Source organism: Chlorocebus sabaeus, chromosome 27, assembly GCF_047675955.1.
Source record: "Chlorocebus sabaeus isolate Y175 chromosome 27, mChlSab1.0.hap1, whole genome shotgun sequence".
Classification (NCBI taxonomy): domain Eukaryota; kingdom Metazoa; phylum Chordata; class Mammalia; order Primates; family Cercopithecidae; genus Chlorocebus; species Chlorocebus sabaeus.
Window position 1 is genome coordinate 35,205,909 of NC_132930.1, and position 52,136 is coordinate 35,258,044.

At 42.6% G+C, this 52,136-nt stretch overlaps 1 protein-coding gene and 1 pseudogene across 1 annotated transcript; one reads left to right on the forward strand and one right to left on the reverse strand.

Moving 5' to 3' along the window:
• Nucleotides 1-2,272: 2,272 nt before the first annotated feature.
• On the reverse strand, nt 2,273-34,535 carry BST1 (bone marrow stromal cell antigen 1). The gene is made up of 9 exons (XM_008017848.3): nt 34,248-34,535; nt 30,246-30,372; nt 28,250-28,385; nt 24,072-24,154; nt 20,579-20,655; nt 20,140-20,232; nt 15,618-15,704; nt 12,039-12,098; nt 2,273-3,311 (listed from the first exon to the last, which is right to left on the reverse strand). The coding sequence occupies exons 1-9, from the start codon at nt 34,424-34,426 to the stop codon at nt 3,206-3,208; spliced, it is 948 nt and encodes a 315-aa protein (XP_008016039.1). The 5' UTR covers nt 34,427-34,535; the 3' UTR covers nt 2,273-3,205.
• On the forward strand, nt 3,404-4,164 carry LOC119627742 (large ribosomal subunit protein uL1-like; annotated as a pseudogene).
• Nucleotides 34,536-52,136: the final 17,601 nt, after the last annotated feature.

Genomic DNA, 52,136 nt, shown 5'->3' on the forward strand with positions numbered 1-52,136 from the left:
TGCCCCTACTTTTAATGGCAAAAACCACAATTATTTTTGCACCAACCTAATATATATCTATATACATGCAATAACCATAAAGCTGTGTGTTTTTCTAGTTTTATAGTGAATATTTGGTCAAGTGTCCACAAAAATTGAGTAACGACACTGCCAGGAGGATCTCACCAGAGACGGGGGTGGCAGGGTAAGGAAGAGAGAGCTTGGCATTCCGAGCTGTGGGCCTGGAGAGATGTCCTGCTGCTGCCTGGGGTCACCAGGGGCTGCATGGTCGTTTTTTCTACAGAGATCTATAGCACCCTACAGGAAGGTAAGGAGCTCCTCTGCCACTTGCTGGCCCTGGGGCATCAGAATTAGAATCATCAGCTTTCAAGCCTAACGACCCACACTTGCTTTAGGTCAAACAAGCAGTAAAGAGGTCACAGAAGTGTCTGTGATGAGCTTTTGGTTTTGTTTTTCCCTTCTGGAAATGTTTTATGTTGGGTCAAATTACTACACATATGATGTGTGTGTCTGTGTGTGTGTGTGTGTGTTTCTCTTTTTCTGATAATAAAAGCAACACATACTCATTGGAGAAAATTTGGAAAACACAAAAATATCAAAAGTCAGAAATAAAATAAGACCACCGTTTGGAGAAAACTGCTTGGCCTTTTGGTTTATTTTCTTTTGTGTTGTTCATTTATAATATATGTATATCATCTGCACACACATTCATAATATATTAAATTTGTATCATACTTTAGACATTTGCATCATACAATAAAGTTTTATATTTTATCTCTTACACATTTTCCTATGTGATTAAATGTTCTTTGAAAACATTTCTTTTTAGCTTACATAAAATAAAATTTACTCTTTTTCATATACAGGTCCATGAGTGTTGACAAACACATGGATTCATGCAGTCACCACCACAATCAAGACACAGAGCAGTTCCATCGCTCCCCAAATTTTTCTCTCAGTGTCAGTTTGCAGTCAGCACCTCCCTCTAGTCCTAATCATCCTCAACCCCCACAATCACTGGTCTGCCCTCCGCTCCTACAGTTCCACCTTTTCGAGGATCTCATATAAATAGAATCATATAGTTGGTAGCCTTTTGGTGTGGCAGCTCTCACATTTTAGTTTCATCCATATTGCTGCATATATCAAGGTATACCTTTATTGCTGAGTAGTATTCCATGGTATAGATTTACCAGTTAGTTTATTCATTCACCATTTGAAGGACATTTGAATTGGTAAACATGGCTTTTACTTGTTGAATGATACTCCATTCTACAAATATATTAAAACCCATGTAAATGGTTCTGATATGGTTTGGCTCTGTATCCCCACCTAAATTTCATATTGAATTGTTGAAGGTGAGGCCTGGTGGGAGGTGATTGGATCATGTAGGTGGTTTCTGATGGTTTAGCACCATCCCCCTAGTGCTGTCTCATGACAGAGTTCTTACAAGATCTGGTTGTTTGAAAGCATGTAGCACCTCCCCCTTCACTCCCTTCCTCCTTCTCTGGCCATGTAAGACATGCCTGCTTCCCTTTTGCCTTCCACAGTGATCAAAAGTTTCCTGAGGCCTCCCCAGCCATGCTTCCTGTAAGCCTGTGGAAGTGAGAGGTGAAGACAGCTGGACTTCCTGGGTCGAGTGCGGACTTGGAGAACTTTTCTGTCTAGCTAAAGGATTGTAAATGCACTAATCAGCACTCTGTAAAAACACACCAATCAGTGCTCTGTGTCTAGCTAAAGGATTGTAAAGGTACCAATCAGCACTCTGTAAAAACGCACCAATCAGCACTCTGTGTCTAGCTAAAGGATTGTAAATACACCAATCATCACTCTGTAAAACGGACCAATCAGCACTCTGTAAAATGGACCAATCAGTGCTCTGTAAAATGGGCCAATCAGCAGTATGTGGATGGGGCCAAATAAAGGCATAAAAGCTGGCCACAGAGCCAGCAGTGGCAACCCACTTGGGTCCCCTGCCACAGTGTGGAAGTTGTATTCTTTTGCTCTTTACAATAAATCTTGCTGCTGCTCACTCTTTGGGTCCGCACCACCTTTAAGAGCTGTAACACTCACTGCAAAGGTCCACAGCTTCATTCTTAAAGTCAGCCAGACCACGAACCCATCAGAAGGAAGAAACTCCGGGCACATCTGAAGGAACAAACTCCAGACACACCATCTTTAAGAGCTGTAACACTACCACGAAGGTCCACGGCTTCATTCTTGAAGTCAGCGAGACCAAGAACCCACCAGAAGGAACCAATTCCGGACACAGAACTGTGAGTCAATTAAACCTCTTTTTAATTTTTTTTGTAAATTACCCAGTCTCAGGTAGTTCTTTATAGCAATGCAAGAACAAACTAATACAAGTTCCAAACAGTTTCAGTAAATATGTAAATATTACTGGACATTTTGGGTTTTTCCCTCATTATAAGTAACTATTATGGCTGGGTGTGATGGCTCACGCCTGTAATCCTAGCACTTTGGGAGGCTGAGACAGGTAGATCACCTGAGATCAGGAGTTTGAGACTGGCCTGGCCAACATGGTGAAACCCCGTCTCTACTAAAAATACAAAAATTAGCTGGGCAAGGTGGCAGTCACCTGCAATCCCAGCTACTCAGGAGGCTGAGGCAGGAGAATCGCTTGAATCCTGGAAGCGGAGGTTGCAGTGAGCTGAGATCTCACCACTTCACTCCAGCCTGGGCAAAGGAGTGAAACTCTGTCTCTCAAAACAAAAAGGAACCAGTAACTGAACATCTTTATACCAAATAAATGAAATCTTTACAGACAAAATATATATGCATACATTTATATAGTACACATGTCTTAAGTGATCAACAAGCATGTAGTGTGCGTGCTGCTGGAGATACAGGAAAATATAGATGATGTAAAATATAGCTTTATTAGAATTCTCTAAAAATGTTTGATAATATACAAGCAGTCTGACTCCCAGTGCTTTGTGTCATTATAAAAGTAAGAAAATAACTTGCTTTAATTCTAATGCAGCATTTTTTAACCTGCTAAATAGAACTAATTTCTTATTTCTGAAATCCTGCACATATGCCTCATTGAAATACCATTTCAGGACATCGTTGTCCCAGCAAAGAGCTTCTTTAGACAACAGAATCATTTGGTATACACAGAACAGGAATGATGATTGCAAGGGGAGGCTGCAGGACTGGAGGAGGGTTAGAGCAACACAGTTCCCAGTTACAGTTGAGTCCCGGAAGCCAGCACCAGAAGGAGGGGAATGATAAGAACCGCACTTTGTTCTGCATAAAGACTTGGGGCTTTTCTTTGAGTAGTGGCTGCTGCCCTGCAAATTAACAAGGAAACAGAGAAAGTGTCAGTATTGGTGTATGGAATCTACACTCAAAAATATATGTGCAGTATTAGTCTCTTTTCTGGTTAGCGTGGAGGGAGAAGCCAGGAGCAGCAGTCTCCCGTGACACCCTGTAGGAGGCGGTGCGGGAAGTCCTGCACCGGAACCAGCGCAAGGACCCCAAGTTTCTGGAGACGGTGGAGTTGCAGATCAGCTTGAAGAACTATGACTCCCCAGAAGGACAAGTGATTCGCGGGCACTGTCAGGCTTAAGTCCACTCCCCGCCCCAAGTTCTCCGTGTGTGTCCTGAGTAACCAGCAGCACTGTGACAAGGCGAAGGCTGTGGATATCCCCCACATGGAAAACAAGGTACTGAGAAAACTCAACAAGAATAGAAAACTGGTCAAGAAGCTGGCCAAGAGTATGATGCATTTTTGGCCTCAGAGTCTCTGATCAAGCACATCCCACGAATTCTCGGCCCAGGCCTAAATAAGGCAGGAAATGTCCCCTCCCTGCTCACACACAATAAAAACATGGTGGCCAAAGTGGATGAGATGAAGTCCACAATCAAGTTCCAAATGAAGAAGGTGTTATGTCTGGCTGTGGCTGCTGGCCACGTGAAAAAGATAGACAATGAGCTTGTGTGTAACATTCACCTGCCTGTCAACTTCTTGGTGACATTGCTCAAGAAAAACTGGCAGAAAAACTGGCAGAATGTCCTGGCCTTATACATCAAGAGCACCATAGGCAAGCCCTAGCACCTATATTAAGGCACATTTGAATAAATTATACTGCTACCAGCAAAAAAAAAAAAGAAAAAAAAAGAAAAAAAAAGCAACTTGTGCACACCGTGGAGAAATTTACATAGTATATAGGAAGTTATAAAGTGGAAAGTAAAAGTCTCTTAGTCTCTCCATTTGCATTTTCCATAGAAAACCAACTTTGACAGTTTGAGTTCTCTTTCCAGGAATGCAATGCACACATGCATGCTAAACCTGCTTAATAGAACTAATTCCTATTTCTGAAATCCTAAGCACACATGTCATTGAAATACCACCTCAAGACATTGTTTCCTGAGCAAAAACCTTCTCTAGACAACAGGACCTGCTGCTGCCCTGCAAGTTATCCTTAAACGTCTTTAGATATCCTTTTATCTAAGCACAAATGGAATCTACAACGTGTGTTGCATCATATCTTGAACATACTTCCATATTGGTACACAGGGAGTTAATTCATTCTTCCTTGTGGATGAATTTTTATTGTATGGATAGAACACAGTGTTAGCCAGGTTCCCTACCGATGGCTACATTATCAGAGTTTAAGTGTCCTGACACAAAGACATCAACAGAGGGCCCGCCCAAAATATGGACCCTATTCATAGTAAACAGCATCTGACCACTGGGTTTGTAAAAACAGAAATTACTGAATTCTTTTAAACTAACTAAAAGATGAATTTTTAAAATTATGAAACCATCTAACGTTGGCTTGGAAATATATCCCATGGCTCTGGACTAGCGGCCCTGTCCTTAAAAATTCCTGACTCCATTTGAATGCTGGTCCTCCTTTCTTTTTTGCTAAAATCTCACCCACAGGTTTGTATTAGGGCTCCACCTACCGGACATTTTGTACAATTGCACCTGTGATGCAATTAAAGTCCCAGACTTGATTCACTCAAAATTTAAAATGACTTTTGCTTTCAAATAATTAACTAATTAACATAAGGGTACATTTTTCTTTACTTTTTAAAAAAATAAAATGACACATAATTAAATACACTAATGACAGTCTCCCTTCATCTTTTGCCAGTTCCTATTCCTTTGTCTAGAAGGAACCCACAGTTAGCAGCTTGGAGTTTACTTTCTCAGACCTATTTCTATCACTTACATCCATTATCATGCACAAATAGAAATATGCTGTTTTGCTTTCTTCTGCTTTACATGTCTGGGTTCATATTCTGTGCATTGATTTGTCACTTTGTAACTTAAAAAGCTTTTCTTGTCAATGTGAGACTATACTTGAGGGGTAACTGCACTGTTTGCAGTTACTTTGATTTTTAAAATTAATTCTTGTTATTACATTTATACACTCAAAAGCTTAATTTTCCCATGCTCTTTTATTTAATTTACAAATCACACTGTACTATTTAAAAACCTAGTGAACCCTGACAATCACTCTTAAGGATGTGTCACAGTTACTTAATTCACGTGATGTTTTAAACTCAAGTTATTTCAGGTTAAATTATTATTATTATTATTATTCTTTGAGAAAGGGTCTCATTCTGTCACCCAGGCTGGAATGCAGTGGCGTGACTACAGCTCACTGAAGCATTGACCCTCCTGGGTTTAGAGAATCCTCCTGCCTCAGACTCCTGAGTAGCTGGGACCATAGGTGCACACCAACATACCCAGCTAATTTTTTGTTTGTTTGCTTGTAGAGGCGGGGTCTCGCCATGTTGCCTAGGCTGGTCTTGAATGCCTGGGCTCAAGTGATCCTCCCACATTGACCTCCGAAAGTGCTAGGGTTACAGGCATGAGCCACTGGGCAAGGCTTCAGGTTATTTTCGACTTAAGTATTAAAACATTACATCTTTTTAAAAAATTTTTAAATGACTTTAAATTAGCCAAACTTTCTCAAACTTTCTCTTATTTGATTGTAGTAAACCTAATAAATGTATAAAATTTAATCTTAATTATTTTACAAATTCCACTACTGGTTCAAAACTTAGTAAAATTCTCTTATAACTTCCTACTAAAAGTCCCAAGCCTAAAATCAGTTACTTGGCTGGGCATGGTGGTTCACACCTATAATCCCAGCACTTTGGGAGTCCAAGACAGGAGGATCACCTAAAGTCAGGAGTTTGAGACCAGCCTGGCCAACATGGTAAAACCTCATCTCCACTAAAAATACAAAAGTCAGCCAGGCGTGGTGGCTCATACTTGTAGTCCCAGCTACTCAGCAGGCTGTGGCAGGAGAATCACTTGAGCCCGGGAGGTGGAGGCTGCAGTGATGAGCCAAGATCAAGTCACTGAACTCTAGCCTGGGTGACAGAGCGAGACTCCATCAAAAAAGGAAGAAAGGAAGGAAGGAAAGAAGGAAGGAAGGAAGAAAGGAAGGAAGGAAGGAAAGAAGGAAAGAAAAAAGAAAAGAAAAATTTCCATTAGTGGTGGCATGGGCCTCTAGTCTCAGCCACTTGAGAGGCAGGGGGATCACTTGAACCCACAAGATTGAGACTACAATAAGCCATGATCACACCACTGCACTCCATGCCTGGATGACAGAGTGAGAACCTGTCTCCCAAAAAAAAAAAAAAAAGGAAAAAGAAAAAGAATTAGTTACTTAATAGTAACCCATATACTGGCATCACAGGTTTCATCCAACAGCTGTTCTTATATGCTACATTATCTAAAATATTGCCAATAATTAAATACCAAAACATACAGATTGTCCCTAAATTTACCACAAAACTATTAATAAAATGGGTGGATTTACATTAACAGTTGTTTATTTCATTTGAAACCTTTTCAGATTAAAAGCCCTTTACCCCACTATTCCTAAACAAGTAGAGATGAGTAGTCCTGTCTCTGCGGCCTGGGGCATTTAGGACAGAGACTTCTGGCCAAGTTAAGAGATCTGATGTTTGCCCTTGGCCCTCAGTGCCACACTGAGTCCTCACTCCAATACTATATGTCTGTTTTCTCATATCATCACCAATCCTGCAGATTAAAAGTCTACTGAATTTTTGGCCAATATTATAATCTATAAGCGCTAAGGTTGGCGCTTATTGACCTTATAATCTAAGGTTTCCTCTTAGATTATTCATGTGGTCTTCTGCTTGCCGTATGATTATCCTACCATTGTCTTTAAGAGCTACATTCTACTCCCTCCAGTAAGTGTACCCTTTGATGTAACCATTTACTTGTCAGTGGATATTTGGGCCTAGTTCCCAATATTTCAGTATTATAAAGAATGCTCTGGCGAACATATTTGAGCTTATAAGCTGTATGCGCATTTTGAATCACTTCTTTAGAATAGGGCACCAAAAGTACCCGAAAGTCTGACCTAGGTCGAAGACTGTGATACTTTTCTAATTCTTGACGCATATTGTCAAATTGTTTTCCGAAAGCACTTTATCAATTTACAGTGACATCAAGCTTGAATAACATCTCTAAAACACTTTTCTGCTATGTTTTAATGTATGTCAAAAAAGTTTAGGTGAAAATGACACCTTGCTGAATTTGTATTCCATTATTATTAGAGCAATTAAATAATTTTGTACATTTGCTATTTGTGGTTTCTCTTTTGTAAATTATCTATGAATATTCACCACTAGAATGTTTAAAAAAGAGATTGGTAAAATTCCTGCCAGGGTGATGAAAGTTGGAGAAAAACTTGGCAGAGTGAAAGAGAGTTTTATCCTTGACATTCAAAGGAATCAGGCAGAATTGTCAAAAAATGTCTACCAACAGTCACTGGAAGAATGCCCACACATAGGAAAGAACAGGTCAGGAACTGCAAACCCCTTACCTACCTGCTGTGGTGTGAGCCCCAGAGACATTTTAAGGCAGTGTGGTGTGGTAGGAAGAATGAGAACTTTACACACAGACAAACGTCGGTTTTGCTTCTGCCTCTGAGTTACACTGAGTGACCGCTTAATCTCTCTGAACCAGCATCATTGCTGACAATCAAACTGTCCTCCTTCCAGGAACGTGGTTGGAGTAAAATGAGATGATCACTCCAGAGTGCCAGCTGGAAGCCTGACACTGCAAAGTGCTCAGAAATACTGAGGAAAACTTGGGAGGCTGAGGCAGGGGAATTGCTTGAACCCAGGAGGTGGAGGTTGCAGTGAGCCGAGATTACGCCACTGCACTCCAGCCTGGGCGACAGAGTGAGACTCCGTCTCAGAAAAAAAAAGAAAAAAGAAATACCAAGGAAAAGTGAGAAGAGCTGCCCTTGTTCTCCTTATACTTCCTGCAGCAGGGGAGCTAACCCAAGGCACTGGTGCTAGGATGGCACCATTTGCCCATTTCAGGAATGGTGGTGTAAGGTGCAATGGGTTTTACAACAAGGAATTTTACATGGTCTGTTTCTGTATAGGTTGATAGTCTTATTAATGAGACAAAGAGTAAACCCATACAATCCTAAGAAATTCTAACACCACGGACACTTCCCTATCCAAGCCTTACGAGGTTGCAGGTTCCTTAGAAAGTCTATACCACTAAATCTTTGCAACAACTTTATTCCCCCCTTTTCCACATAAGTGACCCACAGAAGGATTGTTTTTCTTGCAATCAAAATGTAGAACTTCTGCATATGCAGCCACTGGGCACTTCTCTGAAGCTGTTGTAGAGCATTCGTCATGCCTTTTGGTTGCCTAGCACCTTTGAACGTCGTTCTTCTTAAATCTATGCCTTTCCAGGGTAGAATCCAATCATTCACTCATTCATTCATCTATGCGTGCATTCATTCATTCCTAAGTGTCTACTAGGTTGCAAGCTCTGTTTTAGGTCCTTAGAATACCATCAACAGTGAACAAAACAGGTCAAAGTCCCTGACTTCCTGGAGCTCATGTTCTAACAGGTGGGAGGCGCTAAAGAATGAACTTCCCAGCATGGGTAATATAGTGAGACCTCATCTCTACAAAAAAAAAACCAAAAAACAAAAAAACAAAAAAACACAAACTTAAGTTAGCTGGGCATAGTGGTGAGTGCCTGTTTCCCCAGCTATTTGGGAGGCTGAGATGGGAGGATCACGTGAGCCCAGGAGGTCAAGGCTGCAGTGAGCCGTAATTGTGCACTGCACTACAGCCTGGGTGACAGAGAGAGACCTTGTCTCAAAAAATAAAAAATAAAAATAAAAATAACAAAAAAAAAAGAATGAATTTCACCAGTAGGTCAGTCAGAAGATAAACACTATAAAAAAGAAAAACATATAGTCATATGAGGGTTTTGAAGAGCCACAGTTGTGAGATGGAGGTTATAATTTTAAATATTGAGATCAGGGATCAGAGTAACCTTACGGAGGCTTTGTAGATAAGAAAACTGACAATTTCAGATCATCTGACTAACTCAGTAAGAGCAGAGTGCTTACTGCTGCCAAAACGGTGTTTCCACAGGCTGATGAGCAAGAAAGCGTGTAATATCTTACGGGAAGTGGATCAAAACTAGCCTTGAAATAAAAGTTCCAGGTGAGAAGCAGTGGGTGACGTGTCTGGAAAGAGTATGATGAACCTGTAAGATGGGACCAGAAGTCTGAACTTGGTAGTAGGGAACTTTGAAGGTTTTTGAGCAGCAGCGATGTGAGGGTGGACTTCATTTTCAGGTGAGGAAAGGAAGGACCCAGGTTCACAGGCTGTTCTTTATCTCCTGTGAGAGACCCAGGTTCACAGGCTGTTCTTCATCTCCTGTGAGAGACCCAGGTTCACAGGCTATTCTTTATCTCCTGTGAGAGACCCAGGTTCACAGGCTGTTCTTTATCTACTGTGAGAGGACTCGGAAACGAGAGATTCGCAGGGAACGAATAGCATTAGAGCATGAGGAGAGGACTTAAATCCATCACCGAACCCTGGGATGTTGGCTCCTAGAATACATGCTGGAGATGATGGGTCTGTTGTCCTAATTTCTGGCCCAAAGAGCAAGAAATCTGCCAGAGTGAATTTTGACAGTTCTCAGACTCCTTCAGATCCTGGTTCTGCCTGCACTAGCTGGGTGGTCTTGGGTGAGTCCTTCATTAACTTCTCTGAGCCAGAGTTTCTTTGCTTCTGAAGGGAGAATATGAACCTACCCACACCGGATCAAATGAAAGTCTGGCTTCTGTCTAAATGACAGTGGCTTAGAGAAGATAGACGTTTATTTCTCTCTCAGTAACTCTCCAGGGCTGGTAGAGTGACGCCATGGTACAGAGGCACCCGGCTTCCTTTTGCTGTGTTGCTCTGCCACGCCCAGTTGAAGACAGCTCACCTCCATGTCTTGTGGGCCCATATACCAGCCAGCATAAAAGGAGAAAGGGAATGTATGCCCCTTCCTTTCAAGTGCTAAACCCAGAAATTGCACATGTCACTTGGCCACAGTGGGTAGGGAGGCTAGGATAGTTATTCTTGATAGCCATGAACCCATCTAAAATTCAAGGGGTCTATTACTAAATGAAGAAGAGAAAAAGAACTATATGGTGATGACAAGCCAGCTCACCAGGGCATGTGCTTTATCTCTTTCTCTCTCTCTCTTTCTCTATCTTATTTATTTTATTTTATTTTATTTCATTTCATTTCATTTTATTTTTTGAGATGGAGTTTCACACTTGTTGACCAGGCTGGAGTGCACTCGTGCAATCTCGGCTCACTGCAACCTCCGCCTACTGGGTTCAAGTGATTCCCGTGCCTCAGCCTCCCAAGTAGCTGGGATTACAGGCATGCACCACCACTCCCGGCTAATGTTGTGTATTTAGTAGAGATGGGGTTTCACCATGTTGGTCAGGCCGGTCTCGAACTCCTGACCTCAGGTGATCCACCTGCCTCAGCCTCCCAAAGTGCTGGGATTACAGGCATGAGCCACCATGCCCAGCCTGACTCTCTTAAACTTACTAGTTATTCAGATAGACATAGTATTTTATGTAGTGCACACAGCAAATGCCTAGCATATAGTTGCTGTGCACTCTGATTAGTTCTTTCCTCTTGTAGATGGACGAATGGATCTTGCAGGCATTGATGGTGCACCCACTATGTGCAACTCTAATGAAAAATACTAAGAGAAACACAAAGAGGAAGGCAGAGTGAGGCAGGCAGATGGTACAGAATGAACGACAGCAGGGCTAGGAAAAGTAAAGCGCTGTCATCAGATTGTGCACAAAGTCCTTGGGAGCAAAGAGAAGAGAGTTCCTCAATCCACGTGGAGAATGAGGAAAGTCTCATAGAGGAAAGCACACCTGAGGTGGATTGGCAGGATAAACATGATGTTAGTAAATAGATTTCATAAGAGAATTCAAGTGGAGGGATCAGAAATCTCCCGGCCAACACAAACTGAAATGACAATAATGCGCTATGTTTTACCCCTAAGATTGGCTAAAGTGATATGGTTATAGGTACAGGCACAGACACAGATATGGATGTAGAAAATGCATAGTGTGGAGGAGTGGAGAAGGGGCACTCCCAGCATAGACTGGTGGTGGGAGTGTATCCTGGCACAGCCTTTCTGAAACACATCAGAATTTTGCAGAACACACCAAAATTTAAAATACACACATTCTTTGACCCAGCAGTTCCATTTCTGGGAATCTATCCTACACAAATACTTGCACAACAGCTTAAAGCATATAATCAAGGATTATATTTCAGTATTGTTTATAATAGCTTAAAAAAACTACTACAACAACATACAAACAAGCCAGCCCATGACTCAGAAGGGATTACATAAAAGGTGGTGTGACCATCCTACAGATTGCTCTACAGCCACTAGCAGACTGGGACAGAAAGTATGAACAAACTTCAAAGGATGGCCGCATTACACCGGCAAGTGAAGAAAGCTCACAGCAGGACGTTATGTGTAGCGTGATTGCTTTTTGTACAAAAACTAAGACAGATACATATAAATAAAAATAACGCCAAACCAGAACCAAATGAGCACACTTAACATCTGCGTTTGATAATATGTTCATGTTTGTGAACTGAAAACTTCTGAAAGGAGATGGTTATCTTGGGAAAGAACGACCTGAGTTAAGACATTTACTTACGAATGTAAGGCACAGTCAGGATGGGTGCTGTGGTCCACACACTGTAAGAGCTTCACTGGTCTACAGAAAGAAAATAATATTTAAGGGATTATTTAAATAACTTTCGTCCATCAAACATTTATGGCTTGCCTGAAAAGTCCTGGAGATATAGTATTCTCTGACCTCAAAGAATACACAAACTATTTCCTCTAAAAATATTAGTGGCCCAGCACGGTGGCTTATGCCTGTAATCCCAGCGCTTTGGGAGGTTGAGGCAGGAGGACTGCTTGAGACCAGGAGTTTGAGACCAGCCTGGGCAGCATGGCGAGACGCTGGCTCTACAAAAAAAAAAAAAAAAAAAATGTCTAAAAATTTTCTGGGTGCAGAGGCTCATGCCTATAGTCTCGGCTACTCAGGAGGCTGAGGCGGGAGGCCCAGGAGTTCAAGGCTGCAGTGAACTATGATTGCACCACTGCACTCCAGCCTGGAAAACAGAGTGAGGCCCTGTGTCTAGAAAAAATAAAATAAATAAAAATATTAGCCAGCATTTATCAAGCATTTACTATGTACCAAGACATTTGATTATATCTTTTGTGAGGATCATGTCATTTAATCCTCATAACAACCAAATGGAATAGGTGCTTTATCTTCTCCAATTTACAATTGAGAAAGCTGACCACAGGAACCTGCCCAAGTTCTCACAGCAGCAAGTTGAAGGGCTGAACTTGAATTATGCAGGCTGACTCCAGGGTCCGAGCTTCTAACCACTTCTATATGCACATATGACATTACAGTACGACCTGATAAGTACTTTGGGCAGAAGGGTGGACTTGAACCACATGGGTGATGGTCAGTGCTCAGGCATCAGAGAGGAACGCTAACTTTCTGTACACAGTAGAGGGAGAAGATGTGAAGTTCCAAGGCACCAAGGGTGGGGAAGGGAAGCAGCAATGAAGACAGGAGCCAGGTCTTGGTGGCACATGGGGAGTTAGGTAGGAGACAAGCCTAGACAGGATCTCTGTGGCAGGACCACTGCAAGGGACTATGGAAGAACAGGAACGTGATACTGTTCTCTCTATGGCAAGCCATGTCTTCTGTCCTTGACTCAGCTACCTTTCATTAATGTCTACCTGATGCACATATTTTTAATAAGAGTAATTATCTGTCATTGTGTATGTCCAAAAACAGGCAAGGAATTTAACTGAATCTAATTCAACACAGTGCTGGCAGAAACCAACCAGGAAGTAAGGGAGGCTATGAAAAGATAAGCCCCCTCCAAAATGGGCAAGCACCTCAGGGAGAACCTTCAACTGATGTGGGGCAGAAGGCAGTGCCACCTGAATTGTGAGGGGCAGGAGGTTCTCACATCTGGGTCGGAGTTGGATTTGTTATGTTAACCCTTGTCACTTTCCCATGTTATACATTTTATTATATCCTCTCTGCTCCTGACACTAACACAGAAACAACTTATGGGCAGTAAAGAAATGGGAGCTTCCTCATTTCTTTACTGAGTCAGGCTTCGAAGAGAAGAGCCCTGAGGCTGACTGAGGTGGGACACCAATGGAGAGGAAGGACATAAGTCCAGACCCAGGGTAGCTGTAAGGGGGAAGGAGACTTGGGCTCTGGCCCGGCTATTACAGCTCAGCCCAATGACATAAAAACAAAGCAAAGTGGTTGTGAATGCAAAAATTTTAGCTACATTTTTCTCCATCATTGAGCTTGTTTTTTTGCTTTGTTTGGTTTGGTATTGAGGGGTTGATGGCAGAGGGTTTGCTTTGTTTTATTTTGAGACCAGGTCTTGCTCTGTCACCTAGGCTAGAGTGTAGTGGCCCCATCATAGCTCACTGTTCCCTTGAACTCCTGGGCTCAAGCAATCCTCCCACCTCAGACTCCCAAGTAGCTGGAACTACGGGTGCATGCCACTGTGCTTGGCTATTGAGCTGTTTTGGAGTAAGAATTGAATTCTTTTGATTTTTTGAGATGGAGTCTTGTTCTTGTCACCCAGGCTGGAGTGCAATGGTATGATCTCGGCTCACTGCAACCTCCACCTTCTGGGTTCAAGTGATTGTCCTGCCTCAGCCTCCTGAGTATCTGGGATTACAGGCACCCACCACCACGCCCAGCTAATTTTTGTATTTTTAGTAGAGACGGGGTTTCATCATATTGGCCAGGCTGGCCTCAAATTCCTGACCTCATTATCTGCCCACCTTGGTCTTCCAAAGTGCTGGGATTACAGGTATGAGCCACTGCGCTCAGCCAAGAATTGAATATTTTTTAAAATTTACTACTGGAGCTTTGATTAAGGAAGGAAGAGCTTGGTAGCATTAGGGAAAGAGCATGCTTTAAGGCCATGCAAAGCTGGGTTCAAAACTCAACTCTGTCACTGAGTTTAAAGCTTAAAGACAGATAAAACTAACAAACGACATTATGAATCTGGAGAGTGGTTACCATGGGGTTGGTGACTAAGAAAGGCCAATGGGAGCTTCTAGGGATGCTGGTTATGTTCTGTTTATTGGTCTGAGGGCTGGCTGCAGGTATGCGCTAAATGGGGGAAGCTTCATCCACCTGTGTACTCATGTTTTGTATATTTTTCTGTACATAGATTATATTTCCAGAAAAGGACATTTCCCTTGTTTTGTTTTTAAGAGGGGGTGATAAACAACATCTAACTTTTGAGGGCATTGGCAATAATATATGAGTAAAAGGTACAGGTAACAGAACAGCCTTGAGGGGCTCCTTGTCTTGAGGAGGCATGGAATGGGAGGGAGTGGTTTACATGTTTAGGATGCTTTGCTCAGCTGGGAGAATGATCCAGTCCATGGGGCTGCTGGGAAGGCAGAGAGTGGCAGAGAAGCAGGATAATCAAGGGTGTTGGGCAACAAGAGAAGACCACTGACATCATTTCTACCCTGCAACACTCAGAAATGTTCAAGAAAGCCACTCAGCTTTTGCAGTGTTGGATTCCAGCCCCTTGCAGAATCAGCAGGTCCACAGTCTTGGGGGCTGAGGCAGAGAGGGTGAGAGGCAGGGATTTGAGTCCAGAGATGGCTTGCAACTACCTTAGGGCTTGAGCCAAGTTTTTTTTTTTTTAATTACAAGCAAGAAGGCCCATAAATGATATCTGATTATAAGTGTATAAAGGGTCTGGCCCATAGGTGCTCACCAAGTGGTAGTTACTATTATTTTCCTATTGGTCTGTGGTAAAGATGTGTCTGTAAATATCTCAAACTCCCACCTTAGCACCTGTCATGCACAAGGATCCCAAGAGATCCAAACACATAGGAACCTCATCAGTCCCTGTCCTCCCGTGTCTCACTGCACAGTAAGCACAGTGAGGAGAGAACTGGGCATGAGCAAATAAGAAAGTGCTGCTCTGTGTGTCCTTTAAATGCCATGAAGATGGACTCTGGACAGCAGTAGGTGGGGCCCTGGCCAAACCCAGGCCAGAAGGTGCTCCTTGCCTCCACACTAAGAGGCCACCCAGAAGGCACCACCCCATGGCCTTCAGAGCTGAGAACCAGCAATACCTTTTTGGCAGCCCACCTCCTCCAAAATCACACACCGCCTCTACAAGTACACATTGATATATAGGCCACCTACCGGTAATCAGTAATACAGCTGTACTGGAACCCCATGTCCTTCAGCCTCTTTTCCAGAACTTTCATGGTGCCTTCCCCGCAGGATTCCCTAAAACATAAAAATATATAATTAAAAAGTAAGTAAATAAGAGGTGGAAGCGGAAGTTGTTTCTGGGTTAATCATAATTTCTTTTGACCATGTGCTCCTGGATATTCTCCTCTCAGAAAGAAAAGAGGAATGTCTCTGGTTTAAAAAGGGCTGCTTCTGGTAAACTGGCAGGACCCAGGAGATGATGCTCTGAAGACCCCAGCACCAGACCTGAAGCTGGGCAGCCGGGAGCACTGGGAAAGCCAGGGCCAGTGCATGCACGTGGTGTCAGCCACCTGTGTAGTCTGTCCCCAGACAGTGACACATATCTGCAATGCGCTCCAGGGGCTCAGCACATTGCTACCTGCCAATGTGTTCACCCTACACTACAGTATATTCATTTGAAATTTTAAGTAACCACCAAAACATACAAATTTAAAAATATTAGAAAATGCAAATAAACAAAAATTTTTAAAAATTACCCCAAATCTCACACCCCTAGAGATAGCTGCTGTTAACATTTTGGTGTATATAGGTCTAGACTTTTAAAATATATTTATTTCTGCAAGATTTTTAAAATACGGCAATGGGTCTCTGCTATCCAATGTGTTTAGTAGTCTATTTTAGGTCCTGTCTGCACACGCACACACACAAACACACACACTTCTCTGCCATTATTTTTAGCTCCGGCATGGTCTCCCTTACATAAACAGACCAACACTCATAGAACCCATCCTCTCTTGTTGAAGATCTAGGTCTATTCTTTTATTTCAATGCCATTTACACTACAACAAACTTTGTTGGTGTGGAGTCCTAATTAGGAAAACGGAGTCAGGCTGGCAGGAGCAGGGGAAAGCAAAAAAACAAAGCAGATAAGCTATAAGTCTACCTTCTTCATGGTCCAGGGCACAGAGGCTTCCTGCACAAATAACTCACAACCTTCCCAAGGCCACCTATCACCAGACGCTCAGCTGATAGAAAAAGGCAAGTTAGCTCACTGCAACCTTGGTGTTGTCAGAACTGCACAAGTGCTCTTCAGCACACAGCACAAGCACCATTCTATAAAATTCCCAGTAAGCTTTTGTCTCCCTGCAGTCAGCTTGTCTCTTGCTGACCTGCCAGTTGCACCCTTGTGACATATTTTCATACTTTCTCTAATAAATCTGTCTTTCTTTACCTACAGCTGTCTTGGTAAATTCTTACCTCCCATGCCACCAGCCCAGACAGTCACTGACTGGAACTTCATTTTCATACACATTATTAATTATTTGTTCCGTTGGCATAAATTCCTGAAAGTAGGTTTTCTGGCATCAAAGATTTGAATCCAGTTTAAGGCTTTTATATGAATGGCCAAATTACACCCTGATAAAGTATGAGAGTGGCAATTTCCCACACTCGTACCAACAGTGATTGTGTGTGTGTGTGTGTTTATTATTATTATTATTATTATACTTTAAGTTCTAGGGTACATGTGCACAACGTGCAGGTTTGTTACATATGTACACATGTGCCATGTTGCTGTGCTGCACCCATTATCTCGTCATTTACATTAGGTATATCTCCTAATGCTATCCCTCCCCACTCCCCCTTCCCCACAATAGGCCCCAGTGTGTGATGTTCCCCTTCCTGTGTCCAAGTGATCTCATTGTTCAATTCCCACCTATGAGTGAGAACATGCGGTGTTTGGATTTTTCTGTTCTTGCAATAGTTTGCTGAGAATGATGGTTTCCAGCTGCATCCATGTCCCTACAAAGGACACAAACTCATTCTTTTTTTTTTTTTTTTTTTTGGCTGCATAGTATTCCATGGTGTATATGTGCCACATTTTCTTAATCCAATCTGTCACTGATGGACATTTGGATTGATTCCAAGTCTTTGCTATTGTGAATAGTGCTGCAATAGACATACGTGTGCATGTGTCTTTATAGCAGCATGATTTATAATCCTTTGGGTATATACCCAGTAATGGGATGACTGGGTCAAATGGTATTTCTAGTTCTAGATCCTTGAGGAATCTCCACATTGTTTTCCACGACGGCTGAACTAGTTTACAGTCCCACCAACAGTGTAAAAGTGTTCCTATTTCTCCACATCCTCTCCAGCACCTGTTGTTTCCTGATTTTTTTAATGATTGCCATTCTAACTGGTGTGAGATGGTATCTCATTGTGGTTTTGATTTGCATTTCTCTGATGGCGAGTGATGATGAGCATTTTTTCATGTGTTTCCAACAGTGATTCTTACCCACTTTCAGTAATGGTCATAATCAAGCAGGGAGAATTTACAGATGCAAACAGAGGCAGACACACACCACCACCAACTGTGGTTATTAGGCACGATATATTACAAACAGGACCCTGACTTTACATGAAATGGGATGGTAAACAGCCTCACTACCATAAAATTAATAGAGTGGGAGTATACAGGGAGGAAATGAGCAACTGGAAATTTTTACAGAAGTGGAATTCCAGGCATTACAGGAATGAAGAAAGCACAGTGTTGAATAACATCATTTTTTAGAACTTTGCCAATACCTGAGACAATGCCTTACTCTGGGCCAGGCTCACTACGTAGAAATTTTTTTTTCGGTAAGCAATGACATTTAGGCTGCAGGACAACTGGACACAGAGATAAGTGAATGTGTTATTAAAATAACTATAAAGGCCGGGCATGGTGGTTCACCCTCCATAATCCTAGCACTTTGGGAGGCTGAGGTAGGTGGATCACCTGAGGTCAGGAATTCGAGACAAGCCTGGCCAACATGGTGAAACCTTGCCTCTACTAAAAATACAAAAAATCAGCTGGACGTGCTAGTGGACACCTGTAATCCCAGCACTCAGGAGGTTGAGTCAGGAGAATCACTTGCACTTGGGAGGCAGAGGTAGCAGTGAGCTGAGATCTCGCCACTGCACTCCAGCCTGGGAAACAAGAGCGAAACTCTGTCTCAAAAAATAAATAAATAAATAACTATAAACTGTTTATTTGAATAAAGGCAGCCCAAACCATGCTAAACACAATCAGGTGTTAGCCATGCTGTTTTTAGCTCTTTGCTTATGAGTTTTATTTTTTAAATAAGTTTTATTTTGTATATTTGAGGTGTACAGCATGATGTCATTAGATACATATAGATAGTAAATTAGTTATTGTAGTAAAGCAGATTAACCATCTATCATCTCACATAGTTACTTTTTTTGTGTGACAAGAGCAGCTAAAATCTACTTATTTAACAATAATAATACCTAATACATTATAATTTTATTAACTATGGTGCTAATATGTTTTCCCTAAAATCTGAGCCAAGAGTCCTACTTCCTTAGATCATGACCTGCACCTCCACCCTGTGGCTCAAATGTACTACCAGGTGCTCTGACTCCTTTTGTAACCTCTCATACAGCAGAAATGATGGGCTGAGATGACATTGAATTGCAATCTCTTATCTCATTAGAGGTAGGTTTTGTGCTTTCTCTGACAGATACATTAAAACAACAAGCAAGTATAACTTCTAGACAGAGCAACTTCTCACAAAAATAAGACCAACGATATGCATTTTTCATGCAAAAATAAGTATAATTTGTCTTCTGAGAAGGGGAATGCAGATCTTGGTATAATTAAGTAGTTTGCAAATTTATCACAATCTATTGCCCAAGGGATAGGGGAAAAATTACCCCTTATATGGTGAGTCTTAGAGAGTCCTGGGGGCTGACACGGACACAGGGAATTCACTGAGGTTCTCCTAAACACTTTCAATGGGACCTCCACTCCTTGGGGTAATACCTTCCTCCATGTCGCATGGAGGGACTGTTCTGAAGGACAAGGCCCCAGCTTGCTTCTGAAGCTCCATCATGGCTGTCCATTTAGGCTGTGGCCTCGTTGGCTTGTCTTTAAACCAAATCAATTTAACTTTTTTATCTTGAGTTTGTGCCAGCAGTGCCCTTCACTGCTGAGAAGGATGAGTTTAAGTTTGCATTTACATATAAACTCATGTGGCTTCCCAGAAAATGTGGATCATAAAAGTTTTCTTAACCAGTTATTCAAGACCCAGTTGAAGAGCTGGTTGTTCTCTGAGAATGACATCTTAATTATAGAGTCCTTAGGTTAATTCTGAGAACCAGTGGTGAGGGCTTTTGAATTTCAAATGACCAGAAGGAGAAAATGGCTTAGACCCTCACAAATGCATAAGGAACTCGCCCATCCAAAGCTACCCAAGTCACTCAGAAAGGAACACTGTCTTTGCTGGCTGAGAAGAATATCCCGGATAAAGGAGGTTTTCTCTCTGGGCTTGGGACTGGCTAGTGGCATTCCCAGGAAGTCAAGCTTCTGTCTTTCTCTACCAACCCCGTTAGAAACAAAGAAGGCTGTCATTTTCCCCAAACTGAAAATGTTAAATGAACTTGATCATATCATATACAAGGAAAACAAACTTGTGCAATTATCATCATCAATATCACCATAACTTACACATTGGGTCCCCCAATTTCATGCATAACCCAGATCTCAATTCGTGTAATCTTTTCCTTCTGGAGGTTTGGAATTTCATAATCTGCAAAAAAACTGAGAAACATTTCTTAAAGCCCTAAAGCAATATGATATTTTTTCCATTTCAGTTTTTAGTTAATTTACCATTACTCTTCTTTAAAAAATAAAAGGCTTTTAGAAGTTTTTCTTCTTTAGCTTTTATTTTTAGTTTACTTTTTATTCCAGTATTCATCAGCGGTTAATGGTTTAACTCTATAGACATGGCTCTGATCACCAGGTCATTCATCTGTTTTGCTTTACCTGTATTTACAGAAGCAAGTATGAGATGGGGACTAGGATAATTTTCTTTAGCCTCTGTTTAAAACAATTAAATAAATATTTTGGCATTCTCTGTTGTGTTTGAATGTGCTGGTGGTCTTACCCTTTGATGGGATAGGCTCCTGTTGGCTCTGAACCATTCAGCATGACGTGGATCACCCCAGAACTATCCTTTGAATACTATGAGAAGAACCAAGTATTTTTAGCAAATAAAGACGTGACATTTTTCTGCTATGAAATGAGCATTTTTACAACTTGTCAGTTCTAAATAATGGCAAGGATATGATAAATGTGGCATTTCATATGGCTTAGTAGAAATGCAAATTGGTTTATTTTGGAAAGCAAATTGCCTTGAAATGTCAAAAAATTTATAGACTCAGTAATCCATGTCTGGGAATCTACCCCGAGAAGATAATAGAAAATATGCAGTATCTTATCAGCTATAATAAAGTAGGTTATGCTCCCTTAGCAAAGAACCTCGAAACTGCAGTGACTTTAAAACAACAATGATATATATCATGCTCACACTACATGTTTATCACAGGCCCACTGGGGTTTTGTTGCACGTGTCCTCATTCTGGGACACATCTGCAAAATCTCTGATTGCCAGGAAAAGGAGGAAACAGTGACAAATCATGGACCACTTCTTAAAGGCTTCCACCCAAAAGTCACACACATCACTCCCGCTCACAACTGATTGGCCAGTGTAAGTCACATGTAAATAATTTCATGAGGCAGGGAAGTGCAAACGGTGGGCTCAGAAGACAAGCCAAAATTATCTGGCAAACAGCACTAAGGACTACCAGGAGCACTGTGCACAAAGAAGTGTGGTGCAGCATTCTTTGTAATACTGAAATATTATAACCAATACCAAATACTTAACAAGGGGATAGTAAGTAAACTGTGATACTTAAGTGTCTGAAATATTAACCAGCCATTAGTAAAAGTCTACAGTATTTGCAATAGCATAGGAAGTGCTTACTTTCAAAGCAAAATGCAACAGTCGTTGGAGGAGCATGAGCTTTACTGTGTTAAAAATACATGGGCCGAAGTCTAGGATTCCCAACGGAGCGACAGGTCTACAGAAATTCCAAAATCTCCACTTCAAAATACTACTGGAGCATGTAATTTCCCTCATAAAATGTTTATAGTAGAATGAAGGAGGTGTAGAGGTGAAATATGTGGCACTGATGTATAGGTGGCTGGGTTCATTCCCTAGCAAAATGATACTCAATATCAAACAATATACTCCATGTTATCCATGTCTCAGATTGCTTCCAAATAGTGCTAACAGTCATAGTTAAATTCTTAAACTCCAATACCTGGTCACCACTATGCTAAATGGGTTGCCTTTAGGTGGTAGGAATGTGGGTGATTAATTTATATTTTCTGTATGTGTCAATCACTATTATGAGCAGCTATTACAATGACAAAAAGAAAAAAAATATTTTTTTAAAAAATGTGTGCAGAGCCAGGCACGGTGGCTCATGCCTGTAATCTCAGCATTTTGGGAGACTGAGGTGGGCAGATCACCTGAGGTCAGGAGTTTGAGACCAGCCTGGCTAACATGGCAAAAACCTGTCTCAACTAAAACTGCAAAAATTAGCTGGGCGTGGTGACACGCACCTGCAGTCCCAGCTACTCGGGAGGCTGATGTGGGAGAATTGCTTGAACCTGGGAGGTGGAGGTTGCGGTGAGCTGAGAATGTGCCACTGCACTCCAGCCTGGGTGACACAGAGAGACACTGTCTCAAAATAAATAAATAAATAAATAAAAATAAAAATAAAAAGTATGCAGATGCAATGAGGCTGTATAACGTTGTGGTTGAAAGTCTGATCTCGAGTCAGCCTGCCTGGTTTCAAATCCTAGCTCCCCTACTTGTCAGTTCCATAACCCTGGTCAAGCTTCTTGACCTCTCTGTACCTTACTTTATTATCTGTAAAATAAGGTATTTTATTACGTTATTACCTGATAAAAGTCTCTGCCTCATATAATTGTCATAAAGATGAAAATATTTGGCCGGGCACAGTGGCTCACGCCTTTAATCCCAGCACTTTGGGAGGCTGAGGCGGGCAGATCACGAGGTCAGGAGTTCGAGACAAGCCTGGCCAATATGGTGAAACCCTATCTCTACTAAAAATACAAAAATTAGCTGGGCATGGTGGCACACGCCTGTAGTTCTAGCTACTCGGGAGACTGAGGCAGAAGAATCACTTGAACCCAGGAGGCGGAGGTTGCAGTGAGCTGAGATCGACAGAGTGAGACTCTGTCTCAAAAAAAAAGATGAAAATATTTAAAATAATAACTGCTAACATTTATTGAATACTTATCTGCTAAGGTTCAAATCCGCTTCTCATCACTATACCACACTAATTCTCCTCATGCTTCGATTACACAGCAAATGCCAAGGGCTCAAAAAATTGTGGCCACTAGTATTAGATTTCCATTATAGAATTGGAGGAAGTATAAGGTGGTGGTTTGCAGCACACACTTGAAAGTCTGGCAGACCCACTGGGTAAAATAAATGGTTCCTTTACATGTAATGTTGACATCTCCCCTGAGTTACTGTTTGATCCCACTTTCAGATGATGACATCTCTGTAGCCTCCCAGTTCTCAATGAAGGGCTCTGGCAGCTGCTGCCAACTGACTGAAGTCTGTGCTCAAGATGAAACCTACGGGTAGTGGGAGCAAATGGTGCTCTCTTGGGGTAGGCAGCAGAGCACAGTAATAAACACAATATGTTTTATCTGGGAGGGATTCTCTGCTTAGCTCCAAATTGCAGCCACCATGGAGGATTTGGCCAAGGTCCTTCTCACCCTGACTAACAATCTACCTAGTGGACACCTGAGGATCTAGGATAGAAGATGAGACCAAAAAAGACATGGATAGCCCTGAAATGGGGTTGACGGTGGTGGGTGGAAGTGCCCTGACATCCACCTGGTCAACCTAGCTAATGTTTAATAGTCAACAGCTCTTTGCCAGGCACTGAAATAAGAACTTAACCCTCTTTATTTGTAATCTTTATTCTGATTCTCATGACAGAGAATTCTGTAGTCACTGGCATGCTATAGCTACTGATAGCTGTCATCAATTCTGGTGACATCATTCTCTGGGAAACAGACCTACCTTCAGGGGACCATTTCTGTGTCTCCAGCTTATCCTCCATCTCCTATCAGTTCCTCTCCCGTTAATATTAGTCTTGTGGACATTTCTGATCCCCACAACTTGATCTCAGGTGTACTAGGGTCTTTCATAAAGCAGGAGTTGCCCCATTTTATGTAGCAATCGAAATCATTGCTTTGAAATACTAACGATAACCATGACATAATGGAAATAATAATGACTAATTAAAAGCCTCATGCATAGTCAACATTTACGGAATGTTTTCTCTGTGCCAGGCACTGCATTAAGCATTTTATTTCCTTAAATTCTCACAACTTTATATAGCAAAGAGTATGAATCATGATGTGGTAAAAGTGGAAAGTGAGGCTCAGAGAAGTTGATTGATGACCTGGGGCCCAGACTCTGAATCACTGTGTTCCATCTCTATGGGTCCCACACACGCTCAACCACTCAGATATCATCCCAGCATTACCTGGATGGATGCCCTTTTCCAAAAGGAATCCACAGGATTATTTTCACAGTCTTCTGATGTAGGGCAGGATTGGTAATCGAGTCCTAAGGGGTAAGTAGACAAACACATTTTATTCCAAAGATTATCTATCTCAGAGAAGAATTAACTTACAATATATCCCAGTTCCATGATGTGTACTTAGCCTCCATTCTGTACAATGTGTACAAGTTTAACATCCACAGTTCTTCCCACTTGATCCACAGGGAGCCTGGTGAGGGACCACCTTGTCCATGATACTAAAGACATTGGTCATTTTGCTCACCACAAATGTGAGGAAGGCAGAGAACTAAATAGCTGGCTAGTGAGTGAGCCTAGCTGACCACTGAGCATCAGCATATTAGCTGGGTTATTTCTCTACTGGAGCACTAGTAAAGCAATGTTTAAAAACCCACAAACAGCAACAAAAACCCTTTGCTTTATTGGGAGAAGTGCCGTCTCTAAAAATTAAATCGTTAGCCATTATCTTAGTAGTAAATGCAAGGGAAAAAAAGGATTAAGAGCGATAATGCTTAGTCAGAGAACAGAAATTTTATACAATTGAAAAATATACAAAATGTGAAAATATATTACATTTAAAAATGTTTAAGGACAGATTAAAGACTCCAGCAGATCAATGGGATGTGGAACATGCTTACCATATACTCTATAAAGAAAAAAAATTTCTAATTTACAAGTTGACCTCATTTCCTAGCAAGAACTGCTATTAATGGCATTATTCATAATAGCCAAGATACGGAATCAATCTGTGTCCATCAACTGATTAATAGATAAGAAAATAGACCGAGCACAGTGGCTCATGCCTGTAATCTCAGCATTTTAGGAAGCCGAGGTGGGTGGATTACCTGAGGTCAGGAGTTCAAGACCAGACTGGCCAACGTGTGAAACCCCATCTCTACTAAAAATACAAAAAGTAGCTGGGTGTGGTGGCATGCACTTGTAGTCCCAGCTACTCAGGAGGCTGAGGCAAGAGAATCGCTTGAACCTGGGGGGCGGAGGCTGCAGTGAGCTGAGATCGTGCCACTGCACTCTGGCCTGGGCGACCGACAGAGACTCCATTAAAAAAAAAGAAAATACGGCATATATACATAACGGAATACTATTGAGTCATTTGTAACAACATGGATGAACCTGGAGGACATTATGTCAAGTGAAATAAACCAGGTACAGGAAAACAAATATTGCATGATCTCCCTTGAAAGTGGAATCTTGAAAAGCAGATCTCATAGAAGTTGGGGGTAGAATAGCGGCTACCAGAGGTTGGGGAGGGGAATGGATAAGGGAGATGGGAAGAGGCTGGTCAACAATGTTACAGTTACATAGAAGGAATAAGCACTGGGGCTGTAATGCACAATAGAGTGGCTATAGCTAACAATAGTGTATGCATATTTCAAAATAACTAGTAGAGAGGATTTTGAAGGTCTCACTACAAAGAAATGGTAAATGTTTAAGATGATGGATATGCTAATTACCCTGATTTGATTATTACACAATGTATATATGTATCAAAACATCACATTGTATGCCATAAATATATACAATTTTCATGTGTCAATCAAAAATAAAATAAAAATAAAAATTTGAAAAAAGAACCAAGGCCAGGTACAGTGGCTCATGCCTGTAATCCCAGCGCTTTGGGAGGCTGAGGCACGAGGATTATTTGAAGTCAGGAGTTCAAGACCAGCCTGGGCAACATGGCAAGACCATATGTCTACAAAAATAATTTTCAAAACAACCTAGTGTGGTGGTGTGTGCCTGTAGTCCAGCTACTTAAGAGGCTGAGGCAAGAGGATCCCTTGAGCACAGGAGTTCAAGGCTGCAATAAGCTAGGATCACACCACTGCATTCCAGCCTGGGTGGCAGAGTGGGACCCTGTCTCAAAAAATAACAATGATTTTAAAATAAAAATAAATAAAATAAAAAAGAGCTGCTGTCAATGGTTTGGGTTTGCTATTTTCTTGGCTTTTTTCTGTGTGTATATTTTCATAGATGTATTGTGTATATGTGTTTCTATTTGAATAACCTCATACCTATCATAGGGTTATGTAAGTTTATTTTTCGCTTAAAAATATGCCTCTTTCTGGGTCAATAAATAAAAAACCTCATCACCATTGCTACTGGCCCCACAGGATTCCATGACATACACATACAGTTATTTAGCTGACCTGAACCGCTGGACTTCGGTTCTTTCTGACACAAAGAGCCCTGATAGGAGGGCATAGATAGAAAAGGGCAGCGAAGTGAGGAAGAAATAACTGGTGGTTTTCTGGAATGCTCTTCCTTTCTTTATGTGTTTTTCATCACATTCCTCCCCTCCTTCTCCCCACCCTCTGCAGCATCATCAAACAAAAACTTCCTGGAAGTTCTCCATTGAAAGATTGGCTGTGTCCATTTGACCTGGAACCTGCAATGCTGCCCATCTCACTCACAGTGAAAAGCAGAGGCCTCACAACATCCTGTGCCACCGGGCCCTCCTTTATTCCTCCAGCCTCATAGCTTGCACTTTCCTCTTTGCCTACTGTCCTCTTTGCTGTTAAATATGTCACACACGCTCCCACCTCAGGGTCTCTGCAATTGCTGTTCTCCCGTCAGAAAATGTTCTTTCTCATCTCCTTGTTCAAATATCAGCCTCTCAGTGAGGTTTTCCTTAGGCATCTAGGTAAAAATGCAACACTTTCCTCTCCCCAGCCCTCCACTCTCAACCTTTTTTGTCCTTATTACCTGTTTTGTTTTTCTCCATAGTCCTTATAATCTTAAGACAGACTATATATTTCACTTGCCTGTTTATTGTCTTTTCTGCCTTCCTATAATGTAAGCATGGGGTATTAATTTCCTCTTTCATTCTCTGCTGTATTCCTACTGTCTAGAAGATGAGGGTCAAGCACATAGTAGACACTATAAATTTTAGTTTGATGGACAAATGAATGGAGGAGAAATAAACAGAACTGATATTAGGTTAACTCTTTTTTTTGTTTTTGTGCCGAGTCTCACTCTGCCGTCCAGGTTAGAGTGCAGTGGTGTGATCTCACCTCAGTGCAACCTCCATCTCCAGGGTTCGAGGGTTTCTCCTGCCTCAGCCTCCCGAGTAGCTGTGATTACAGGCATGCACCACCACACTTGGCTAATTTTTTTTGTATTTTTAGTAGAGATAGGGTTTCTTCATGTTGGCCAGGCTGATCTCGAACTTGTGACCTCAAATGATCCACTCACCTCGGCCTCCCAAAGTGCTGGGATTACAGGCGTGAGCCACCATGCCCGGCCTGATATTAGGTTAATTTTTGAAGTGACTCTGATACCCAGGAAGGTTCTCCAGTCTTCATGATGGGAACACTCCCTCACCTCCTTTCCTTGCTAGCCTCCCTCCTGAAGCTTCCCTGATGCCCTGGTGAGGCTGGTGTCTCACTCTGCTACTCTTCAGAACACCCTATTTCCTGCATTATATCACTTGAGCTAATGCCCCCCATGAGACTATAAGCTCCCCAAAGATAGGGACTGCAGTGTCTCCAGCTCCTAGCACCACAGTTGGATGAATGAGGAGAGTTTGCAGAGCATTCAAGCCAGCTCTTGTGACTCTAACTTTCCTTGTGACTTGGATCTCGAAATATCTGCCGGCGGCCTAGAGTGGTGTTAAAGAGCACAGGCTTCAGAATCCATCAGGAGAGGGCTGAGACCCAGCCTTACCACTTCCAGTCATTTAACCTCTCTAAGCCTCAGCTTCCCCCTCTGGACAAGTGAGGATAGTTAGGCAGAGTTGTGCAAGGTTGAGAAAATGGGCTGTGGAGTCAGACTGTCTGCTGCTTACTAGCTATGCCCCCCGAGCAGTTTTCTTAATCTTGCTGTGCCTCAGTTTCATCATTTATCAAAATGGGGATTATGATAGGATCCCATGAGGCTGTTGTGGGCATTAAATTATACACACACACACACACACACACACACACACACACACAAAGTGCTTAGACTGGCACCCGCAAAAGATAAGTATTCTCCAGTATTGTTATTATTAACTATTCTTGTCACTTATTTCAGAGGACTCGGAGAGGATCAAGTGAAATAAATGCATATGAAAGCATTTAGCACAAATGGTAATGCATAGTAAATAGGAGCTCTTAAGTCTCCTGTGATTTGTGCAGGAGTCTTACCAGAGGCATTTTTCTGTCGACACCAGCTCAAGAAATCTGCAACCCTGCCATACAGAACATCACTCAGGGGCATAAAACGACGGGTGTTTCCTGCAAAGCTGTTAACAAGGAGGTGGCTATTTTCCCAGAACAGGGACTAAGGAAAGACAAACAAAACATCAAAATACAACACAAAATCAGGCTCTTCAGGCACAGCATCATCAAGGCAGGTTGGGCAATCCAGTTCTTATTCAACTCTGACCTGCTGCACAACTGAACGTTCTTATTCGTTGTCTTTATTTATTCATTCGAAGACTGCTAGCATCTCTCCTCCCTTTATTCCCAGGGTATCGTCCAAATGTTAATGGAATATTTTCTCACTAGTACTAAATATACATGCATGTGGGAAGATTCCATACATTAAAAATGATCAAGGGACCTGGGCTGGAATCCTGGCTCTGTCATGTATTAGATATGTAATCTTGACCAAGGCATGCAATCTCCCTGTTTCTGTTTCTACTTCTGGAAAATGCAGAGCATGAGCCCTTTCTCTTCTTCCACAGCTGTGGCCAGGATAATATGCAGTCACAGAAAGCACTTCCTAAAGTGTCAAGTGCCTCAAAAACACATTGCTTTCATATTATACTTCATAGTTTCCACTATAGTGTTTTCATATAACAATAACCCAAATCCCCCAGTCACTATTTCATCTGACCCTCAGTAGTCCAATCAGTTTATATTTAGACTAGAAGGTCCCCAAGGGTGGGGGCTGTTTTTCACTGTTACAGCCTTAACCCTTAGCACCAATGACTGGGCAAACAAATAGCCCAGGAAGTATTTACTGAGTTCATCAACTAGCACCGAATCTCTGAAAGAGAAGGTAAAAAAGTTGGCTTCCGCGCTTTTAGTGACAGGAAGACAACAAGGTTCAAAAAACAGCATATACTCAAAATCATGTTTTCAGTCTATTCTATCTTTGAACCTCACAGTTCCATTTACTTGCCTTTACAAATAACACACAGTGGAAAAAATCAGATTAAGAATGTCTATGCCACAGAAACAAAAATGGTGTCTAGCATTCTTTAAACTTGAGGTATTTTTTTAAGCAAGGGTTTTATGGAAATTTTCTCATTTATTTTCACTTTATTAGACCTTAGAGTGTAGACAGAATAGATATGTGGTTTTCTTAAATCAACTGGTACTGAATAAACATAATCTTAAGACCCATTAAATGGAGAGACTGGTCTCCCAGAAGGATACTGAGATTGAGAGTTTTCTGAATTACTCAAGGTTCAGGCCATTGGGCCAGTTAGGATGAAGGTTATTTAGAATTGACCAGATGTGGAGGCCCAGTGTGACAGGTACGGCCATGTCCTTATGTCCCTGTGCTGATTCTCACACTGACTTACAAACTTAGGAAATTTCCTTCTGCCCACAACCAGCTGGAGATCTAGAATCACTGTTGGAAACTGATATGGTTTGGATTTATGTCTCTTGTCAAATTGTAATCCCCTATGTTAGAGGTGGGGCCTGGTGCAACATGATTGGATTATGGGGGCGGATTTCCCCCATTGGTGCTGTTCTCCTGGTGGAGTTCTCAGAAGATCCAGTTATTTACAAGCCTGTGGCACCTCCCTCTGCCCTTGGTCCTGCTCGTGCCATGTAAGACACCTGCTCCCACTTTGCCTTCCGCTGGAGTAAAAGCTCCCAGAGGCCTCCCAGAAGTAGATGCTGCCATTCTTCCTGTACAGCCTGTGGAACTGTGAAACCAATTAAACCTCTTTTCTTTATAAATTACCCAGTCTCAGGCATTTCTTTATAGCAATGTGACAACGGACTAATACAGAAACAAAGCTAGCTTCCCACAGAGAGCTCAGCACACACATTATGTGTGCTGCCTGATGTTTCTGTGACATTGCAGGATGCAGGGGACAGCTAATCTCACACCTGGCCCATGCACCATCCACTTCTGTAGAGACAGAGAACAAAGTTTTACCCAAGACGGTTGTAGCATTACCTTATCTCTGGGAATAGAGTGCCTGGACAAGTTAATAAAAAGGTCATAGTCCGAGGGAAGCACGGAGCAGGGATCCTTGTCCAGTGCCACTTTAAAGGCTTCCCAGATGGCTGTGCAGTTCTTGTTCCTGTGCAAAAGTACAAGTTGGGAAGAACACACACATGCACATCACGATGTAATGTGAAGTATTTCCATTTCTCTAAGAGCTCTACAAGAGATTTTGTCATATAGTGACTCTGCGGAAGTAGGCTTACAAAAAAGACAACAAATTATCACGACTCAGGTGACAGATTCAGAAATCTGACACTGGAATTGCCTCTCAGAAGGCACTGCACAGATTTCTCAGCGCTAAGGAATACAGCCTTGCCCCCAGGCTCACAAAGACAAGTAGAAATGGCACCTAGCAGGAGGTGACAATTTCAGTCAACTATACAGCAGGTGCCTCTTCATTTAGAACTAACAGTGGGGGCAGTCTCGTTGTTCAGGTCCACTGTGGACCTCGGAGACCAGGTGAGGCCAGGCCTGGCCAGCGAGCAGGATGTGTGATGTTAGGAGGGAGGTCCAACGCTGCAAGAGGCTTCCACCCCTGGCAAAGCAGGTGCACCCTCCAGTGCCAGCCCCTCTTGAGGTCCATCCTAGTTTTCAAAAAATATTTCCCACGGCATTTGTGACTTTCTGTTTCTCATACTGGGTGGTGTGTAACACAGGTGGTTCTTATATTATTCTCTGCTGGTTTTTATTTGCCTGAAATGTGCAACAGTAAAAACGATCAGCACAAGAAAGACATCGCAAACACAAGAAAAGGGGGACCCACAGAAGGAACAAAAATCAGTAAGAAATGCAGCGCTGGCAAGAAAGACCTAAACTTCAGAAATCCTCCAGATTTAGGGGTTCTGAAATTTGAATTCCGGAAGGACTGGACTCAAGGAATTCCAACCTGAGACCACATTCTGGGTTCTGAGGGCTCAGACTGAACATCTGCTGGGTGGCAATGGGCTGTTACCCAGTTCACCTCTACCCCACCCTCACTTCTAGAGGGATACCTCTCCACCCTCCTTCACACTCACACACACATACACCCCACACCTCTAGACCACACATACATCCCGCACCTCTAGACCACACACACACACACACACACCGGTTACCTCCAGACCACACACACACCCATCCCTCACCTCTAGACCACATACACACACACACGCATACACACATCGCTCACCTCTAGACTACACATACCCCCCTCACCTCTAGCACAAACACACACATATCTCACCTCTAGAACACACACACCCTCACCTCTAGAACACACACACACACCCCTCACCTCTAGAACAAATACACATCTCACCTCTAATACACCTCTCACCTCTAGAACACACACACACACCCCCTCACCTCTAGAACACGCACACACACCTCTCTCACCTCTAGAACACACACAGTCTCCTTACCTCTAGAATACACACATACCCCTCACCTCTAGAACACACACACACACACACACACACACACACACAGATATGGTTAGACTTTGTGTCCCCAACCAAATCTCATCTTGAATTGTAATCTCGATAATCCCTAGGTGTCCAGGGAGAGACCAGATGGGAGGTAATTGAATCATGATTGTGGTTTCCCCCATGCTGTTCTCTTGATAGTGAGTGAGTCTCACAAGATATGATGGTTTTATAAGTGTCTGGCATTTGCCCCTACTTGCACGCGCTCCGTCCTCTCTGTGAAGAAGGCGCCTGCTTCTCCTTTGCCTTCACTTTCGCCATGGTTGTAAGTTTCCTGAGGCCTCCCCAGCAATAAGGAACTGTGAGTCAATTAAACCTCTTTCCTGTATAAATTACCCAGTCTGTGGTATTTCTTCATAGCAGTGTGAAAACAGACTAATACACATACATACCCCTCACTGCTAGAACACACGCACACACCCCTCACCTCTAGAATACACACACACATCCCTCACCTCTAGAACACACGCACACATACCCCTCACCTCTAGAACACACACACACACCTCACCTCTAGAACACACACCCCTCACCTCTAGAACACACACACACACCCTTCATCTCTAGAACACACACACACCTCCCCCTCACCTCTAGAACACACACACCCCTCACCTCTAGAACACACACACACACCCCTCACCTCTAGAACACACGCACACACCCCTCACCTCTAGAACACACACATACCCCTCACCTCTAGAACACACACATACACCCCTCACCCCTAGAACATACACACACCCCTCACATGTAGAGTGCACACACACACCCCTCACCTCTAGAACGCATGCACACACCCCTCACCTCTAAAACACACACCCCTCACCTCTAGAGCACACGTGCACACACACACCCCTCACCTCTAGAATACACACACACACTCCTCACTCCAAGAACACACACATACCCCTCACCTCTAGAGTGCACACACACGCACACCTCACCTCTAGAACACACACATACCCCTCACCTCCAGAACACACACATGCACACACCCCACACCCCTCACCTCTAGAACACACACACACCCCCCTCATCTCTAGAGTGCAAGTGCACACACACACCCCTCACCTCCAGAACACACACACACACCTCTCACCTCTAGAACACATGCACGCACTCCTCACCTCTAGCACACACACACACACACCCCTCATCTCTAGAGTGCAAGTGCACACACACACCCCTCACCTCTAGAACACACACACACACTTCGCCTCTAGAACACACACACACACACCTCTCACCTCTAGAACACATGCAAGCACCCCTCACCTCTAGAACACACACACACCCCTCACCTCTAGAACACACACACAACCCTTACCCCTAGAACACACTCACACCCCTCACCTCTAGCGTGCACACACACACCCCTCACCTCTAGAACACACGTGCACACACACTCCCCTCACCTCTAGAACACACACATGCACACTTCATCTCTAGAACACATACACACACCCCTCACCTCCAGAACACACACACCTCACCTCTAGAACACATGCACACACCCTTCACCTCTAGAACACACACACACACCTCTCACCTCTAGAACACACACACACCTCACCTCTAAAGCACACACACACACTCCTTACTTCTAGAACACAGACACACCCTTCACCTCTAGAGCACACACATACCCCTCACTTCTAGAACACACACACACACTTCACCTCTAGAACACATGCACGCACCCCTCACCTCTAGAACACACACACACCCCTCACCTCTAGAGTGCACACACACACCCCTCACTTGTAGAGCACATACACACACCCCTCACTTCTAGAACACACACACACACTTCACCTCTAGAACACATGCACGCACCCCTCACCTCTAGAGTGCACATACACACCCCTCACCTCTAAAGCACACACACACACCCCTCACTTCTAGAACACACACACATCCCTCACCTCTAGAACACACACACCCCTCACTTCCAGAACACATGCGCGCGCACACACCCGTCACCTCTAGAGCACACACACACAAACCCTCACCTCTAGAGCACACACACACACAGCCCTCACCACTAGAACACACACACACCCCTCACCTCTAGAACACACACACACCCCTCACCTCTAGAACACACACACACACAGCCCTCACCACTAGAACACACACACACGCAACCCTCACCACTAGAACACACACAGCCCCCTCACCTCTAGAGCGCGCGCGCGCGTGCGCACACACACACACACACACACACACTCCTCATCTCTAGACCCCGCACAGCGCACCCCTCACCTGCAGACACACTTCACAGTCCCCTCCTCACTTGCCTGCATCCTTCAGGACCATCGCTATCTCTACACTCACCTCTCCCCTCAAGGCCTCTCTCATTGTCCCCTCACCCCGACCTTTAGCTCCAGTATTCCCCTCCCCAGGCCCTCTCCACTGTTGCCTCTTCCCACCACGCCTCCCCCGCCCCCCGCTTCCCTTCCCACCCGGCCCGCGGCCTCACCGCTGCTCCAAGCTCAGCAGTGCGCGGTACTCGGCGCAGCGGCCCAGGAAGATGTCCCGCAGCTGTGGGCTGGTGCCCTCCCCGTGCCACGGCGCGGGCGCCCCGCCCTCAGCCAGCAGCGGCAGCGGCAGCAGCAGAAGCTGGAGCAGCCGCGAGACCGCGCACCCCCGGGCCGCCATCGGGGAACTTCGGTCCCTCCAGTCCCGTGCCTCCTCGACTCCCCTTCTCTCTTTCTACTAAGGCGGCTCCGCAAACTGATGCAGGGCGGGACTCTTGCTCGTCGGAGCGACTCCCGCTGGTCGGAGGAAAACCTTGCTGTTTTCCGTTTCCCGTTCCAGTCTATTTCAAGACCCAGCTTGGGGCGGGGTGCGGTGGCTCATGCCTGTAATCCCAGCACTTTGGGAGGCAGAGGCGGGCGGATCGCTTGAGTCTAGGAGATCGAGACAAACCTGAGTAACATATAGGTAACAAACCTCCTCTGTACAAAGAAATATAAAAATTAGCCGGTCTTGGTGGTGCGCACCTGTAGCCTCAGCTACCTGCAAGGTTGAGATGGGAGGAGGCTTGACCCCAGGGGATCGAGGCTGCAGCGAGCGGTGATGGCACCACTGCACTCCAGCCCTGGGCGACAGAGTGACACCCTGTCTAAAAAAGTAATAATAAATAAATAATAAAAATAAAAAAATAATAAAAGTGAGCTTGGAACATCACCCAGAACAGGACCGGTGCACTGTGGCCCAGGCTAATCTTGACTGGTGTCCTCCGGGAGGGAACCCCAAAGAAGCCGCGAGGTTGGAGGAGAGGTGAGGAGAGGTGAGTCATCATAGAAGAAAGACTTTTCTGGCTCCAAAGAACAACAACTTTGACAGATGCCCTCTTTCACACCAACCAATAAGTGTTTTTTGTTTGTTTTCAGGAAATAATAACCACAATAACGTCCCAAGCACTTTGCAAGTATAATATTCATTGCTTTCCGCAACACCCTTCCTAGCTAAGTTTATAATTATTCTCGCTTTAGCAATGTTTAAACTTAGGGAAGTTAAGCATGTTCGGCCCTCCAGATTTGCGGATTCATCATCCAAATTCAACTAACCACGGATGAGAAACATTTGAGGAAAAAAAGAATGCTTGCCTCTGTACTGAACACTACGAACTTTTTTTCCTTGTCATCATTCCCTAAATAATACAATGTAACAACTACTTATGTAACAATTACATGGTACTTGATATTATAAGGAATCTGAAGATGATGTGAATTATAGGAGAGGATGTGCAAATACTGTACTACACCATTTAATATAAGGGCCTTGAGCATCTGTGGATTTTGCTGTCCAGGTCCTGGAACCAGTTCTCCATGGATACCTACTGCCCACTGTAACTTGTTAGAGGTCACAATCTCCCTTCCTGATAGATGCAAAATCCTGGAGACAGTCAGTTTAAGAGAGCCAGTATTAATAGAATACCACGTGGAGGCCCAAGTCCTCAATTCTTAAAGTAATGACAGCAATGAACTTTGAGTGCCTGGCAAGCACTTGATAAACACAAGGGAGGACAGAACAGGTGTTCTGTACTGTTTTATTTGAATCTCTTTCTTTCTATAACCAAAATCTGCTTTCTCCTGTTCAGTTCCTCCTTAAGTTAAATCCACTTTCCAGAGGTGAGCATTTTTAATCCTTTCAAGTTTTGTTCCTGGTGTTTACTTCCATATTTCTAAATAACATGTGTGAACACCCAAAATTTGAGACAGGTCTCAGTTAATTTAGAAAGTTTATTTTACCAAGATTGAGGACGCTTGTCCATGACACAGCCTCAGGAGGTCCTGACAACATGTGCCCAAGGTGCTCAGGGCACAGCTTGGTTTTACACATTTTAGGGAGACATGAGACATCAATCAATGTATGTAAGAAGTACATTGGTTCCATCCAGAAAGGCAGGGACAACTCAAAGCAGAGAGGGGGCTTCCAGGTCTCAGCTAGGTAAAAGATAAATGGTTGCCTTCTTTTGAGTTTCTGATAAACCTTTCCAAAGGAGGCCATCAGACTATGCATATATCTCAGTGAGCAGCTGAATGACTTTGAATAGAATGTGAGGCAAGTTTGCCCTGAGCAGTTCCCAGCCTGACTTTTCCCTTTAGTTTAGTAATTTTGGAGCCCCAAGATTTTCCTTTCATGCATCCCTGGTATGGCTTGTCCCACCAAATCTCATGTTAAATTGTAATCCCCACTGTTGGAGGTGAGGCCTGGTGGGAGGTGATTTGATCATGGGGATGGATTTCTCATAAATAGTCTAGCACCATCCCCTTGGTGCTGTTCTCATGATAGTGAGTGAGATCTGGTTGCTTTAAACTGTGTAGCACTGGCAGGGCACCTTGGCTCACGCCTGTAATCCCAGCACTTTTGGAGTCTGGTGCCAGGGGGGTGGGTGGGAATCATGAGGTCAAGGGATCGAGACCATCCTGGCCAACATGGTGAAACCCATCTCTATTAAAAATACAAAAATTATCTGGGTGTGGTGGCATGTGCCTGTAATCCCAGCTATTCTGGAGGCTGAGACAGGAGAATCGCTTGAACTTGGGAGGTGGAGGGTACAGTGAGCTGAGATATCACAACTGCACTCCAGCCTGGTGACAGAGTGAGACTCCGTCTCAAAAAAAAAAAAAAAAAAAAAAAAAGGGGGGGGAGGGGTAGCACCTCCTCCCTCTCTCTCTTGCTCCCTTCGGCCACCATGTAAGACCCCTCACTCCCTCTTTGCCTTCCACCACATTTGGAAACTTCCTGAAGCCTCTCCAGATGCAGAAGCCACTGTGCTTCCTGTACAGCCTGCAGAACTGTGAGCCAATTAAACCTCTTTTTCTTATAAATTACCAGTTTCAGGTATCTATAGCAGTGCAAGAACAGACTAATACAATGCCTATATGCTATTTTTTGATGTTTCTGTTTGGGACATTATTCTGTTTGGGACGTTATTACATTTTATTTGTTGTAAACCTCTTGTTTACCCTGGAGGTAATCATTATCTAGAAAGTAACTAGCTTGCTTTCAATATTACAGGCTCATAGGCAGAAGGGACATGCGTTGTCTCAGATGAAACTTTGAACTGTGGACTTTTGGGCTAATGTTGAAATGAGTTAAGAATTTGAGGGACTGTTGAGAAGGCATGATTGGTTTGGAAATGTGAGGACATGAGATTTGGAGGGGCCAGGGGTGGAGTGATATGGTTTGGCTGTGTCCCCACCCAAATCTCATCTTGAATTGTAGCTCCCAGAATTCCCACATGTTGTGGGAGAGAGCTGGGTGGGGGTAATTGATTCATGGGGGCTGGTCTTTCCTGTGCTATTCTTGTGATAGTGAATAAGTCTCACAAGATCTGATGGGTTTATCAGGGGTTTCCACTTTTGCTTCTTCCTCATTTTCCTCTTGCTGCTGCCATGCAAGAAGTGCCTTTCACCTAATGACATGATTCTGAGGTCTCCCCACCCATGCAGAACTGTAAGTCAAATTAACCCTCTTTTTTTTTTTTTGAGACTGAGTTGCTCTGTGGCCCAGGTGGTGCGATCTCAGCTCACAGCAAGCTCCGCCTCCCAGGTTCACACCATTCTCCTGCCTCAGCCTCCTGAGTAGCTGGGACTACAGGCACCCGCCACCATGCCCAGCTAATTTTTTCTATTTTTAGTAGAGACGGGTTTTCACCATATTAGCCAGGATGGTCTCGATCTCCTGACCTCGTGATCTGCCTGCCTCGGCCTCCCAAAGTGCTGGGATTACAGGCATGAGCCACCGCACCCAGCCCAATTAACCCTCTTTTTGTTCCCAGTTTCAGGTATGTCTTTATGAGCAGCATGAAAACAAACTAATACAACTAGATCTCACATCCTCCTCTTTCTTGTTTTATGGAGCACATCTTCCAATAGCTTCTTAAGAAGATACATAGGGACTAAACTTTCTGATATTTTTGCATAAGAATTTGAAATATCATTATTCTACCTTCATACTTAATTGAGAATTTGGTTGGGTTTCTGAGATTTTTGCATAAGAATTCAAAGTATCATTATTCTAACCTCACATTTGATTGAGAATTTGGTTGGGAAGATTTTTGCATTGGAAAGCATTTCCCTTCAAAAATTTGAAGACTGTGTTCCATTGTTTTCTGTGTTGCTGTTGAGAAATCTGAACCCATTTTCCTATTCCTGTTTATTTGACCTTTTTTTGTTGTTGTTTGTTTTGTTTTTTGTTCTTTGGCCTGTTTTTTTCCATCTGAAAGTTTTCAGAATTTCCTTCTATTCTTAGGAGTATGAAATTTCAGAGATGAACTTGGGAAAAGGTAGTTGTTTTTCATTGTACTGGACAATCCATGAGCCCTTTTAACCTGCAAACTCATGTCTTTAAATACTGAGATATTTTGTCAATTTTTTGGTAATTTCCCCTCCTCCAAATTTGTTTTCTCTTTCTGAAATTCCTATTACTCATATAGGAATGATTTCCTTGTTAGATTTCCTAGTCCCTAATTTTCTATATTTTCCCCTTCTATTTTTTATTTACTTTGTCTTCTTATACTTTCTTGAATATAAATTTATCATTATCTTCCAACTTCTCTATTGATTTTTTTATTTATACTATATCTATATATCTATATATACATATATACAGTTGTGTTCTACCTGTTCAGGTCTTTTTGCTTTTTATAATCTTCTCTTGCTGTTTTGTGAATATTTCTGAGGCTTTTATTACAGATGTAGGTTTTTCATTTTTCTTTTAAATTTTCTTCTGCCAACGTCTGTTTCCTTTGAATGCCATATTTCCATTTTGGTGACTGACTTTAATGTGAGAAGTTTCCCTCAAATAAACTGATGACTTTTGGCTGATTATTTTTACAAACACAGAAAAATATAAGGAACTGTATCAGTTCATTGTCACACTGCTGATAAAGACATACCCGAGACTGGGTAATTTATAAAGAGAAAGAGGTTTAATGGACTCATAGTTCCACATAGCTAGGGAGGCCTCATGATCATGGCAGAAGGCAAAAGGCACATTTTACCTGGCAGCAGGCAAGAGAGAGCTTGCGCAGGGGAACTCCTCTTTATAAAACCATCAGATCTTGTGAAACTTATTCACTATTATGAAAATGGGAAAGACCTACCCCCATGATTCAATTACCTCCCACCGAGTCCCTCACATGACATGAGGGAATTGTGGGAACTACAATTCAAGATGAGATTTGGGTGGGGATACAGCCATACCATATCAGGCACTAATTAGAAGCAGGCTCAAGGCACATGGATAGAATTTATCAAAGGGTGGGCTGCCCTGTAGGATGACAAACCGCACTTTATCACTAAGAGATTCCTGTCATTTTCTCTTCGACAGTCCATTTTTCCAGAGAGTAATATTCCTATTTTTTTTTTTTTTTGAGAGGGAGTCTCGTTCTGTTGCCCAGGCTGGCGTAGAGTGGTGTGATCTCGGCTCACTGCAAGCTCTACCTCCTGGGTTCACACCATTCTCCTGCCTCAGCCTCCTGAGGAGCTGGGACTACAAGCGCCCACCAACACACCTGGCTAAATTTTTGTATTTTTTGTAGAGATGGGGATTCACTGTGTTAGCCAGGATGGTCTCGATCTCCTGACCTCGTGATCAACTTGCCTCGGTCTTCCAAAGTGCTGGGATTACAGGCATGAGCCACTGTGCCCGGCCTAATATTCCTATTTTCTACCTGGAAGGATATAATCCTGGATGCTAGCAATGTGGAGCTGAATGGGGAAAGGTGGATGGAGGAATCTCACTATTCAATATAAAGATTTTCACTTATCCCTCCTCTCTCACCACATTTTTAGTAGAAGCTCTGGCCTCAGCAATACCTGGTACCCCACAACCTAGAATCTTTGGTTCATTCTTCAGGAAATATATTGCTGCATAGGATTAGGGAGGGCATTCTTGGACTTCCAACTACTTTTTTGACTTCCAGCCCTACATTCACTACCACTTCCATCTTAGTGACAGACTGTTCTTCCAATTCCTCTTTCTTTTGAGGGTTCATGGTATCAAACGACTTTCTTCACAGCTTACATTCTCTTTCCCCACTAGCCAGCTGAGGTTTCGGCCTTCACTGGCCAACTAAATTGTTACCCCTTCTTCATTTTCTTTCCACCATCCCAAATTCTGTTCCTGACAACTCCTCTTCTTTTCTCTTTTCCCTCATGGTTTACTCCTTTTTCATTTTGTTCATATTCATCTTGTTTATTGTAATGGGGGATGAGTTTGTTTTGAGGGAAGAAGTCTTTCATACCTCACAAACCCTTAAAACATGACTTTATCTTGATGTGTGAGGCAACAGGAAATACACAGCACTACTTGAAGTATCCATGCGTCTGTCTATCTATCTGTCTAATCTGAATCTAGCAAACCTTCAGATTTAACTACAGTTTTCAGGAAATATAGGGGATAGAGGGACATGTTAAATGATACCACAGGCAGCCATGCACTGAAACTGGCTGACAATATTTGACAGATACATTTTCAAAAATCTGTGAGCCATTTGTTAAACACAGTCATGATTAAAAATTAAATTATATAAACTTATAACAAAATAAATTATATTAAAAGCAGGGTGGGTGCAGTGGCTCACGCCTGTAATCCCAGCACTTTGGGAGGCTAAGGCAGGTGGATCACAAGGTCAGGAGATCGAGACCATCCTGGCTAACATGGTGAAACCCCATCTCCACGAAAAATACAAAAAATTAGCTGGGTGTGGTGGCTGGCAACTGTAGTCCCAGCTACTTGAGAGGCTGAGGCAGGAGAATGGTGTGAACCTGGGAGGCAGAGCTTGCAGTAAGCTGAGATCATGCCACTGCACTCCAGCCTGGACTACAAAGTGAGACTCCGTCTCAATACATAAATAAATAAATAAATAAATAAATAAATAAATAAATAAATAAAAGCAAAGGTAATAAACATCCAAAATATATAACTTCTTAATTATTTTACTACATGTTGCTATTATTTATGCTCTTGGGGATGTTTATATCTATTTTATTTTTACAGTAGAAATATTATGTAAAGGTGTGCTACTACACATCTTTTCCCAATTCTGCATTCAGTGGCATCATGTTGGCAGCTTGAAATCACTGGTGGTAGTATTTACATCAAGAAAACCAGAAAATACTACAAAGCAGAGCCCATTCACCCCAACTCAACCCTACCCAGAAATATTATTATATAATTACTAGCACAGCACTGACTGCAGGTATTGTAATTAGCAAAATCAAGAATGTAGAAAATCTTTCAGAACAAATGATTCACTTTCTTCAATAACTAAATGTAAAGAAAAAGGAGGGAAACCTAAAAATTAAAAGATAATTACAAGACTAAATAAACGCATTTTGTGAAGTTTGTTTAAATACTAACTTAAACTGTAAAAAAAATTATGACACAACCAATGAATTTGAATTTTAGACAGTCTAAATATTCAGTAACTGATGTTAAGTTTTTCTAGTTACAATAATGATATTATGGTATTGTGGTTTTAAAATAGTGCTTATCTTTTAGAAATACATACTGAAACATTTACAGATGGAATTAGGTCTGGGATTAGCTTCAAAATAATCTAGGAAAGGGGAGAATGGTAAGGAATTGTGATATAGATAAATCAAGATTGGCCTTGTATTGATGTTTATCATTATTGGTTGAAAGGTACCGGCTGGGCGCGGTGGCTCAAGCCTGTAATCCCAGCACTTTGGGAGGCTGAGACGGGCGGATCATGAGGTCAGAAGATCGAGACCATCCTGGCTAACCCGGTGAAACCCCGTCTCTACTAAAAAATACAAAAACTAGCCAGGCGAGGTGGCGGGCACCTGTAGTCCCAGCTACTCAGGAGGCTGCGGCAGGAGAATGGTGTAAACCCAGGAGGCGGAGCTTGCAGTGAGCTGAGATCGCGCCACTGCACTCCAGCTGGGTGACAGAGCGAGACTCCGTCTCAAAAAAAAAAAAGAAAGGTATATGAGAGTTGATTATAAAATTCTTTCTACTATTATATATGTTTGAGATTCTCCCTAATAGAAGGTTTTTGGACTTTTAAGGTAGGTATTTCATATCCTTTAATTCAACCATTTTATTGAAATAAAACAAACATACTGAAAAGTACACAAATCTTAAATGGGTCAATGAATGTTCACAAAAAGAATAACCAGCACCCAGATCAAGAATGACACTCAATACACATACACTGCAAATTACAAAACACTGCTCAGAGAATTGAGAGAACACTTTGGGAGCCTGACGTGGGCAGATCACTTGAGGTGAGGAGTTCAAGACTAGCCTGGCCAACATGGTGAAACCCCATCTCTACTAAAAATACAAAAATTAGCTGGATGTGGTGGCACATACCTATAGTTCCAGCTCCTTGGGAGGCTGAGGCAGGAGAATTGCTTGAACCCTTGAGACCGAGGTTGCAGTGAGCTGCGATCATACCACTGCAGTCTAGTCTGGGTGACACAGTAAGACCCTGTCTCTAAAAAAAAAAAAAAGAAACAGAGAGAGAGAGAGAAAGAATTGAGGGAAGACTTGACTACTTTGAGAGATATATCACTTTCATGGATTGGGAGACTCAATACTGTTACAATGTAAAGTTTCTCCATATTGATCTTTAGTTTCACTGCAATTCCAATCAAAATGCCAAATATTTTTTTAAAAAATAGAAATTGAAAAGCACATTTAAAAAATTACATGTGGGGGCGTGCCCAAGATGGCCGAATAGGAACAGCTCCAGCCTCCAGCTCCCAGCGTGAGTGACACAGAAGATGGGTGATTTCTGCATTTTCAACTGAGGTACCAGGTTCATCTCACTGGGAAGTGTCAGACAGTTGACGCTGGTCCATGGGTGCAGCCCGATCAGCAAGAGCTGAAGCAGGGCGAGGCATCACCTCACATGGGAAGCACAAGGGGGAAGGGAATTCCTTTTCCTAGCCAAAGGAAATTGAGACACACAACACCTGGAAAATCGGGTAACTCCCACCCTAATACTGCACTTTACCAAGGGTCTTGGCAAATGGCACACCAGGAGATTATATCCCACACCTGACCCAAAGGGTCCCACACCCATGGAACCTCCCTCATTGCTAGCACAACAGTCTGAGATCTAACTGCAAGGCTGCAGTGATGCTGGGGAAGGGGCACCTGCCATTGCTGAGGCTTAAGTAGGTAAACAAAGCCACCAGGAAGCTCAAATTGGGTGGAGCCCACCACAGCTCAAGGAGGCCAGCCTGCCTCTGTAGACTCCTCCACTGGGGACAGGTCATAGCTAAACAAAAAGCAGCAGAAACCTCGGCAGAGGTAAATGCCCCCGTCTGACAGCTTTGAAGAGAGCAGTGGATCTCCCAGCATGGAGGCTGAGATCTGAGAACGGACAGACTGCCTGCTCAAGTGGGTCCCTGACCCCTGAGTAGCCTAACTGGGAGACATCCCCCACTAGGTGCAGACCAACACCTCACACCTCACATGGCAGGGTACACCCCTGAGGCCAAGCTTCCAGGGCAAGAATCAGACAGCAACACTCGCTGTTCAGCAATATTATATCTTCTGCAGCCTCCACTGCTGATACCCAGGCAAACAGGGTCTGGAGTGGATCTCAAGCAAACTCCAACAGACCTACAGCTGAGGGTCCTGATTGTTAGAAGGAAAACTAGCAAACAGAAAGGACACCCACACCAAAACCCCATCAGTACATCAACATCATCAAAGACCAAAGGCAGATAAAACCACAAAGATGGGGAAAAAGCAGTGCAGAAAAGCTGGAAATTCAAAAAATCAGAGGGCATCTCCCCCTCCAAAGGAACACAGCTCATTGTCAGCAACAGAACAAAGCTGGACGGAGAATGACTTTGACAAGTTGAGAGAAGAAGGCTTCAGTCGATCAAACTTCTCAGAGCTAAAGGAGGAACTATGTAACCAGCGCAAAGAAACTAAAAACCTTGAAAAAAGATTTGATGAATGGCTAACTAGAACAACCAATGTAGAAAAGTCCTTAAAAGAATTGATAGAGATGAAAACCATAACACGAGAACTACATGACAAACGCACAAGCTTCAGTAACCGACTCAATCATCTGGAAGAAAGAGTATCAGCGATTGAAGATCAAATGAATGAAATGAAGTGAGAAGAGAAGTGTAGAGAAAAAAGACTAAAAAGAAATGAACAAAGCCTCCAAGAAATATGGGATTACGTGAAAAGACCAAATCTACGTCTGATTGGTGTGCCTGAAAGTGATGGGGTAAATGGAACCAAGTTGGAAAACACTCTGTAGGATATCATCCAGGAGAACTTCCCCAACCTAGTAAGGCAGGCCAACATTCAAATTCAGGAAATACAGAGAATGCCACAAAGGTACTCCTCGAGAAGAGCAACTCCAAGACACATAATTGTCAGAATCACCAAAGTGGAAATGAAGGAAAAAATGTTAAGGGCAGCCAGAGAGAAAGGTCGGGTTACCCACAATTGGAAGCCCATCAGACTAACAGCAGATCTCTTGGCAGAAACTCTCCAAGCCAGAAGGGAGTGGGGGCCAATATTCAACATTCTTAAAGAAAAGAATTTTCAACCCAGAATTTCATATCCAGCCAAACTAAGTTTCATAAGTGAAGGAGAAATAAACTCCTTTACAGACAAGCAAATGCTTAGAGATTTTGTCACCACCAGGCCTGCCCTACAAGAGATCCTGAAGGAAGCACTAAACATGGAAAGTAACAACAGGTACCAGCCATTGCAAAAACATGTCAAAATGTAAAGTCCATTGATGCTAGGAAGAAACTGCATCAACTAGCAAGCAAAATAACCAGCTAATATCATAATGACAGGATCAAGTTCACATATAACAATATTAACCTTAAATGTAAATGGACTAAGTGGTTCAATTAAAAGACACGGACTGGCAAACTGGATAAAGAGTCAAGACCCATCAGTTTGCTGTATTCAGGAGACCCATCTCACATGCAGAGACACATACAGGCTCAAAATAAAGGGATAGAGGAAGATCTACCAAGCAAATGGAAAACAAACTAACAAACAAAAAGCAGGGGTTGCAATTCTAGTCTCTGATAAAACAGACTTTAAACCATCAAAGACCAAAAGAGACAAAGAAGGCCATTACATTATGGTAAAGGGATCAATTCATTAGGAAGAGCTAACTATCCTAAATATATATGCACCCAATACAGGAGCACCTAGATTCATAAAGCAAGTCCTTAGAGACATACAAAGAGACTTAGACTCCCATACAATAATAATGGGAGACTTTAACACCTCACTGTCAACATTAGACAGATCAACGAGACAGAAAGTCAACAAGGATATCCAGGAATTGAACTCAACTCTGCACCAAGCAGATCTAATAGACATCTATAGAACTCTCCACCCCAAATCAACAGAATATACATATTCTCAGCACCACATCGCACTTATTCCAAAATTGACCACATACTTGGAAGTAAAGCACTCCTCAGCAAATGTAAAAGAACAGAAATTATTACAAACTGTCTCTCAGACCACAGTGCAATCAAACTAGAACTCAGGACTAAGAAACTCAATCAAAACCGCTCAACTACATGGAAACTGAACAACCTGCTCCTGAATGACTACTGGGTACATAATGAAATGAAGGCAGAAATAAAGATGTTCTTTGAAACCAATGAGAACAAAGATACAACATACCAGAATCTTCTGGGATACATTTAAAGTAGTGTGTAGAGGGAAATTTATAGCACTAAATGCCCACAAAAGAAAGCAGGAAAGATCTAAAATGGACGCCCTAGCATCACGATTAAAAGAACTAGAGAAGCAAGAGCAAACACATTCAAAAGCTAGCAGAAGGCAAGAAATAACTAAGATCAGAGCAGACCTGAAGGAGATAGAGACACAAAAAACCCTCCAAAAAATCAATGAATCCAGGAGCTGGTTCTTTGAAAAGATCAACAAAATTGATAGACCACTAGCAAGACCAATAAAGAAGAAAAGAGAGAAGAATCAAATAGACGAAATAAAAAATGATAAAGGGGATATCACCACCAACCCCACAGAAATACAAACTACCATTAGAGAATACTATAAACACCTCTATGCAAATAAACTAGAAAACCTAGAAGAAATGGATAATTTCCTGGACACTTATACTCTCCCAAGACTAAACCAGGAAGAAGTTGAATCCCTGAATAGACCAACAGCAGGCTCTGAAATTGAGGCAATAATTAATAGTCCACCAACCAAAAAAAGTCCAGGACCAGATAGATTCACAGCCGAATTCTACCAGAGGTACAAGGAGGAGTTGGTACCATTCCTTCTGAAATTATTCCAATCAATAGAAAAAGAGGGAATCCTCTCTAACTCACTTTATGAGGCCAACATCATCCTGATACCAAAGCCTGACAGAGACACAACAAAAAAGGAGAATTTTAGACCAATATCCCTGATGAACATCGATGCAAAAATCCTCAATAAAATACTGACAAACCGAATCCAGCAGCACATCAAAAGGCTTATCCACCATGATCAAGTGCGCTTCATCCCTGGGATGCAAGGCTGGTTCAACATACGCAAATCAATAAATGTAATCCAGCATATAAACAGAACCAAAGACAAAAACCACATGATTATCTCAATAGATGCAGAAAAGGCCTTGACAAAATTCAATAGCCCTTCATGCTAAAAACTCTCAATAAATTCGGTATTGACGGAACGTATCTCAAAATAATAAGAGCTATTTATGACAAACCCACAGCTAATATCATACTGAATGGGCAAAACTGGAAGCACTCCCTTTGAAAACTGGCACAAGACAAGGATGCCCTCTCTCACCACTCCTATTCAACATAGTGTTGGAAGTTCTGGCTAGGGCAATCAGGCAAGAGAAAGAAATAAAGGGTATTCAGTTAGGAAAAGAAGAAGTCAAATTGTCCCTGTTTACAGATGACATGATTGTATATTTAGAAAACCACATTGTCTCAGCCCAGAATCTCCTCAAGCTGATAAGCAACTTCAGGAAAGTCTCAGGATACAAAATCAACGTGCAAAAATCACAAGCATTCTTATACACCAGTAACAGACAAACAGAGAGCCAAATCATGAATGAACTCCCATTCACAATAGCTTCAAAGAGAATAAAATACCTAGGAATCCAACTTACAAGGGATGTAAAGGACCTCTTCAAGGAGAACTACAAACCACTGCTCAGTGAAATAAAAGAGGACACAAACAAATGGAAGAACATACCATGCTCATGGATAGGAAGAATCAATATTGTGAAAATGGCCATACTGCCCAAGGTAATTTATAGATTCAATGCCATCCCCATTAAGCTACCAATGACTTTCTTCACAGAATTGGAAAAAACTGCTTTAAAGTTCATATGGAACCAAAAAAGAGCCCGCATTGTCAAGACAATCCTAAGCCAAAAGGACAAAGCTGGAGGCATCACGCTACCTGACTTTAAACTATACTACAAGGCTACAGTAATCAAAACAGCATGGTACTGGTACCAAAACAGAGATATAGGCCAATGGAACAGAACAGAGCCCTCAGAAATAATACCACACATCTACAGCCATCTGATCTTTGACAAACCTGACAAAAACAAGAAATGGGGAAAGAATTCCCTATTTAATAAATGGTGCTGGGAAAATTGGCTAGCCATAAGTAGAGAGCTGAAACTGGATCCGTTCCTTACTCCTTATACGAAAATTAATTCAAGATGGATTAGAGACTTAAATGTTAGACCTAAAACCATAAAAACCCTAGAAGAAAACCTAGGTAGTACCATTCAGGACATAGGCATGGGCAAGGACTTCATGTCTAAAACACCAAAAGCAATGGCAATAAAAGCCAAAATTGACAAATGGGATCTAATTAAACTAAAGAGCTTCTGCACAGCAAAAGAAACTACCATCAGAGTGAACAGACAACCTACAGAATGGGAGAAAATGTTTGCAATCTACTCATCTGAAAAAGGGCTAATATTCGGAACCTATAAAGAACTCAATCAAATATACAAGAAAAAACAAACAACCCCATCAAAAAGTGGGCAAAGGATATGAACAGACACTTCTCAAAAGAAGACCTTCATACAGCCAACAGACACATGAAAAAATGCTCATTATCACTTGCCATCAGAGAAATGCAAATCAAAACCACAATGAGATACCATCTCATACCAGTTAGAATTGCCAGTTAGAATGGCAATCATTAAAAAATCAGGAAACAACAGGTGCTGGAGAGGATGTGGAGAAATAGGAACAGTTTTACACTGTTGGTGGGACTGTAAACTAGTTTAACCATTGTGGAAAACAGTGTGGCGATTCCTCAGTGATCTAGAACTGGAAATACCATTCGACCCAGTCATCCCATTACTGGGGATATACCCAAAGGATTATAAATCATGCTGCTATAAAGACACATGCACACGTACGTCTATTGCAGCACTATTCACAATAGCAAAGACGTGGAATCAATCCAAATGTCCATCAGTGACAGATTGGATTAAGAAAATGTGGCACATATACACCATGGAATACTATGCAGCCAAAAAAAAAAAAAAAGAATGAGTTTGTGTCCTTTGTAGGGACATGGATGCAGCTGGAAACCATCATTCTCAGCAAACTATTGCAAGAACAGAAAAATCCAAACACCGCATGTTCTCACTCATAGGTGGGAATTGAACAATGAGATCACTTGGACACAGGAAGGGGAACATCATACACTGGGTCCTATTGTGGGGAAGGGGTGGGGGGTGGGATAGTATTAGGAGATATACCTAATGTAAATGACGAGATAATGGGTGCAGCACACCAACATGGCTCATGTATATATATGTAACAAACCTGCACGTTGTGCACATGTACCCTAGAACTTAAAGTATAATAAAAAAAAATTACATGGAAATGTAAAAGATCTAATATAGCCAAAACAATTTTAAGAAATCAGAACACAGTTGGAGGATCTATACTACTGTCTAATTTCAAGACTTACTATAAAGCTACAAAAACAAAGACATCATGGTGTTAGTGTAAAGATAGATGTATAGGTAAATACAGCAAGAAAAAGTTCTACAAATAGACCCACATAAATATGATCAATTGCTTTTCAATAAAGACATCAAGGTAATTCAGTGGGGTTAAAGGTAGTTTATTTATTTATTTATTTATTTATGAATGAGATAGTGTCTCACTCTGCTGGCCAGGCTGGAGTGCAATGGCATGATCACCGCTCACTATAACCTGACCTCCTGGGCTTAGGTGATCCTCCCACCTCAGCCCCTATCCCCACCCCAGTAGCTGGGACTACAGATGTGTGCCACCACACCCAGCTACTTTTTCTAGTTTTTGTAGAGATGGGGTTTTTTCATGTTGCCCGGGCTGTCCTCCAACTCCTGGACTCAAGCATTCCACCTGCCTCGGCCTTCCAAAGTGCTGAGATTATAGGTGTGAGCCACAGTACCTGACCAAGATGGTCTTTTTAAACATATGGTACTGAATATCTGCATTAAAAAAAAAGAACCTCACACCATACATAAAAATTAACCAAAAAATATGTTATAGGCGTAACATAAAATCTGAAAATATAAAAACTTATAAGCAAAAATTTCTTAGTTATAACACCTATGAACCTAAAATATCTAAGACAGGTCTCAGTCAATTTAGAAAGTTTATTTTGCCAAGGTTAAGGACAACACCAGTGACACCTGTCACACAGCCTCAGGAGGTACTGATGACATGTGCTCAAGGTCGCTGGGGTACAGCTTGCTTTTGTACTAGGGAGACATAATACATCAGTCAATACATGCAAGATTTACATTGGTTCGATGTGGAAGGGCAGGACAATTCAAAGCTGGGGAGGAGAACTTCCAGGTCATAGGTAGGTTTAAAAATTTTCTGCTTGGCAATTGGTTGAAAGAGTTACTATGAGTCGAAAGGAATGTCTTGGTTACAATAAGAAGTTGTGGAGAGGTTTTATCATGCAGATGAAGCCTCCAGTGTTAGCAGGCTTTAGAGAGAATAGACTGTAAATGTGTCTTATCAGACTTAAGGTCTGTGTTGATGTTAATGCTGGAGGGGTATAATGTCCAAGCCCCTCTTCCATCATGGCCTGAACTAGATTTTCAGGTAACTCTGGAATGCCCTTGGCTAAAGGAAGGATCCATTCGGATGGTTGAAGGCCTTAACATTTTATTTTTGTTCTACATACCAAAAGCCAAAACACAAATTTATGTATTGACATTCATCAAAGCTAAGAAATTCTGCTCTTCAAAAAGCACCACTAAGAAAATGAGCAGTCCACAAATTGGGATGTACTTGCAATACATGTATCTGACAAAGGTATGCATCCAAAAAACAGGGTTGTCCAATCTTGTGGCTTCCCTTGGCCACACTGGAATAAGCCACACATAAAAAACACTAACACTAATATAACACTAACTTCAGCCACACATTAAAAAACACTAACACGGCAGGGCGCGGTGGCTCAAGCCTGTAATCCCAGCACTTTGGGAGGCCGAGACGGACGGATCACGAGGTCAGGAGATCAAGACCATCCTGGCTAACATGGTGAAACCCCGTCTCTACTAAAAAATACAAAAAAACTAGCCGGGCGAGGTGGCGGGCGCCTGTAGTCCCAGCTACTCGGGAGGCTGAGGCAGGAGAATGGCGTAAAACCCGGGAGGCGGAGCTTGCAGTGAGCTGAGATCCGGCCACTGCACTCCAGCCTGGGTGACAGAGCGAGACTCCGTCTCAAAAAAAAAAAAAAACAAAAACAAAAAAAACAAAAAACACTAACACTAGCTGATGAGCTTAAAAAAGAAAAAAAAGAAAAAGTTCTGTGTGTTACATGTAGTTAGACAGGCATGAGTGGGGCAGGAGAGGGCTCTTCCCCTGCCCACTAGGAATGTTGGGTGATGGTTTGGCAGTTATTACATTTATTATATTGCCTCTTTAAAAGTGATAAATTGGCAGCTGACACCAGGGAGAGGCCATTTCCTGATGGTCCACACCTGCGGCACTAAACTGTTAATTGAATGCAGAGACCAGGGAGAAGCAACTTCCAGGTCATGTACATTAAGAGACAAAATGGTGGAGTATGACCTTCCAGGGGCACTCTCCTGGAAAATGGAAGAAAGCCTCAGATGGCATGCATACAGCTTCCCAAAAACATTGCGCATGCTCACCTCCCAAGCACATTAAATAAAAGCAGTTGTTACGCTTGTGTGCACGGCTGGCTGGAGGGCCAGAGAGTCCCCTTTCCACTTGCCTCCCAGTTGACCAGGAATGGGCTGCATGGTAGCTCTCTTCCAGGATTCTATGGCTTGGGGCAACAAATCATGCCAAGCTCTCTCTCTGCTATATCCCGAAGTCCAACACCCTGCAGATCAGCCCCTGAGGACCATTCAGCTTCCTTTTCCCGATGTCAGTTTCACCTTGTGTCTGTCACGACAGGGGAATAATGTGGCATTCCTTGGAAGCTTAACGGGATGCCATGAGCTTAAGACTTTCCAAGAGCTTGCCCATCAGTCTGCCCTTAGTCATCCTCAAACAGATGTATGGTGGTATTGTGGTGGACACTTACTGGACACTCTGCCAGGTAATTGGAGAGTAGTACTTATGCTCTTATCCAATTGGCTATCCCTTTCACCCTGGCATTTCATCAACCAGAAAAAGAAAAACCAGAACACACACAAAAAATAGACTCTCAAGTTAACATAGACGTCATTGGAGTCCCACAAGAAGTGCCTAACAGATTCAAAGCCCATGACCAAATAGTTGCAGGATTTAAATCCATATTACCACAGGTAACTATTAATAAAAATGTAGCTTGGATAAATTACATCTATTATAATCAGCAGCAGTTTATTAATTATACCAAG

Coding starts and splice junctions, on each gene's coding strand:
- BST1 (XM_008017848.3), bottom strand. CDS start 34,426: ATGGCGGCCCGGGGGTGCGCGGTCTCGCGGCTGCTCCAGCTTCTGCTG. Junction 20,233..20,578: donor GGAGCCTATCCCATCAAAGG/GTAAGACCACCA, acceptor AATGTTTCTCAG/TTTTTTTGCAGATTATGAAA. Junction 15,705..20,139: donor GAAATTGGGGGACCCAATGT/GTAAGTTATGGT, acceptor TTTATGTTTTAG/GGAATCCTGCGGGGAAGGCA.